Genomic DNA, 69474 nt, shown 5'->3' with positions numbered 1-69474 from the left:
GCATTACATGCAGGATTTAGCCACAAGTGTTTGAAAGGATCAGCTAGTTTGCTGCAATTGTTTTCTCTAGCAGTACTATAAACAACCCGGGATTCAAAAACTACGATCCAAGCAAGAAACAAGATAACAGACCTATTGTGTGCAGATCTAAAACGTAAACACACATTCCTGATCTACCTGTTCATTCGGACCATATTTACTCCAAATGACTGCCTATTTTGCTTATAAATTTGAGCACTCATGACCCTTATCTGTCTATTCATTTTGTCTTGGTTGAAGTAAACCACCAAATCAAATTAATTAGGTGTGTATTCTCTAGCCTTTTTGTAAAGACATTACACTTATTGCAGCAACAAAAACAGGCCCCTCGTTTAATAATAATATTGCTCTGTACTAATATTCCAGATTAGCTGTATAGAGACAGGGAAGTCCACAGATATATGCATTCGAGAATTTGGTAACAACTTTAAGGGAATCTTGTGCATTTTTTTAGTTTTATAAGTAAGGCTGACTAAGCTAATTAAGCTGATATGTATTGCAAAAAAACTAAAGGGGAGAAAATGACACAAACAGCAGGCATAACTTGTGGAAATATTTCATTTATTATTTATACGTAAGTGAACAATCGGATGAATTCTTAAATAGCCCACCTGCATCTGATCGTGTAATCCCACGTACAATAAAGTGTAGTATATAGTAGTAGTAGATGATGCAGGTCCACCGCCTATTAAAACCTAGTTATATGTAAATATATATATATTCATTGACCCAAAATAATAAAAAAAATTAGAAAAGTGGGGACTTTTTCTTGATGATCTGTAAAAGGAAGCTGATCCTAAAACATGAGCTTTTATTATTAAGAAGAAAACAAGCATTCATCCACCGCGGTGGCCGCAGCTACTAATTAAAGGAGAAATTAGGATAATTTATATGCATGGGGTTGCTATCGTTTCATCGATCATCATGTGGCACATGATCAAAAAGTAAAAAATTGTTCCAATTTAAGTTGCTACTGATGGGGATTCGAATAAGTGGCCTTTACAATGCTAAATTATCAATATATATATATATATATATATATATATATATATATATATATTGGCATGGCTAGGAAGATCATTAACATCTCGATCGAAAGCACTTTAAAACTCCATTATTAATATAACACGTTGGGACACATGAGCTTCCGGCATACTATTAAGAACTTAAACAAAATAAACTTATATATATTTAATTAGGTCAGTTCCAACGAAATATATAAAAAATATTATATATATATATAAATAAATTGTTGCTTGAATCCAAATTACTTTCTCATAGGAACATGATGCATGTACTTGGAAGCCAATTGGCTACTTATCATGATGCAACCAATTAATTAAACAAGCACTATTGTATTAAAGTACTGATGATGATCTTATTAGCTAGTGGAAATATTGACATGCATGCCTACATTTCTCGCATTAAATCAGGTTCTTAATTAATTAATTAATTAGCCTTCAGCTTGCATCTGATGTGTAATCCCACATACAAAAAAGTGAATTCGATCATGCACTTCCACGGTACGTACGTACCAATATATTAAAACCTCTACATGAATGAATGTATTTATCGACCCAAAACTAGCAAAGGTACAGTGGAAAGTACTATTTATTTGATGATCTTTTATTATTAACAAAAAAAAAAAAAAAAAAAGGCATGGATTGATCCACCACGGTACGTAGCTGCAAGATGAAGAAAGGATATACATGGGGTTGCTTTCGTTTGTAGCACAAAGAGTACTTTATATAAAATTGTTCCAAGTTTCTGCGGATAGGATTTGAATGATCCGATCGAGTGACAATTATTACAATGGTAAATTAACAATTATTTTTCTCTTGGGAGGATTAACATGATGCAGATCATATACCAAGTCTTTCAATGAGATCATCATGAATAACATAATCATGAGATAAAGCGCAATCCAAAAACTTAAAACAAATTAATTAAAGAATCAATGGGTTTCAATCCTTCTAATTTTATGATCATGAATATCTCTTAATATTAAATAATTTAAAATAATTTATTATTTTTCAATTATTATCAATTATGTAATTTAATGTCAAAGAATAATAATTAAAAAGACGATAAATAATATTTTCGAACGACTAATTATATATATATAGTACTCGATGGGCAGCCAATTGGGTAATCGATCATGCAGCCAAACAAGCCCTAGCTAGTAGCTAGCTAGCTAGCTATATTGCGAGGATGCTTGCGTACTTTCTTTGTACTACGTAGTATTGCGAGAAGCCGTCTAATATATTAAACTATAATTAAGACCTCGATCGGCCGGGAGTTGATCATGTGCATTATATGAATATATATTTCCAATGGTTTGGTGGCTACAATAAAGTTGACCTCGGGGTTTTTTTTTTTTTTGGCCTAAACAATTATTTCATATTAATTATTTGGGTAAAAAAAAAATAGTAAATAAAAGATCAATGACAGAAAGTACTTAGGGTGGCTAGCTGCTAACTTCTTTAAATTAAGGGAAATGTTTTGGGAGTGTGTCCCGAATGTTTTTTTTTTTTTTTTTTACTGAATGATTAAAAAAATATTTTTTAATGATGTTGTAATTTTTTTATTTTTTTTTTAAATATTTATGATGATTAAAAAAATACATAAAAAAATAAAAATCCTATTCAAAATACAAAATGAGTCTCGAATTCGGTACTCATAGCAATGACCATTAAATTAATGAATCTGGCGGTGCTTCACTCATTGGATTAATTACAAGTTGGTACGTACGTACGTCCCAAAATCCGTACATATTAATTTAACTAAATAGAAGGGGAGAAAAAGGCCGAATCGTGATCAGTCCTCTCGATACACAAGATTTGGCGGGGAGACGAGGTGGCTCCTCTCTTTTTAGCCTAGCTAGCTTTTGTCGGGCTTGAACTACTCTATTTATTATGTCTATAGACAATATAATTCCCCGACAGATTATTTAGTGCGCATGGGAGTTGAGGGATGTAGAATTGCACATTGAATAAATACAATGATATTCCACAGATTTTAAAAAAGTTTGATTAAAATGTAGTTGGGTTAGTTTGGTTTTCACTTGCAATTGTTGATTTTATTTTATTGATAATGTCTTTGGAATTATAATTTTCTTCTGCCATAACTAAGACCTTCAATAAACGCAATAGATTCCGTCCTCCGATCCTTCCAAATAAAGAAAAAAAACATATATAGAAGAGGCCGCGAGATCAAAGAATATTTGATGTTATTCCTTCACAAAATATTGGTGTTAGTTCAGATTGATGATGTTATATATGCATGATATATGTATTTATATGTAGGTGATCTAAGCTCATGTTTGGTGTGGTTTTAATCTATGTAGGAGTAGGTTAATTGGTAGCGCTTCAATATTTAAATTAGTGTTAAGTTGAAGTAGGTGAATTTGGTTTTTGAGCTGATCCTTCTCATAATTACACTAATTAATCATGTAAAATTTAACAAATAAAATTCATACAAAGTAATCTAATTAATACAGTGGCACAAGGCTATTAAAAATTGTTACCAAGTACTGATCATCATTAAGGCTGAGCTAATTTGGCGTTGAGTCTCATGTTAACATATTTAACATTATTCAGAAGCTTATAAGGAATCTAGAGTTTGTTGAGTACTGTCTTTGAACAAATGCATAATCAAATATCCAACAATAATTAGATCGATGCATATTAATGAATTCATCAATCTAGATATGAATAATTCAGCAAAACTAATACGAGGAGTGATCGATATAGCTGCAAAAAGATTTTATAAAAATAAAATTCATAAATTGATATAATTTCATATATGTGATATTTAATTTAGATCTAATTTATAATAAAAATAATTTTATAATCGGACGTATCTCATCAAGTTATGTCAGTTTATGAATTTACTCTTTGGATAGCTAACGTATTAAATAATATTAGGGACTAAAAAAGAAACATAATTAAGTAACCATGCATCACGACACAAGAGTAGATCATAACATTAAGCAACCACCGTACTAGAAGCTTACTCATCATGTTTGATGTGTTTAATTAGAATTTTCCTTTCCTGCCAAAAAACAAACAATAGGAAGAAGAAGAAGAAAACATAACATGATAAAGAATAAATACGAGAATTTATTCTTGCATGATCATGTGCTGTTATATATTGTTACACACGTACGTGTATACACACACACATATATATATATAAAAACTATATTTATATAGGAGGCTGGTATAAATAATAGCTGTAATTGACATAATAATACATCTACGATTCTCTTCATGATCAGACTGACCTTTTCAATATCATTAGAGCATTAGCATTGATCTATGTATATGCAAAATCACCTCTTTTGCATGTCTTATATTTTGCCATTCATGAAGCAAAACTTTCACATTGGCTTATGTATATTTGAGACAAAATAATAATAAAATATTTTATTATTATTATTAATTTTTTTCTAAAATCAATGTTTTATATATATATTTTGTAATTAGCATCCACTACATACATTCGACATTAATAATACAAATGTAATAATAAAATATATATATTTTTATATATTATATTACAAATATAATAAAATGAAAAAAAATAATATATTATAATAATAAAATGAATGTGCAGATGAATGTTTATTGTGTTGTTGAATGAGAGAGAAGAGGAAATCATGATTGTGAGAGAGAGTGGGAGGAGAGATAAATAATGATTAAAATATATTTTGTAGAGTGAATAATAGCTCTTCAAATTTAGATAAGTATCGTTCATAGTTAACTAAATATATGATATGCATAAGCCAAATGGATGCTTAGCTCGAGATTTTGGCATCAAGGCTGATCTAGACTAGTAGTAGTAGGAGTATGGATCAGTACGTGATCTTGTAACCCTGCTTTTGTGGTGATCTAGTTCTAATTATTAGTGCTTTTGCTAGTGGTTGGGATTACTTATCTAGTCATTGTTCATCTCAAAGATAATTTTTTTTTTTTTTTATTACCTATGAAGCCTCTTTATTAAAAAAAAAACCTTCACTTTTGATGAAAGAATACCATTACAGACCATTGGCCAAGCCAAAACATGCCTAAAACCAACGAATAAGAACCCAGCCTATAACAAGACAACTTAAAAATCTAAGAAAAGGCAAACCCAACTTGTCCATCCTCAACAAACATCTCGATCACCTCCCTTGGCACCTCCCTTATGCAATCCCACGAACATGTGTTCCCATCTACGCCCAATCGTGCTAAGTGGTCCGCCAGACTATTCCCTTGACGTACAATAAATATGAAGCACACAAAAAACCATCTGAGAAAGAATCGCCATGATTTCATCCCAATAGTTCTCCAAGTACCAAAGATTGCAACGAGTTTCTCTAATCCAATTGACCACAATCATCGAATCCAATTCCAGCACTATCCGATTAAAACCCAACCTTTGTGCCTATCTAAGACCATACAAAAGACCTAGCACCTCAGCAAAATTATTAGTATCATGCCCCAGCAAAGCAGCATAGGCATTAAGCAACCTGCCCTCATGATTTCTTAGAACTCCACCTGCACCAGCGTCACCCGGATTACCACGACTACAACCATCCGCATTGAGTTTGATCCATCTTGAATCCGGCCTCTTCCAAAATACTAATTTAAACACTTTTCTTTTAGTCGGTTTGATAGGCACTTGCAGCTCCAATAAAATAGCTTTATCTCTTGAAGAAAGTCCCTTTCCTGCACTAACTTTCTCCCCAATCCGTGAAACCCAATAAAGAATATGTCTCCATACCGTAACAACAGGCTCGGTTTGTATATACAAAACATCTCATCACATTTCATCCCATCATTATAATTTTTTTAAACTCACACACAAAATATAATAAACAATTCAACTTTTTCAAATCTCAAAATAAAAATTATATTAAAAAATTATATTCTAACAATATTTTATTCAACTTTCAACAAAACATCTCATTTCATCTCATTTAAACTACGTAACCAAACGAGGCCTGCTAACCACCATATGAGCTCTACATCTCCGAAACCAAAGAAACCAAGTAATAATTCCCTGCAATAAACCAAAAACCTGACCTGATTGTGAAGACTGAGAAGCTCTGGAAAACCACAACTCAACTAGATCAGACCAACTTCTTCCATCCACAAACAGCAGCCCCACAATTCTAAAACACCTTCTCCAGATTTCTTTAATTAGCAACCTCTCATTTAGCAAATACATGATCCAGCGATTCTATAGCTCCCAATAAACAACAATCACATTTAGAAGTTAGAGGAATGGCAACTAATTTAATTTTCTCATCCACACTAAGACCATTAAGCATTGCTTTCCACCAAGTCACCGACATATTCTTAGGCAAACAGGAGTGTCATACCCAAACCGACCATCTATGTGGCAATGCAATACACAGATACAATCCCAAGCACTCTTCGATGAAAATTTTCCATCCCTCGTGTCCATGATCTAGATCAAACTGTCCACCCTATTTTGACACTTGCTCAGAATCCTCCATTACCTCATCTATTCTATCCACTCCAACTATACGTTGAAGAGACTCTACATCCCAACCAGATTCCACCTTGCAATCTTTTATTAACAGATTCAGTCTCTCACTTATTGGTAGTAACTGCATCAATGGCCCTTCATCAAGCCATCTATCACGCCAAAAGGATAATTTTCTGTTGACGTCGTGTTTCGTGGGCCTAGGCAACCTCACGCCCCTGGTGCAGCGATGAGAATTATTTGAAACCCTCGGCAGTGTTTCGGTGCGGCTGTACGGTGGCGGCTCGTGCATCCATGGAGGTGAATAGAAAATAAGTGTTATGAAAATAAAAAGAAAAGACACATGATTTACGTGGTTCGGCAATATACCTACGTTCACAGGGTTTGTTGGGAGAAGTCTCCAATATAATATGTATCTGTTTACAATCACTCATGGATCCTCATGCTTCACTGTGTAGAGAAGTTGGAGCTCTTCCTCTCTCTATATTTCCATCCATTCATTCGTCCAGATGGTCTCTTTTTCATCAGTTCAGAAGAAGTCTTTTTTAAGGCTGTCCGGGCATCCCCTTTTATAGGCTTGTTTGACCCCCTACTATACATGTCAGTCGGCCTTTGGTAAATCTCATTTGCGTGATCCCTTTGCCTTCTCTTCTGACCCTCTGTCACTTTACGACCCTAATATATCTCTTGTACCCCCATCCCTCCTGACATGTGCAGCCCTCACGTCTTACTCATGTCCCTTCTATCCTCTCTGACATGTGCAGCCCTCTTTTTATCTTGTCTCATCTTTTATCCCTAGTGATATCTTGATGGGCTGGGCCCAATTTATGAGCCAATGTATTTTCCCCCCAACATTTTCCTTCCTTAACAAGCCATTTTGACAAGCAAAACACCTCCAGCATGCAATGAATAACCGATCTCCAAAACCTAGATCACTTATTATAATCAATCAAAGAAACATGATTATTACGAATATATTTTGCAGAAAAAAATTAGACCACAAAGAATTATCCACTAGTAATTTCCAAGCAATTTCATATGCAAGGACTTTTGAATATCCTGAAGTTGCAGTAAACCCACTCCTCCTTCCCCAACCGGTTGACACACAGCCAGCCATGCCAACCAATGCTTCTTCGGTTTACCATCAATCATCCCCCAAAAGAAATTACTGAAATAACGGTTTAGAACCCGCCCAACTAAAAGAGGCACCTGAATAACGGACATGAGATGGATTGGCAAACTCATAAGCACATGTTTCAGTAACATTAGTCTAGCCCCATTAGATAGAAATCTATTTTGACATCCTTCCAATCTCTTTTAAAATTTTCCGACTAAATCATCCAAATGATTTTTTTTTTCTATTCCAAAGGAATTATACATCAAACTTCTTGTGTTGAGACTCCTCAATAAAATTTTATTGTTGAAAGGAAACATCAACACCCCCTTAATGTAGCAAGAGCCTTAAGATTTCAATTCAATGTTCCACTTATTTTCTGGGGTAAATGTATTCTTACTGTCACACATATCATAAATTGTATTTCTTCTCACATTCTAAATGAAAAATCATAATATCAGATTCTCTATGGTGATCTTCCTTCCTATTGTCATTCAAGAGTCTTTGGATGCCCTATGCTATGCTTCTACTCTTAGTCACAATAGATCAAAATTCTCAACTCATGCAAGGAAGTGTGTTTTTCTTGGATCGATATCCATTTGAGATAAAGGGATATAAACTCTTTGATCTTGATTCACAAATCTTCTTTATATCTCGAGATGTCAACACTATTTTTTTATCTGTATTCATTGAGCTCGATCCTTCTCAGGTACGAGGGCTGCCAACACTTTTTTTTATCAGTCCAGATCCAAATAAAGATGCAATCCAGACTGAAGGGCTTATTCCAATACAGATGATGCAGGATATAATAGATAATGAGATGTGAAGGATCGAGCAAAACATGATTATTATGCCGCTAGACAGATTTCGAGAGCCCCGGCTTTTAGGGGTACTGGAAATGGTATATAATCCTTTACTTGCCTAGATTCGAGTTTTGTAATTTATGTGCACTGAGATGCTGCTGCCTTTGATAGATGCAGGAATTTGTGTGCATTCTACTCAATAATATGTGTTTAAAAGTCAATACGTGGACGGTGGTAATTTTGTTGGTGAGGAAATATTTTTATCTGGTTTTTGGGTAATGCATGTATATATGTTCCCAATACATATTCAGCAGATACGTTTTTTTTTTTCTTGGCTGATACGTTTGATCAGAACATCATCCCATCTGCTATATTAATATTCGAGGCTAATTAATTAATTAATTAAATACTCTAATAAATCGATTTACTATGATTTGGGTATTCATCTGATGCAGATCAACTCACCAAAGTATTCAAGGGTTAGCCTAAAAAAAAAAACATTATTCAAAGGGTTTTTACTGTATATTTTCCATGGTTTATAATCTTGTTCCGTTTTTAGCAGATATTGTACATTTATACCATACGTTTTATGATATTCAGCATATATTATACGTATTTTCTTTACTGTACGAAAGTTTTTTTATTGTGTTGTATGTCTTTTTACTGTGCATTTTTAGTAGTGCATTTTTTTTAGTAATGTAACTTACAGTTATAGATTATACAAATGCTTCATTTTTTTTTTTGAAAAAAAATGGGATTAATCATAAAAAATTAATTTTCTTTATCTAAATTTTATATTTACTAAAAAATTTTTAAAAAAATGTGCGACACTTACAATATAATTTTTTTTATTTTTCGTTTGGTGATATTTTGGCTGTGCGGCTTGCTGTAATTTTTTTTTTTTTTTGAGAAATTATATTTACAGTCCCCACTTGGAGACTGTATGTGCAAGTTTTTTATTAAATGAAAAAAAATATTATTTTAGAAGGGATAGTTTTATAATTTTAAAAAATTAATTTTAAAAATAAAATTATCTAGACTTATATTACAGTCTTTAAATAAAGACTATACCTAATATTGTTTTTTTTTTTTTTTTTTAGACCGTGCTCTATAGCCACCGAGTATGACAATACACATGGTGTTAAATTATTTTTGATTTATTTTTTAAAGATTTTTTGTGTATTTTTATAGTTATACATGATAACTACAGTTGGTCGGTATAAGCGATAGTTACAGCTAGAAAATTTCCTTTTTCTTTCTTGCTGTGCAGTTTTTTCTGTACGTTTTTTTGCTATGCGTTTTTTTTTTTCTGTGCGTTTTTATTGCTACTTTTGCTTTGCATTTTTTTATTATGTATTTGTTTTAGGTAGTGAGATAAGATGAGATAATTTTTAATAAAAATTAAATAAAATATTATTAAAATATTTTTTTATTTTTGTATTATTTTAATATTTTAAAAAATTAAATTATTTATTATATTTTATATAAAATTTAAGATTATTTTATTATCCAAACTCAGGCTTACTGTACCTTCTTTTTGGGTGCCTTTTTTTACTGTAGGTTGTTTCGCTGTCGTTTTTTTTGCGTTTTTCCAGGCAATTTTTTTACTGTGCGTTTTTTGTTTGTTTTTTCTGTACGTTTGTTGTGCGTTTTTTTGCGGTGCCTTTTTTATTGTACATTTTTATTTGAGTTTTTTTACTGCGTTTGTTTTTGCATTTTTTATGTACGGTTTTTTTATGACGTTTTTGTTTTGCATTTTTTTGCTGTGCGTTTTTATTGCGTTTTTTACTATGCGTTTTTCTTTGCTTTTTTACTGTAGGTTTTTTTTTCCTGCATTTTTCTAGTCCTTTTTTTACTGTACGTTTTTTGCTGTGAGTTTTTTCTATAAGATTTTTACAGTACATTTTTCTGTGTATTTTTTTTGGCATTTTTTTTGAAAAAATGCTACTCGCAACCGCCTTAGAGAACCCCTGTGACGCATCGTGTCCGATGTGGCATATGTGCAACATCGTCGTTAGCATTTCCTTGGAAGACAGAAGGGGTTGGTTGGCCTCCTTTCCCATTTTTCTCATCCCCACAAAAACTGTTCTTTTCACTCTTAACTTCATTTCTTTCTCTTCTACATCCACGAAACCCCATCGTCCTCCACAAAGTTGTCGCTCCACAAAGCCGAAGCCCGCCTCAGCATAGTCTTCATCTTCTCCACAGTGAGTCTTCGTGGTCTCCACGAACCTTCCTACCCACGAACCCACGGTTCTGTGAAGTCACTATCTTCATCTTCTCTTCATCTTCTCCACAAAACCACAGGATCACGGTTTTTCGAAGTCATGGTTTTACGATTCCCCCCATTTCTTCCAATCATTTCAGAGTTCTTTCGTTCTTCAAAACCCACAAAGTGGACAAAAATTCATACCCAAAAATTAGAAAAGAAATTAGCAAATGGAAGAAAAAAAAGAGGAATATAAATCTAGAACAATTCATGGTGTTTTCAGCATCAAGTGGGTCCCTCGTCAAAGCACAAGTGGTTGAGGTATGACTTTTCCCCCCATTTCCTGTCACTTATGAGGCCACGGTTGATTTCTAGATGCCAACATTTAAAGGAACTTTCAGATATAGCAACAAATAATGGTCAAAATTCAACGCCTTATTCTCTGTAATTAACTAGTATATATCAGATGAAAACCCAAACCAACTTGGGAGTGATAGGGTCAGAGAACGAGATCGAGCAGAAAGACAAAGAAAGCCCACGTTGTCATACTAGTAAGAGTTGGCAAAAAGAATTCAGGAAATGGTGAAAGGGAGAGAAAAAGAAATGACTTTTCAAAAGACGCCATTGTTGGCCAGTTACAGGCAAAATGATGATGTGTGGCCAATGAAATATATGAAGTAAAACAATTGGAACAGGGCTGCAAACAATCAGCTCGAGATACTCACCGTGAGGGAAGGGAATGCGATAGAGCTGGGTTACTGAGGGGTGGCTGTACCGATGGCAGGCTGAGCACTACGTAGAGAGAGAAAGAGTAAAGAGTGATGAGTGAACGAGAGAGGCAACGTGATGAGAGATTATGGGAGGAAACCGAGAGTAACATAGAGGGAGATGAGGTAGGGTGCGACGACAGCAGCTAAGCTGAAGGAGTGGGTGCGATAGCCGGCATTTTCTGGGCAGGTAACAACGATGTGGAGAAAGAGAGCTGGTGCCGTGGCTGGCTGGCTAGCTGTGGCTCACAAAAATCTTATGTTTTTCAGGGGCTGAAACAAGGGCTCACCATGATGAGTTTGCGAAGAGGGTGGCGAATGGTGGTGGCATTGGTGGTGGCTTCTGCCGTGTGAGGGAAGTTTTGTCTCGTTGCTTGGCTGTTGTGCTATGAGGTGGAGGCCGTATGTGTGTGTTGATGGTGCAAGAGTGATGGCGTGGAGGTGCTTGGTTCACGGTTTGCTAGGTTCACGTGCATCGGTGAGGACGCGGCCTGTAGGTGGGATTGGTTGAGCTATTGTGCATGGGGTTCCATGGGCTACGGCTTGAAGCTTGCCGATGGTGACGACGTGGAGGTGCAACATGCATGCCCCAGACGTGAGCCTATGGTTTGCGTGTTTTACATGAGGCTTGGCTTCGGTAAGGTGGTGCAGGTTGTACGTGTGGAGGATGTGCATCGTGGAATTGTTGTGGTGCATGCATGGTTGTTTACATGGTCTGATGCAAGGTGTTGCATGAGCTGGATAGTGGCGAGACTGTTGGTCTACGAAGGAGTGGTGTTCCTACGTTGAAACCTGCTTTCGTTGGACTTACGGGATACACGGGAAAGATTTGAAGACAGAGTGAAAAGAGTAGTTTTCGTGAGGATGGGCAAAATGGGAAAGGAGGCCAATCAAACCCTTCTATCTTCGAGGGAAATGCAAAGAACGACGTTACACATATACCACATTGGACACGATGTCGCGGAAGTTCCCTAGGGCGGTTGTACGAAGAATGACTGTTTTTCTTGTGCGCTATTACTGTACATTTTACTGTGCTTTTTTTTGCATTTTTTTTTGGCATTTTAGCTGTGCGCTTTTATTGCTGTACGTTTTTTCGGTGCATTTTTTTTTTTACTTTGCGTTTTTTGTGCATGTTTTTGCTCCACCTTTTTACTCTTACGTTTTTTTCTCTTTTTCTTATTGTGATATTCAGCAAATAGTTTTTGTTTTAATTATACGGTACTTTTTTAAAAAAAGTTAATAAATATGAGATTAATATAAGAAAATTAATTTTTTAATATTAGACTATTTTTCTTGGGATACCCTTTATTTGAGACTGGACTTTATATCCAGCCTTTTGATATGCAGCTTACTATGGCTACTCAATTTGCCCAAGGAAAATAAAGATCGTCTGCAGAGCCCCCAAAGACGGCTAGCACAAGTTTGCTTAAAGACAATGTAATATCGCATACCAAGTGAGACAGGACCAAAGAGTTCGATTTGTACAACATAAATAACTAATATATATATATATATATATATATATATATATATATATATATATATATATATATATATATATATATACCTCAAAAGCCTGTCGACTGCAAACTCATCAATGAATTAATACAAATGGCCTACTGCAGTACCGTTTCTCTTTGGTTGCCTCTGGATCACCTTTGTATACCCTGTGATTAACAGAAAAACAACCCACCCTCTAATTTCCTGTCTGGTCATCCCTTATGTTCTTCTGTTTATTAGCAATATGTAAATACCGTTGTTACTCCAAGCTATGAGTTCAAAGTAGGTCCAAGCTATGTTACGTGGTAATGGCTTCCACTTCTCTAAATGACCTGAGGCCAATAATCCAAAAGGGGTGATGAGTCGCGGTAAAAAGAGATTTCTTTTCGCCACATAAACTCTCGTCACAATAGCCGTTTAATTTATATATATGACGTTGTACGTAGTCGTATTAACTGGTCAGGTTCTCTGGAGGATTGAAGCTCAAGATTTTTCTACAAATATTACCGTACGTTAGTCTCTCTATGAGTATATATAATCTACTATAGAATTAAAGACTATATATAACGTTAATATTTGTAGAGTACCACTTTTGGTGGAGAAGTACTGTCGGGAAATGATCTGGAACAATGCATTAATTAAGCTATCTTCCAAAGCTTTTATATATAAGTGGATTTAACACATGAATATTCAATTAATTAATATGAAATTAGCACCGCTCGGATAATAAAAATATTTCATCTGATCATATATATCATCATTATAATTTTTTTTAAAAATTTTCACATAAAATATAATAAACAATTCAATTTTTTTTCAAATTCTAAAACAATAATAATATTAAAAAATAATAATTTATTCAATTTTTAACTTTTATCTCAACTCATTATCTAACCGGCACTTAAGTGAAATACATGCCAAGTGCAAGTTTGCACTTTTCTTTTTTTTGCTTTTTATTTCAAATATTTTTTAAACATTTTTAAAAAATAAAAAAAATACCAATTCACTAATAGCACCACTTCCTTAACTACTAAGAAAAAAATAAATAAATAAATATATGAACGGTTAAAATGAGAGGGCAAAATGAGGAGGCATATTCATATACATATATGTAGTCTCTCTCTCTCTCTATAAATATGTGTGTGTGGGTACCAAATTAATTAAGGAAAATGTGAACGCAAAATACTGAAGCCTTGTAGGTTTTTTTTTTTTTTTTTTTTAAAAAGCCGAAGGTCACATGTCCAATAGTGACCCCGTCCCAATTTTATTAATACCCTCACTTATGGCAGAGGAATATCCTCACTTGTAGTTAATAATTAGGAGCTTTTATATTGCACGAGTCTAAACTAAATCTCTGGCCGAAATGCAAAGAATTATATAGGTATATATATATAGTTTCTAGCCTTCTCTTCTATATTAGTCAAACATCACATTAATTAATTAGTCACAAAATTCTATTGTAGTGCATGTCTGATCATTATATATCAGAAAATTAAGAGGAAAATGATTGCCAATTAAGTCAAGAGGTATATATATATATATATATAAGCTGCCCTAGCGGGCGGCCTGCTAATTAATTAATCATGAAGACGTACAGCCTTAATTTGCATTTCTGTCAAGATCAAGATTGTTAATTTACAGTCTACCTCTAATTAATCCATACACTATCACAAGAGCTAGGATAAGGGAATGATCAATATAAGGCACCACCTCCAAAGTCAATACATCATCTCCCAGCACCACTCCCGAACCTGAATGCTTTGGCTTTGCCTGCATGCATGCCCGAAACCAGATCAATAGATCAGAACCCAATAATTAAGTGCATGTTAGACTTACGTACTTAATACTTAATTAATACGTATACGTATGCACCCTGATGAGATCATATAAAATTGCACTTCATGTTAGCTAATATATAAGCTAAAAACTCACCTCAGCAACAACGCCCCCATCCACGTCTACTATCCTAAATGCTGCTTTGCCTGCACCCAATATTCTAACAATCCAATACTTATCATATTTATCATACCCCACAGTAATTCGACAAGCTACATCTCCCATGAGCATTCTGCAATACCTTTTAACTTTAAACCACGGCTTTTCCAGCTTGTTTATTATCGTAGAACCGCTACATCTATAACCATCCCAACATGATCCAAAAGCATGGAACTTCTGCGCAAGCACTCAGAATTATAAAGCAGATAGAAAAACCAATTAATTAGGCCTTGGTTTACCCAATATAAACCAAGTAATTCAATTAATTATGCATGCTACCAATTGATCTGGCTAATATATAGACCCAGAATATTCCTCGATGTTTACTTGGAAAGAAGAGATCGAGAAAGATAAAAGGTGCTAGCTAGCTGTAATTGAAAATGGTGGTAATCATTTATAGTAAAGATCTCGAGTGTTACCTTCCGACGTCGTATAGTAAAGAGAGTGTTTCCTCGCAGATCCATGAGATGAACTTCATGGCTACACTTCTTGTTGTAGTTATCAACCCGATACACGATCTCGCCCTTGGAGTTAAAGACGGTGCAACCATATGTATGGTATAGAAGCGACTCCATCCATACAGTGAATGTTTCTCCTTCTGAAGTCGTAAAGTTAATGGGAGAAACAGTCGATATGTGATCATCAGGATGGATCTTATCCAGACAGTGAAGGTTTTTGGAGATCATAATCTGGAGGTTTAAGTTCCGGCTGGCCTGCAGATCCAGATATTTTGTGGGCGACTTCAACGTATAAAATAATGTATTGTGACAGTTATGAGGGGGCCGGGGGATATATATTTTGCTTTCTTTCTTTAATCTTATTCGTTCATTTGAAGTACCTTGGCTGAGTGGAGGAGCACTCCTCCGTTGAATTCAAAGAATTCAAATAAAATTAGTACTGCTCGGTGATGGAACGCCGAACGAAGTTTTTGGTAATTGGCTTATAATGGACAAAAGTGGGTCAACCGGACACGAGTTTCTCATCAGCTGCACCTGGAAGCTGTCCTTGGGCCTGTCTTTTTGGACATATGTAGGGGATACTTTTTCTTCAAATCGCAGCCCCTAATTACTTTCTTTTTCTTATTAAGTGGCTTTGAATTTTCCCTTATAAACTGTATTCTTTGAGCACATAGAAAATAATTATATAAACATGCATATATATATATATATATATATATATATAATATGTGTGTATGCGTGTTTGATCAACCATAATTCAGTCTCATAATCCAAAGGATGATCCGATTCTCCGATCAGAAAAATCACCATTAAGAAAAATTAGCATCAAATTTCTTAAAACTTACTTTTTAACTTTTTTAAAATAAAAAAATATTTTATATGTAACAGCTAAACAATTTAATTTTATCAATAAAGAGCTTTTTAAACTGTTTAAGCACTTTTACAATCGTTAATGCAATTTCAAATAGTCTTATAATTTTAAAGCGTGTAAATTTTTCGAATTAAATAGATTATAGCCTACCATAAAAAAATTTTTATGCGCGTTCATCTGAAATATGCTCCACTTTTTTTCAACTGCGCGAGATGCGCAAATATTAAAACCGTACAAACATCTTTTTCCGAGATTTTAAAACAAGAGTAGCATTCTTATTAATTCTAAATCGTAAAAATATATAATTTCCACGTGGATCATACGTAGATCTCGTGTGATCAGAGTTCCATGCGTGTATTAATCGTGTCAATCTGTGCAATCATCAGCAATGATTCCAATCACACGTACGTGAACGTATTTTGTCAAAAAGTAGCATTGAAAACTTATGATCAACAAAGTAAGTCAAATTCATACAACAAAATAATCATGTAACGTAACATCAACACGACGGCTTACTTCCGAGATCTTGAAAATGAAAACTCTACTGATTATATATACATGCATGCATGCATGCATGCAGAGAGCAAAGTTTAAGAAAACATGAGGTATTAATAGACGGTAAAGATCATTTAGGAAAACTTCTTATCAAAAAGAAAAAAAAAATCATTTAGGAAAACTAATAGAAATTTTTAAATGTAGAATACTTTAGACTCTTATTTTTTTAGAAAATTAACTTCATGTTATTAAAATTATTTATGTAAAAATTTATTTATAATAATATATATGATAGACTACTGTGATAAGATGCGAGTATTATCGTAGGTCATGTATTCCTAATAATTACCTTCATTAGTTTTGTTTATCTATAAGAGGACGGTTAGATGATCTATCTATTGCTCTCCTCAACGTACCATTAATGCGTATATAAGTCCCATGTCATGTCACCATGGATCGACAAAGTATATAGGGAAATGCTATATCTCCCGCTGGGAGCTCCCGCTGGAGATTAGTGTATTTTTTATGTGTTTTTTTTTTAAATTGTTTTTTATATAGATTTTTTTAATATTTTTAAATATTTTTAAAAAATAAAAAAATTCAAAATATTATTAAAAAATACTTTCTTAATCACGAAGTAAAATAAAAAATCATAAACAAATATTTTTTTATTTTACTTCGTGATTAAGAAAGTATATTTTAATGAATTTTATTTTACTTTCTAATTAAGGAAGTATTTTTAATGATGTTCTAAATTTATTTTATTTTTTAAAAAATATTTTTTATAATTTTTTATTTTACTTCATGATTAAGAAAGTATTTTTTAATATATATTTTTTTACTTTCTGATTAAGAAAATATTTTCTGAATGATGTTTTAAATTTATTTTATTTTTTTAAAACATTTTAAAATAATAAAAGATCTATATAAAAAATTACTTAAACAAAACACATGTAAAATAACACTACACCCCCAGCGGGGGCTGTAGCATCACCCAAGTATATATTATGGCTGTACAGAAATTGACGGGATAGACTGTTGCCGATGCGGTTGGAGTCCATTAATGCGTATATAAGTCACATGTCATGTCAATAACTGATGGAAAACCAGTCAATCGGCGGTATAAAATTAAGAAAACCACGAACTATCCGATTATATATATATATATATTATATTATATGTATATAAAACGGGGTTGTTTTATTTAAATTGCTTTAGTTATGATTTTTATAAAGAAAAAATTAGATGAAATGACGTCGTTTTGATTTAGGATTAATAAACTCCCCATTTTTCTTCTTCCCCCGCCTTTTTCTTCCCTTTGCTTCTTCCCACCAATGGCACAGCCTGTCGTTCATAGAAACACTGAAGGTAGACCAATGAACTGCACTGACTCACACTAACATCGAGGCTCATCAGTGCGACGTCGGTTTTGTATCAAAACCGGTACAAAACCGCATTGACTATGTCGGTTTTCAGTCATAGTCTATGTGTGTGTGTGTGAAAGTGATGTGATGCTATATAGAATCGTGTGTTGTGTAAGCGATATGCACTCATTTCGAAAAAGAGTAAGATCCATTATTAAAAAATTAGTTTTTTCATGTGGATTTCATATTTATTTATTTTTTTTAAAAAAGAGTGTACATCGCTTCTGTACTCTATGACTGCAAATATCATTTATATATATATATATATGTATAATGCAGATCTTCTTCATGACCTTATTGCTTTTTTTTCCCTTTCAATCAACTGATCAAATTAATTAGATTAGGTGCACATTTATTTAATTGTGAATGGATCATTGAGATGTTGAAATTAACAGTGATGGATGCAAGACAAGTCATTGAGCTTGAGCCATCTAATCAGTTGGAATATCATTTTGGTTATCATTGATCATATTTAGTTTTTGGACGTGTAAATGTAAAAGTGGTTGGCTAGGATTAAATGACTAGGACGATAGAGATTTGTTTAAGTTGTTACATTGTTGAGTTAGATGAATGTAAATATTTTTTTTTATCTCTATCTATGAACATTTAATTTGAATTAAGTGATTATTAGATAATGAGTCGATAAGTTAAAAGGGTGTAATCTGATGTTCAAAAAGTTAGGAGTTATCCAGTAACGGAACAGTTATCTACTGAGAAGACATAGCGCCAGGTATCAACAGAGGCGTTAGCAGACTCATTCCCAGCAGATTCCTATTGTGCCTCAAATTCCTAACAAACTCAATTCATCTGCAGAGTCCTACTACAGATCAAATATTGAGCAAAATATTTAAATGAGGATTTCGGCTGAGGGAAATTATCTTTTGATCATTATTTTTCAGAACATGGAAATATTAGAGAGTGATCCAAGTGCATGAGTGTGAGAAAACACTTTTGAAGAATTTTCTAGAATTTTTCAATTCTCTCTTTGAGTTTGTGCTTAGTTCGTGTTAGAGTTGAAGTGATCGAGTTCAACCACTGGAGTTCCAGAAAGAAAGTCAATAGCTTGAAAATCGCCAAAAATTCTAGTTGCTACTGCAGTAGAAGACAAACAGATCGTTTGTCTGGGCAAGTAATAGAGTTTAGTTACAAACGTTTTGTAATTGAGAAATTACTTGTAATTGATTTTCACCTAATAAAGTTGATTTTCCTGGATTTGGCTGTCCCGTAGAGTTTTACTTTTGAGGAGTTGTTCAAAGGGTTTCCTTTCATAACCAAAATTAGTATTACGCACTTTATTTATTCTATGTTATTACTTAATTATTAAAATTAATTGTACGTTTGACAACTAACTAATTTGTTGAGTGAATTGGTAGAGCATGATAATAAAATACAGGGGTATTTAGACAATTTCAATTGGCATCAGAGTGTGGTTCACTCATTTGAGTGTGGTCCTTACCCCTGTAGATTATGTTTTCGTCGTTATATATCTCGCCACACTTTGATGGGAAAAACTATGCATATTGGAAAGTTTGTATGAGGGCTTTCCTCAAGTCGTTGGATGAACGTGTGTGGTATGTAGTTCAGCGAGGATATACTAATCCTGAGACAACTATTGATGCTTGGACAAAAGATGAGATCACCGATTACAATTGAAATAGCAAAGGATTTAACACTATTTTCATGGTTGTATCTCCTGATGATTTTAAAAGAATCTCAACATGTGAGATTGCTAAAAAAACATAAGATATCTTGGAGGTTAAACATGAAGGGATAAGGATTGTAAAAAATTCAAACTTACAGTTGCTAACCTCAAAACTTGAAAAGATTAAGATGCTAGAAGATGAAAGTTTTAATGATTTCTATGCTAAACTTAAAGATGTTGTGAATTCCAACTGGAGATGCAAGAAGGTGGAGGATTTAAGGGTCGTGAGAAAGATTTTAAGGTTACAGCCATTGAAAAAAGCAAGAATTTGGATGCTATTAAGGTTGAAAAACTAGTCGGCTCCTTACAAACATATAAGTCATCCCTTCCTCAAACAAGAAAATATAAGTCTATTACTTTAAAAACTGAGGAAGAAGATCGAGATGATTTTTCTGATGAAGAAAATCTAAACGATGAGAATATCGATCTCATTGCAAGGAAAATCAAAAAAAATTTGTTTAACAACAAGTGAACAAATGGAAAGGAAAGAGAGGTAAGGAATTTCCTGTTAAAAAGAGTAATTCCGAAAAATGGAATAAAGATAAATCTGAGTAAGAAGATAAAGTTAAGTGACATGAATGCTCAGGTTATGGTCATATAAAAATTGAGTATCCAAACTTTAAAAGAACTAAAGGAAAAGCTATTAATGTTACACTTAAGCCTCGTTTATTTTCACAACTCCTCTCCTCTCAACTCATCTCATTACATCTCATCTAATCATTACAACTTTCACAAATTTTCACACAAAATAAAATAAACAATTTAACTTTTTTCAAATCTCAAAACAAAAATAATTTAAAAAAATATATTCTAATAATATTTTATTCAATTTTTAACTATATCTCAACTCATCTCATCTCATCTGTAAAAACAAACGAGACCTAGTGACTGTTTTGTTTCTGAAAGTTTCAGTTCATCATTTGAGGATGAAACTTCATTTATAGCCTTTTTTACTGTTGTTAGTGAATTTTCTGATGTTAATCTAACCAAATATGCAAGTGATGATGGTGATAGTGTTTTAGAGGTTGCTCTAGTTGTGGCTGATCATGAGCTAAGTTTACAAGAAGTCTACAATGATCTATGTGTGAAAGTAGTCAAATTGAAGAAATTAAATAAGAAGCTGTATAGAAAAGCTCATAGTTGTGAAAAATGAGAAGAGTAACCTGTTCAAGGTACTAAAGATATTTGAAATTGAAGTATCAAAATTATATGCTCAAGGAGGAGTACTTGAGAAGAAGTTGAAAAAGATTCAAGAATGCAAAGAAAAAAAAATGCAACTCAGAAACTTGACGAGATGTTGAGTTTTCAAAAATCTAGTTATGATCACACGGGTTTGGGGTACATGACTTCCCAAGGTATGGAACTTAAAGCCTCATCATTCATTGTCATTTCATCAAAATGTATCATTTTTTTTAAATGAAGTCAAGATGAATAAACTCCAAAGAAGGTCGTATCTAAAACTCACATTCCGAAAGCCTCTAATGAAAGATCAACGTCAAGGGAGAATAATCGAGGTAAGTTCAAAAGTAAGTTTATTCCTATTTATCATCATTGTGGTATTCTTGACCATATCAGGTCACATTGCTTTAATTTGAGTAAAGTTCAAAAAAATAGAGATGAAAGAAAATCAAAGAAAAAGGTAAAGACACTTGAAAATCAAGTTCAAAAGTTACGCCAACAAATAAACACCATAAATGTCAAGATATGTGAGTCGTCTGAATTTTGTCTTGGCAACAAGGTTAAGACAACAAAAAGTTGTGATCATGTAGAGCTTGCCTTAAAATTTAAAGTAAAGTGGGTGGTTAGAGAAAATGTTGTGTAACATTAATTGATAGGACCACTTGCATATTCTTGCATTCATTGCATATAATTAGTTTAGGACATGCATTTCACATTATTTTATTTGTTTGCAGCTCATTTTATTTGGTTTAGTTTATTTGTCTTCTATTTTAGTTTGGTTTGGTTGTCTTCTATTTTTCTGGTTTGTATCTCAGTTTGATTTTTGTTCAGTTGAGCAAAATTCATGCTTGTGCCAAGTCTTGAGTTCTCGGGTCCTCACAATTTCATTCCTTGAGCTGAAGCATCTCTCTATTTTGTGCATTTAACTTTGTGTATGTTAATTATATTATGGTTCATCTTGACAAAGTCAAATTATAATGCACTGTGAAGAACTTACTTTCACATTATTTATTATCATATTCGATAATTATTTAAGAAGTGCTCATCAAATGGGGAGTCTATGTCTTAAATTGACTAATAGTAGTTTAACCTAGTACTAAAGCAAGAGATCTCCCATTGCCGGACATAAATGTTTGATCCATATAGAAAAAAGTCAGTGTTTATGCATTGTGGAAAAAGACAAACACTCTACATGGATCTGTCCCTTAAGTTCTTATAGGAAAAATCTTGTTGCTCTAATTATTGCGGGGAAAAAAAAAATAAAAAAAGAGAGAAATAAAAATGAACATATCAAGGGTTGTGCAAACTTATGTTCGGAGGAGATACTCTTTCAAGTATCTAGACCCTAACATAAAATTTAACTTTTAAGGTAAGAGACAATCTTTTGGGAGTATCTATGGAAAGAAATAAAAAAATATATATAATAATAATAAAAAGGATGAAAAATACATATATATGATTCATTGAAGTAAGTATTCTCACTTACACACTCATATGAACTTTGATATTGATGAACTTATGAAATGTGAACAACCATTGTGATTGTTGCAAATAAGAGAATGTATCTTATTTTTGGTTATATGAGTGACATGATGATTGGACTTGTGACGCACTTAGACATGCACATTGACTCAATTTTTTATTTATTTTTTTTAAAGGAAAAATATTTTTCTAAAATATTTTTTTAGGGTCAATTAGTTTTAATTTTTCAGAGCCGCTTTAGGACAGCCCAATTGTTTTTGGGCGAAAAACAGCCCTCCAACCAAGTGGGTCCATGTAAGAAAAAGGAGAGTAGCACAACACACTGGTCTGCAGGTGATTAAATCCTTCAATAGCTAAACAACACCCATTTGGCCTTCTCCTTCGAAACCCACCTTCTTCTCCACAGAAACTCTTCATCACCCTTCTCACTGCACAGACAGCTCCACGACGGTTCACTATCGAAATCGGTCGTCTCCGCCACCATGATTAGAAATATTTAGCAGCATAAGTACATGGGATTTGAAAACATCTGCACATACGAAGCAACTTGAAAGTTCTTGCTCAACTTCCTCAATCTCAAATTTTTAGATGATATTTAATTCTCCTTGACCTTTAAAATTATTCCCATGCTCAAGAATCAATTGGACCTTGATGCTGAACATTTTCATATTTTTCAACTCCATTCTTTTCTGCTCTGTATTTTACAAATTTTCAGGATTGTTGGGAAGATGGTGCTCACTTTTCTACACCTGCTGATCTGGTTCTGAAAATTGTCCAACTGTAGAAACATAAACAGTTGCGAAGTGTTAACACCCTTGCACCTGGGTCTGGGCTCGAAGCATCCATTCTTTAAGAACTTGTATTTTGAAAGTCGAACCAACCATATTTTCGCAGGGTTTTGAAATCTTAATTCCATTGATTAGATAGGCAAATTATCAAGGCCAACCATAAGTTCTTGACTCTAGCAAGTTTTTGTAATTTTCATGAGCGTTGAAGATTAGCCTCTGGATGCAAGTCATGTCAAAGGAGAAATACAGAGGAATTTGTTTCATTTTAGTCGTGTTTTATGCTGTCGAGCGTGAGCTCCTTCGAGAGGTAGTTGTCGTGTTCTCTACCGTCAGAGATGAGTGGGGTGCCATAGAGTTTGGGTTGAGATGGAGTGGGGTGAGGATGGGTTTGGGTTTGAATAGAAAGAAAGCGAGATGTGGGTTGTTGTTCGGGTGCAGGCAAATGCATGGTAATAGTGATAAAAATGCTTACATGGCAGGCTTCTATTGGAGGGCTGGTTTTCTCCTGACAACAGATGGGTTGGTCTCCAGGTTTTCTCTTAATTTTTTTATGTTAATTTTACGTTTGTTTGTTGATGGTTTACTTGGCATATTGTTTTTGGGATAAGTCTGGAAGGAGTGGTCTACTTTATTTTGGGGTAAGTTATGCCTTAATTATATAAGTCCCAGTGGGACTTTGCGATTTAGACCCGAGCGTGGCATGGATGGGCAACAAGTGACTTAAGTCACTCAGATAGACCTATAGGCTCGCACATGGCTTAGACCCCCTAACCCCACCCCCCAATATTTTCTTTTACCCACTCACTCACGACACTCTCCTTTCTCGAGCCCTAGCCACACCTCACTTCACATGTTATCATATTCGATTTCTCGTGATTAAGAACTAGTCCAGACCATCTTGATCTATGATTCTCTATCACGGTAACTACTTTCTTTTATTCATCTTAATCTATTTTTCAGTTCTAGGGTTCGGAGCACATGAAAAGTGGAGATTGGGATTTTGGTTTTTTATTTGTGCTGTTAGGGTTTCGGATTGGATTTTGTTTATAGTTGGGTTTTCTATATTTGCTCTCATAGTGGGTATATCTTGATTTTCATGTATTGAGGATAGTTTTTGTGTGGGTTACGATATTGTTCATCTTGGTTTTCAAGTAACGTCCACCAAGTGTTTGGTTTTTTGTCTCAACCAAGTTGTCTTAATCAATTGCTCATTGTTTGACATGCATTCATACTCATACATTAGGTTTATCAAAATGCATAGTTAGGTTAAGATCAGAGGAAAATTTTGCAGTGTCAAATCAAGATCTTTCTTAGTGTCCTCATCTCGGCACACATAGGCTTGGTATTTATTCTTCTGATTCTGTTGAGGAGGGGCTTTAAGCCTTGATAGATTTGTGACAAAATGGAAGAGATAGTGTGTTACTGAGGGGGAGTTAAATGAATTTTTGGAGTAGATATTAGAGGAGCAAATTAATTGATTTTTTTAGTATTGTGAAATTTATGGGGATTTAAGTGTACTGCTGAGGGAGAGTTGAATGTTTCATGTGAAGAGATTGAGGGAGAGTAGCAGTAGTGTAGCAGCTTATGTTTTTTTTTTTTTTTGCTAATGATTAATTGATCTTATTTTGTTTAATCTGGTCTAATTTAGAGAAAAGTCTAATTTCTCTGTTTTGATTATATTTGGTTTAACTTATAACTAAACAATGTAAGGTCTCACATTAATGTTTTGAGAACAAAATTTTATTATTAGTTAATGATCCTTCATGAGATCTTGGTCTGCTGGTTGTTTTTGTTTCAGGTATACACTACATTCATCAACTGAGTATTTTGTCACCAATCCACCAAAGAGGGAGATTATAGGTATAAAAGTGGTTAGCTAGGATTAGATGACTTGGACGATAGAGATTTGTTTAAGTTGTTACATTGTTGAGTTGGATGAATGTAAATATTATTTATCTTTATCTATGAACATTTAATTTGAATTAAGTGGTTATTAGATAATGAGTCGATAAGTCAAGAGGGTGTGATCTAATATTCGAAAAGTTAGAAGTTATTGAGTAACGGAACAGTTATCTGTTGAGAAGACTTAGCGCCAGCTGTCAATAGACGCATCGGTAGACTCGTTCTCAGCAGAGTCCTCTGGTTAGCAGATTCCTACTGTGCCTCAAATTCCTAACAGACTCAATCTGTCAGTAGAGTCCTACTACAGATCAAATGCTGGGTATATTATTTAAATGAGGATTTCAGTTGAGGGAAATTATCTTTTGATCATTATTTTTTAGAACTTGAAAATATTAGAGAGTGATCCAAGTGCATGAGTGTAAGATCACAAGAATTTTCTAATGTTTTTCAATTCTCTATTTGAGTGCGTGCTTATTCTGTGTCAGAGTTGAAGTGATTGAGTTCAGCTACTGGAGTTCCATAAGGAAAGTCAATAGTTTGAAAATTACTAAAAATTCTGGCTGCTATTGTGGTAGAAGACAAACAGATCGTTTGTCTGGACAAATAAAATAGACTAGTTACAAAGGTTTTGTAATTAAAAAATTATTTATAATTGATTTTCAACTAATAAAATTGATTTTTCTATATTTAGCTGCCCCGTAGAGTTTTACCTTGAAGGAATTCTTCAAAAGGTTTCTTTTCGTAACTAAAATTAGTGTTACGCATTTTATTTATTCTATGTTATTGCTTAATCATTAAAATTAATTATATACTTGACGACTAATCAATTTATTAAATGAATTGATAGAACGTGATAGTACAATACATGAATACTTAATAATTTCAGAACGAAGATACAAAAAACGATACAATTCATAATATTATATGCACGGTTAGGATCATTGCTTAATTAATGGGCTTTGGCTAACAAAACAGCGACGACTCCATTGCATGCAAGTACGGCTAGGATGATTGGGCTTTGAATACACAAGACATGATGTGATGCTGCATGTAGGTCTTTAATTAATGAATAATGCTAGAGCCACAGCTGGCTCGCTGGGCTCTAGCACGTAATTTTTTTAGTCGTTTTTTTATATGATTTTTTTAATAATTTTAAATATTTTAAAAAATATTTACAATATTATTAAAAAATATTTTTTTAATTATAAAATAAAATAAAAAATTAGAAAAAAAAATTATTTTATTTTATGATTAAGGAAGTCTTTTTTTAATATTTTTTTTTTTACTTTCTGATTACGAAAGTGTTTTTTAATGATGTTTTAAATTTATTTTATTTTTTTAAAATATTTAAAAGTGTTAAAAGAATTTATATAAAAAATAACTTAAAAAAATACACATAAAAAAATACATGTTAGAGCCAATGGGAGCTCCCAACAGGAACCCCAAGCGGTGGTTCTAGTATTATCCTTAATTAATTGTCTTGTTTTCTAGGAAAATATCATTATTATCTATCGTGATTTTTATTTGAGTAAGTTAATTGACCTATAAAATTATGTAAACTTAGTCAAATTAGTCCGATTTAACTAATTAATAGGATAAAATCATGAAAGAAAAATAGCTAGCATTAGAACTACTAGTCAATAAATAATTCTAGCTATTGGACCGTGCAAATCTTGGTATATAGTATTGGTAAATTCTGACCGCGTGAGTATTGCTGAAATTATTGTTGAATTGATAAAATAAATATAAAAAAAAATCATACTATATATATTTATATGATTAAAATTATTGTTAAGATCCAGCTAGCTTATAATAGTACAATTTCATGAATAAGAAATCCAAAAGATCAAGATTCTGATTCGATAATCTTTATTTACGTTAGTGCAAACCGTAATGTTAATATTGATATATGATTCCTATTAGTTCCACTTTGTTTTTTTCACTTAGTACGTGTAGGATAGGACCACATGATAAACTAGCAGCTAGCAAGGCAGTTAGTTGATCATCAACTGGATCGACCTTATTTTGGAAGTATTTTGTACCAACCAACTATATATTAGGCCTGCAACCCGGTGAGAACCAACCGATTATAGACCTAGTTCGACTCGATCCGATCCCATTTTATTCGGGTTGGATTTTTTAAAAAAAAAAAAAGATATATATATATATTTATATATATATATGTCTGCCTGCTACATGTCACAATGGGGGAGATAATTACTATTGGTCTTCTTTTTAACATAATACAGGTTAAATCTATAGAAAAACTAATTAAAAAAATTGAACAAAAAGCCATCTATTACAAAAACTATCTAAATTACAAAATATGAACATCAACTGATAGAGGACTAGGGAGCATCCAACGATCAAATTATAGCAGCTTCCCATCTCTTATTTCATATCTGCCATTATGAAAAAGTCAACACCAAATCAATAATAACACATCAAATAATTCAAGTTAACACCAAAGTGGTTTAGTTTCTTTAACAAATGAGTGAAAATGAAAAGCATTCCATCATACAAACCATAAATCTTGAGTTACTCCTTATCAACATAAGTAAAGCTTGATTTTGGATCCAACTCTAAAAAAACACATGATGATTATTAAATAATATAAAAATAAATATTATGAAAAAGTTTAATAAATATATAAATAAGAAATAAGTTCATTACCTAATTCTATCTCAAAGTTTTTAATATTATCCAATGAGGCACGAAGATCAATGGGTATTGGATCCTTCAACCAATTTTGTGTACAAACGAGTACTTCGATTGTTCTTAGAGATAGTGAACTACAAAATGGGTCAAGCACACTACCCCCTGCACTGAAGGTTGACTCAGAAGAAACAGTAGAAACGAGAATGACCATCACATCCCGTGCAACTATTGCCAAAATATGATACTTTACTTCATTGACCTTCCACCAATCTAAAATATCAAAATTTGGAGCTCGTGCCTCACAACCATGTTTCAAGTACTGATCAATCTTCGATTTGTTCATCCAATTAGATTCAATAACTTACTCATACTCAACCCAAAAGCTCTGTTGAGAATCAAAATTAATTATGCTGGGATCAACTGAGGAATGAGGCTCAGAAGAGGAAACTCCACTTAAAGTCTCATACACAACACTATACTCTCTGTGAATGTCAATCATCAATTATTTCACTTTTGTAATCATTTTTCCGACTAAATTACCATCATATATTTTTTTAAAATAAAAAATGCAAAAGACTAAATTTGTATATTGGATCAAGAATAACAATAAATATCATCAAGTTAGGCTTTTTGATTGATCCTCAATATTTGTCATATTAAATCTTCATATTCGCCGCCATACATTTCAACACTACATCATTATTTTGATTCATTTTTGATAAATGTGATTAGATATCACAAAACTCATAGAAATATGCATTAGATGTGACATACAAAGAGCCAGAAAATCTCATAGTAACATCATAAAAAATATTCAAAAACTTTACCAATATTGTAACTCTCTCCCAATCACTAAAGTTTGGGAGGCTTAAGTTCACATTACGACACTAACGAAAAAAAAAATCATCATCCTTCTCCAATCACAAAAATAGTTTTTTAAATGTTTCTGCAACTTCTACCATTGGATAAGTCGAAATTCATCTTGTGGAAACATCAAAGGTATACCAATTTTATACAATCAATTCTCTCATTCTCTATATACTTTTTGAATTTAATACATTATTGCAGGAAATGATCTAACATACCTAACCGTATTGTGCACCATTGTGATTGAATTATTACAATCTTTTAGCCCATCATTCACAATGAGGTTCATAATATGAACACAACACCTGATGTGAATATACTTCCCATCTAACAAATGACCTCCTACGAACTTCCAATAATAATTGATGGCAACATCATCTGAGAAAGCATTGTCAACTGTAGCAATAAAGATCTTGTTAATACATCAATCTTGTAGACATGAATCAACACACTTTTCAATAGTTTATCCTTTGTGATTAGGGGTCATACAAAAGTTTATAATTCTTTTGTGTAGTTTCCATTCACAGTCAATAAAGTGTGCAGTAAGACACATATAATTTAAGTTTTGAATCGACGTCCGTGTGTCAGTAGTTAAACTAACCCACCCAACCGTCTTAAATATTTTCCTTAACTTCTCATTCTCCATTTTAAATAGTTTAATACAGTCGCTCGCTACAGTGGTTCGAGATGGCATTTGGAACCTTGGTTCAAGTAATCTACATATCTTCCTAAATCCTCATGCTTCTAGTATCCTAAATGGAAGCCCATCACAAATTATCATTTCAGCAATTGTCATTTGTACAAATTTAGAATCAAACTTATGTGCATTTGTCGAGTTATTGACATCACTATCTTTAATTCCCTCAAGAGCCCATTCATGACTCATAGTCTGTTGATCCATAAGTCTGATTCTATGAGGATGTTGCTTACAAGTACCAAGATGCTACAACATACTTGATGTACCATGTCTTTTGGGATGACAAGAGTAAATCTTATGACAATAATTACACTTCGCTTTTGGGTTATTTAAAGGGCATCCATCTATTTTAGTGAAATGATCTCACACTGTTGAGGGATCCTTATTTGCCCTCCTTTTATGAGGAGGAAGACTTGTGATACTAGACAAGTTAACATTTGAAGCCATTTGTGATCTATTTTTCAAAGGAGTAGCAGTCTCATTATTACTAACATATAATATAACATACAAAAATCAAGATATTAGTGATGCTAAAAGAATTTTTTTAATTAAGATATTACCATTAGGGCCCAACAACGCAAATTCTTCTCAAAGCTACTCGTGTTTCTTCTCATGAGTCCATCAAACACTAGACCCAATAGCAATTTTAATGGCTAGCTACAGCTTTCCTAACAAGTGATACGTTTAAGTACCAAACAAAGCAGATATCAAATGTCAGGCAGAATGATCACATATAGGAATAGAACATAAGTTTGGACACATTAAAGGTAACTAATAACTTCCGATCTGGCAAAAAAAAAAAAAAAAAAAAAGATAAAAAGAAGAAGATAAAAAACCATAACTTAAGTGATATATGGCAGACACTAACCAATTTATTGAGAATTTAAGAAAAACGTTATCAACTCTATAACTAACTTTAGAATCAACAAAATACAGGGAGAGACCGACAGATTCCTTTCTTCCACATATGCCAGGCAATACTTTGGACATCGAAATTCTACAAAGGCCAATCATTCCCTTATGCAGAGACTGAAGACAGAAGGCACCTTCCCAGGCACAAGAATGCCAAGGACCATGTCAAATGGTTGTCAGACCTCAACAAGAAATTTTACATTAAAAAAAAAAAAAAGGCAAAGAACCAGACCAAAAATAACACTGTCAAAAACCATCTCCCTATGTAAAAGCCTAAAAACTCCTAGAGAAATATCCTTATGGACATCAGGGCCCAGAACCCTGGATCTGACAGCAAATTGAAAACTCCTAGAGCAATCCAACAATTTGTATCTCTAAGTAATTGGTCTAAAGGCCAACAAAGAGTACAACAATGCAGAGATGTCCAACAACAATGATTACAATAACTTGCACTACAACTCAAAACTGAGAGAAAAAAAATATATATATATTTATATATATTAGAACCATGGAACAGTTTGTCGATATATTTTGGTGCTTCCAAGCTACTGAAATCTGAAGTTCATATCCATAAAGTCCTATGAGCCAAATGTGGAATTTTATTTCTCATGTAATTGAAGAATTCAAAATTGTCGATTTCTTTCCTTTCCCTATACTATCTAAGCAACCAATTGGAGCAAAAGCAAATTGCAAGGAATGTGATACGTGTATTTATAATCTTTGTTTGGGATTCCAAACCGAATAGAGTCCAAATGATATTGGGATTGGTTGGTTCCAGAACTGGCGCCTTAGGGATTACCAAAGATTTCTTAATAAATGGAAAGGACTCATGAATACTGATCATCTTAGTCTCAGTTTGGATCATAAAAGATTTCTTAATTCCAACCCCAATACCCAGAAACCATGCAAAAAATAAAACAAAATTAAAAAGAACTTGAAGACCGTAAATCCCGAGAAAAGTCGATCTTAAAAAAAATACCCAAAGGATCGATCTATTTTTTTCCTCTTTAAACCCAAGCATAAGAGAACAGTTGAGACTCAAATCAGGCAAGAAAAGTCTTAGACACAAAAAAAGAAAGTCATGGACACAATTAATGTTGAAGAGAGGAACCACCAAGATCAACTTAGCAATGACTCTCCAAAGATCAAGAGTTAAGCAAAAGAGAGAGATAGTAAGAGAGAGTAACATGTGATGGATCGGAGCAGGAGAGAGTGGGGCAGACGGAGAAGTACCGTCGAGTGAGAGTGTGCAGATATGGACACAAGGTAGAGAAACAATAGAGGGGAGCAACAACTAAAGGTTGACGGAGAACAGCGACAACAAACGAAGAACGGAGATGGTGGCTAGGGTTTGAGGAGAAGAAATGAGTTTTCGGTCATCGGTTTCAAGTCTTTCGACCGATAATGGGATGTTTAAACCCGTATTAGAGTTAAGACCCGATGAAACTGACTTTATTCGGGTGGGCCAGGTCGAATATGACGGACGAATCGGGTCTAGGGTCTTTTATGCACAGGCCTACTATATATAATATGTCCACCGTATTGGCCTGACCGATTGGAGTTACCTCTGAGAATATGATGCTAATGCATTATATGTGTTTCAAACTATTCTATATTCTAAAAGACTAACCAGTGTTATAATTTAAGTCTATTGAAATCATTTATAAAGAATAAGAATTTCTTATTTATTATCTTAAGTAACGTGACCAAATTTTCTACCATTACTTTTATATTCATTCAAAATATTATAAATTAAGCAATGGTTAAGGCTGATCATATAGTTTTCCAAGGTTTTCTCTCTACATATATATATATATATATATATATATATAAATATATATATATGTATGACCATGCATAACACTGATGAGGACACGATGAATTTTTATATTCGTCATCTAAAAGCAAGAGACAAGATTCACCAGCTTGTCTTTCCCATGCGTGAAACTTTCTTAATTAATTAAATAATCTTCTTTTGTAGGAATCAAAATCACGAGACTAGCTAGCTAGGACTCCTAGCTAGCAACTTTAATCCGGAAAGCAGGATACGACGGCAAATAGTTCATTTGACAAGAGAATAAAGCAATTTACACCGCCTTAGCTATCAAATTAATTATATATATATTTATTATTTATAGTTCAAAAGGGTTTCAATTACCTGAAGATCGAATCTCTTTATTAGTGCATGACAAATGGTTTCTAAGTTTGTCATCACCATCTACATCTTTTACAGTTGGCCCTCACGAAAATTGATCAATATATATAAATATATATATATATATATATATTAATTTCAAAGTGCAAAACATACGTTATTATATATAATTAATTGATGTATATAGAAACTAGCTTGATGTCACCAATTAGTATTCATGACATCATTAAACTAGCTAGTTTCTATATAGAATGATCAGCTTCCTCGCCACGTGTAAAAAATAGTACGAATATTATAATTAAAAGCTCATTAATTAATGTGGATCATTGTTCGCATAATCGTCTCCAAATTCTTTTGTAATGATAGTAGGTGAAAAAAAAACAATCACTTGCATAAATGATGCGGATCAGATAATAAATAATTGCTAGTACTAGAAAATACACTGCAATATTATATATAACTATATATTAATTGCCCAAGAAGTTAACTAGTACGTACTCTAATAATATTTAATAATTATTTATTTATTTGCATCTTTCTTTTCTTCTTTCTTCTGATCCGCAGCTAATTTCTTCTCTTCTTTGGCAGGTACAACCGATACAATGTCTATTTTTCCTATCTTCTTGATCAGCTTTTTCGCCATCGCAATTGTGTCCATTTCTCCTATGACGGTCAGCTTCTGCTCCTTTAGATCAACTGCAATTGAATCAACTCCTGCATGCAGAACATGAACATGCAGATCACAGCCAGTTGCACAAAATTAATTATATAAGCATGCAAGTCAAAATGTATACACTCATTAGACTTTCATCACTAATATTAGAGATTTGTACGTATCAATAATATTATATTGATCATGTGGTTAGTTGGAAAATTCAATGATGCTGATCACTTATATAATTAAATATTTCTTTAATTTGAACGTGATGGATCGAGAATTTTGACGTTTATTTACGAACTGATCAATGATCATGATCAGTGATCAAATAATTAAGTTTTATGGGAATTAAATAGGAGACAACAATTAATATCATATAGAAATTAGCATTAATATTTATGATCTGAAACTTTCGATCGCCCGAAGCAAATTAAAAAACTAAATGTTGCACATATATATATACATATATATATATATATATATATATTTACTTTGACTAGCAAGCCAGGCTAGCTAGCTACCGTAAACATCGGCTACAGCCTCTATAGCTTTCTGTTTTGTCTTCTCATCATCCATAGTCATGATTTTCAAAACCACCTTCTGCAAAATCTTTCACATGATGAACTTTATAAGAAAGGCGTTCGAAGACATTCAAACGTTACAGTAAAAGATGATCATAAATTAAAGAGATTATATATTATGTTCGTAAGGAGATCGATCAAAAGCTAGCTAGCTGTTTAAGACAATACACACACACACATACCTGAGCCATTAGAGATCGAATCTGTGATATTTAAGAGATGTAAATGGAAAACCAGAAGACCGATCAAGTTGCAAAGCTCTGTGACAGTCGACAGTAGTAGTAACGGTACATGTACACGCGCGCGCATATTTATATATAGCATGCAGTCCCGGCCCAGTAGTACTGGCTTATCATGCAGTCAACTTTGTAGTCTGTAGGCCACTAATTCAAAATGGTGGCATTCTTCTTGCTTCCTTTTAGATTTTGTCCTCCACATGATGATTAAGGAAAATTAAATCCCACTTTCTGTTGCCTCTTCCTTTATTCATTGTATTAAAAAAACGTTTAGGTATGAGAAAAGAAAAAAGATCCAACTTTCTCTATCCTCTTCTTCCATTGTATTAAAAAAAATGTGTAGGAGTGAGAAGCACCCTTCATTTGGAACTTTTGCATGCATCATTTCCAACTAATTGATTCTTGGGTCCAAAATATATGCTTGCAATCTTAATTTTTGTCGTTTCACTCTAATAGGATTGTTTCTTGATCTGTGCGTTACTCTTAAGCTGTGTCCGGTAGGTGAGATTATTTTACTATTATTTATTATTTTTTTACTACTATTTACAGATCATCTGAAATTATCTGAACATCTAAATGTAGGTTTAGTTACCACCAATTGCAAGCTGATTTCACACACACGTGTATATATATATATAAATACTCTGGAGAAAGTGTTTTCATTAACCAAGGAAATAGATGAAATGGAACAATATTAATAAAAGAGTAATTCTACATACAATCGTGAAGTGCGTAACCGCCGCGTAATCGCTTTGAAAAAGAGTGGAGTCCACTATTAAAAAATTAATTTCTTTCATGTAGGTCCCATGTTTTATTTATTTTTTTCAAAGCGATTACACGGCGGTTACGCAATTCACGGTTGTAAGTATATTTTCTCTTAATAAAATTATTTTGTCCTAAACCAGCTAGATTGTCATGTGAATGACATAATCTTTAAAATTCCAAATATATAGGATTAAAGAGTCCATAAAATGATTGCATGTTGGTAGCAAACTTTGAGAAGGGCCAGGAAATCTAGGAGACGAGCCGCGGCCTATGCTTTAGGCCTTTTTGCATTTACAATTCGAGTTTTTGTTGGGTGTAGAGTCTGATTTGTTGTTATGGCGGTCTAATTTGATAATTCGACCTGCTAAGATTTCGTCATAGTTCTAATTTGTTTTTCTGTAAAATTTTAATGAGATTTGGATCATAGATTGCAGGCTGCCTCTGGAAAATATTTTTGACCCTATTTATGACTCAAGAATCGCCTGATAGAGATCCTGAAAATTGTGAGCAAATCAGATTTTTAAGAAGAATGATCTTGTCACGATTTTTTTTTTTTTTTTTTTTAAACGTGAAGAGTTGGACTACTCTATCATCCAGAATATTTAATTTGAATTGATCCTAATTAACTTTTTGTGTTTTTATTTTTTTATATTTTTAAAAAATTAAAAATATATATCAACATATTTAAAATCACTTCTATCATCATTAAATTAAAAAAAAAAAATCATGGAACGGTACCCGCGTTGAGACGGCAGAGTAGTGTTTTTCAAACGTGAAATTGCAGGATTAGTTTTTGAATGAGTTGTTGCTTCCTTAGTCATGTCACCTGGCCTACTCAATTATATAATTAGACTTCAACGTGATCAAGACATTTGGCACTCATCAAATTCCATAACCGACACTAAGGTTTTGTGGATCACAAAGAAATCAGGTTGGAAGCTGTATAATTTGACTTTTCTTCTAATTGATCATAAGATTTTTAGAAATGAATGAGAGATTTCTAAAAAATATAAGAAAAATTTATTTATCATTTTTTTTATGATCATCCTTTTAACATTTTTTTTTATGTTATTAAATGATAAGCTGACAAATGAATATAATAAATAATTTTTAATTATTTAATATTACATCCGAGATGATAATAATAATATAAAGGGATATTGAAGAGTAGCATTATTCAAATAATAGTTTTTCCGAATGATACTTGATCATCTGTCATTCTCTCTGCAATACAACATAGAAAGAAAGAAAGTATAGGAAGAAATTGAGGCAGGCGCCCTGATCATGTTGCGCAGATCTGGATTTGCTGGAATTTTCTCAGGGACAACCACATGGAAGCCCCGGTTGAAGAAGGGACCCGGAGCAGCCTCCACCACCATCCTCTTTTTTCTCATTTTTATCACCCTAACCTTTATGTCTTCTGTTCGGATTAACACTGTAAGTACTCTCTTAGCTCATAATTAATAGTAGCAGTTTATATATATATATATATATAGATCATATTGTTCTTCGCTTTGTCATTTTTTTTTCTGTCTCTCTCTTTCTTGCAGTCTATATTCTCCGCTTACAATTCTAGGAACTTGACTAAAAGAATCTCTGAAAAACATAAAAAACCCACCAAGAAACTTGAAATCCCACTAAACTGTTCCACAAGAAACCAAACACAAAGCTGTCCAACAAATTACCCTACAAGCTTCAGCCCCAATGATCTCGACCCAGCATCAAGACCCGTATGCCCGGACTATTTCCGGTGGATCCACGAGGATTTACGTCCATGGAAGGCCAATGGAATAACAAGAGACATGGTGGAGAAAGCCAACACGACTGCACATTTCCGGCTAGTGATAGTCAAAGGCAAGGCGTATATTGAGAAGCACAAGAAATCTATACAAACAAGAGACGTTTTTACTATATGGGGGATTCTCCAGCTCCTCAGAAGGTACCCTGGGCAGGTTCCGGACTTGGAGCTGATGTTTGACTGCGACGACCGGCCGGTCATCCGATCAAAGAATTACCGCCGGGAAAACACGACGGGCCCGCCGCCCTTGTTTCGATACTGTGGTGACAGGTGGACTATGGACATTGTTTTCCCTGACTGGTCCTTCTGGGGTTGGTAAGTACTGGCCGTGACGGCTTCTCTTTAATTAATTTATCTTATTTTATAATTAAAATTTTTTACTTATATAAATATATATTTAAATAAAAAAATAAATTATATATTAATATATAGTATAAAAATAATAAGTAGCATTTCTCGTTATATATAATTACATCGTTAGTGAGTTACATGCATGCTATATTAATACTGGATCTACTCTGTATTTGAATCTAGTCCAATATTGCACGCCTGGGTCCTACTCGATCGAGAAGTCGAGCTTGAAGTGGTCGCTAGGTTTTAACGTGGTGGGGTCCCTCATACCTCATCAGCGGGCTTAAAATTAATTGATTGATGAGTTGGACAAAGTACTTGTCACTGATAAGGAGACGTGGCCTACACTTTCAATGCATTTGATTAGGAGATTAGTTATATGTGGATACAAAATTACAACGTATAAATCTTTTTTTAGGTTGCTTTTGGTTTCCGAACTCAGCTGTAAGTTGAGTTCGGTCTAATTTTAAGTTAAATATAATATATTAATACCTAACTCTCAAATTATTAAACTCATATCAACTCAAAATCTTCTTATATATAAGATCCACAACATTTTTTAATTTAAAATATTTTTATATGTGAGATCTATAATTTTTTTCAATTTCTCATAAAAAGTATTAAACTCATTTTAACATCTAAATACACTTTAAACTCAGTTTAGATAGGCCTCACATAACTCCATCTACTACTCAACTCACTACTATTTATAAGAATTCAACTAAACTGAACTAAGTTCAACATGCAAACGTAGCCTAAGTACACCATGTTTGTATGTTGAATAGAGGATCACTAGGGTAGTAAACTCAAATCGAAAAACCGGAAAACCGGTCCGGACCGAACCGGACTGGTTTTTAAAATGTAAAAACCAGCCAGTTTTGGTCCGGTTCCGATTTTAGGATTTTTTGGACCGGACCGGATCGGTTGATTGAAAAAAATAAAAAATAATATTTTTATATATAAGTTTTATACAAAATATTTTAAATATATATTAAATATTAATATAAATAAGTTTTATATATAATGTATAATTATAAATTTATACATTAAATGTTAATTTATAATTTCATATATATATACACATATATATATGAAATAATTTCATAATATAATTTATAAATTATTACATTAAATGTTAATATTAATATATAAGTTTATAAATAATACTAATAGTCTAATATAGACTATAGATTATAGTTATACTTATAATTAATACTAAAAGTTTTTTTTTTTTTTATAAACAAATTTTTAATGACAAATTGTGAAATTTACATTTTAAAAAAACTAGAAAACCGGACCGGACCGGAAATCGATAAAACCGAAAGTACCGGTTTAAAAGGGTAACTAGTACGTAATCGGTTTTGGAAAATACAAAACCGGTACATACCGGTCAGTCTTAGATTTTGTCCAAAATCGGACCGGACCGGACAGGTTACACCCCTAAGAATCACAATCTAGACGCTAGGTTACGTCTGGTTACGTAGTTAAGATGAGATGATATATTTTGTTGAAAATTTAATAAAATATTGTTAGAATATAATTTTTTAATAATATTTTTTGTTTGAAATTTGAAAAAGTTAAATTGTTTATTATAATTTGTGTGGGAGTTTTGGAAAAGTTGTAATGATGAGATGAGATAAGAGGTTTTGTGTATCCAAACCGAGCAAATTTTTAGGATGATATTTGCAGTCTTAGGGTGTACTGTAAAAAATGACATTTTGATAAAGAGAAATGATCTTTAAAAAAAATAAATAAATTTAAGACTCACGTGAAAAAATTATTTTTTTAATAGTGAACTTCACATTTTTTAAAGGGAGTATGCGAGACTTGTACATGTACTCTAAAGCTGTATATAACATTACTTTTTATTATAGATTTTATCATCATTAGCATAATGACAATAAAAAATTTTCCTAAGGCCTAGGTCTCGTTTGGATAGTGAGATAATTAAGATGAGACGATTTGTGAATAGTAGTGAAATCGTTTGTGAATCGTAATGAAATGGTTTGAGTTAATATGTTTTATGAAAATTTAGAAAATAAGAGGAAAAATTGAATAAAAATATTATAAAGTTAAAATATTATTTTTGTTTTGAAATTTAAAAAAATTGAATTGTTTTTTGTATTTTGTTTGGAAGTCTGTGAAAATTATAATAATTAGGTAATAAATAGATGAAAAAACTGTTAAAATTTTGAAATTGAAAAGAATTTGTATACTTTCGTAATGTTTGGATATTGAGATGAAATGAGATGATCGTACTAAAAGAGAAACGAGTATTTATGACGGATTATTTGTGACCAAAATGATTATTTTCGACAAAAATAAACTCATTTTAATAAAAAATAATAATAATCATTTTTTACAAGAAATAATTGGCCTATTGAGTTAGAAAGACTTTACTATCCAAACCAGGCCTTTTTTTCAAAACTAGATAGATCACACGTTATATTAATCCTCGTTGAATTTCCTCTACATGCATGACTTTCAGGATTGGGTTACCATTCTCCTTTTCGCGGTGATATAGCTCTTTGCTGAATCGATCCAAGCAAGGGGATGTATTTTTTATTCACACACAAAATCTGCGTACTTTATATATTATGTAGGGCTGAGATAAATATAAAGCCATGGGAAAGTTTGCTGAAAGACCTAAAAGAAGGCAACAATAGAAGCAAATGGATGGACAGGGAACCATATGCCTATTGGAAAGGAAACCCTTTTGTATCTGAAACCAGGAGAGACCTTCTCAAATGCAATCTTTCTGACACACTGGACTGGAATGCTCGCTTATATATCCAAGTAATTAGAATTAATACTTTGATCTCCTACACTTTCCCAAGAAAATTACTTATTTCCACTGCTAGAAATCATCACATCTCTTTGGCTAATCATGCAGGACTGGATCCTTGAATCTCAGCAAGGATATAAGCAATCGGACTTAGCAAGCCAATGCACCCACAGGTGTATATATATAAATATACACATACGTGATGCTCTTGTTTATTGCATGTAATCTAATCTTAGACTATTATACATTTCCATTTAATTTTCACAGATACAAGATCTATATCGAAGGATGGGCATGGTCTGTGAGTGAAAAATACATTCTAGCCTGTGATTCTACCACGCTGCTTGTAAAACCACGCTACTACGATTTCTTCACAAGAAGTCTGCAACCTTTTCATCACTACTGGCCTATAAGGGACGACGACAAGTGCAGATCCATTAAATTTGCTGTAGATTGGGGAAACAAGCACAAGAAAAAAGTGAGACTTTCTAGACTTCATTTCTTCTGATCGATCGGTCTCTTAATAATTCCCAAAATACTTACGTAAAAACCTTCATGCATGCACGTACGATCGCGATGCGTTTATAGGCACAAGCTATAGGAAAAGCAGCGAGTGGCTTCATTCAAGAAGAGCTGAAGATGGAGAATGTATATGATTATATGTTCCACATGCTGAATGAATATGCTGGGCTCTTGAAATTTGAGCCTCGAATTCCAGAGGGAGCTGTGGAGCTGTGCTCAGAGATTATGGCCTGCAGCTCTTCAAATGGGTTGGAGAAGAAGTTCATGTTGGAGTCCTTGGTGAAGGGGCCCTCTGTGACGAGCCCATGCACCATGCCGCCTCCTAAAATATTATGAACCCCGGGTTCCTGGAAATTTTTATAGGAACAACATCAATATAATAAGGCGAGTGGAGAAGTACTACTGGGGAAATATATATATATATATATATAGAAATAATATTTATAGTTGTGAGTGTGCAAGCGACGTATAGTCATTTTAAAAAAAGTAAATAAATATAGAACCCACATGAAAAGAAATTATTTTTTTATAAGTAGACTCCACTCTTTTTCAAAACGACTGCATGACATTTGCGCATTTTACGACTATATGTAACATTACTCATATATATATATATATATATATATAGCTGAGGAATTTGATATATATATATATATATGTGCGCGCGCGCAGCAAGCAGAGGATTTTTCTTTTTCTTTCACTGGGAGTTGGCGACAAAAATTAAAATCTTGACTGTTCAAAATAGGATGCAAATTAAATTAGGAACGAAGAATTTTTTAATTACACGAAGAATTTGAATTTTCTTGTAATTATATTTATAAAGCCCAATTTTATCTATTAATTAATGAATCAATATTATAGGATTTTACATGACTTGATCCACATTTATTCTAGTCATGCATTCTGATCATCTACCATGCATATTTCTTCCATGCACCTAATTAATCTATCATTTAATACATCGATCGGTTATTTACTAAATGATACTAAATTTTATAATTTTCGAAACTAAAACTGTAATATTATTAACTAATTATTTTTTAAGATTTATATTAACTAATTATTTTACAATATAAACTAAGATTTTCTCGAATTAATATCGGAACTAATAAATTGCGACAAGAACACAGTTAAAAAGTCTGAGAGGTTGTCAACGATCATTTGGTATTAATATAAAAGATTCTGTTATGCAGCAAGATGAAACTGCAGAGTCTCGTTCCTCACCATGGTCTAGTCCTAGTATATTCTAGAATGAAATTCTGTTATTTCTTTTATTCCTTTTCCAACATCTAATTGTAACAGAATAGATACCTTTTTTATTCTCTTTGTAAAATGTATAAAAGCACACTTCCTCGAGCAATGAAATATAAGTTGAATATTGTAAAATTATAGTGTTTTGACATGGTATCAGAATTGCTCGACTAGTAGTCTCTCTCATCCATGGCTACGCTTGCATCATCCTCTTCCTTTTCTCCAAATTCCTTCATTATTTATTCCTTCTCTCATATTGTCACTATCAAATTAACAACAAAAAACTATCTTTTATGAAAAGTGCAAATTACAGCTTACCTTAGAGGAAAAGATCCCCTTATGTTTATTCATTCGAATAACCTCGATCTTTTGCTTCGAACTGCTCTGGAGGGCTTTGAATTCGACCAAACAGCTCTTTCTGAGATTTTGTGTCAAGACCGACACAAATCGCCTTTCTATTCTGAAGTTTTAGAAGAAAAAACGGATCTTCTAAACCAGTTATGGCAGTAGCAACACAACAACGAAATCGAAATGAATCAGCGTAACCAATACTATATGGAAGGACTGCGATTACAAGATTGGATTCGCGAACTTCAGCAAGAACTCGATTCTCTTTTGAGACAGATAGAGCAGTTCCCGCTAAGGGGTGGAACCGCGCAGGATAGATAGACATGCCCCTCTGAATTTCTACCTACCATCTCTGATCGTGCACCCAAAACAAATCCAGATTTTCTCTCTTGGAGACGTACAGATCAGCTAGTCCTAAGTGTTCTTTTTTCTTCACTTTTTGAATCAGTTATTGGACATGTACTCTCTACAAACACTGCTCAGAAGCTATGGCTTTCCCTTGCTTCTATGTTCGCCTCTCACTCTCAAGCAAAAGAGTTTCAGGTACATTTTCAGCATACCAATCTCTCACAAGGTGACCAGTCTATTTCTGAATATTTTGGGAAGGTTTGATCACTTGCTGATGTTTTAGCTGCCACTGGTAATCCTTTTCTCGATAAAGAATTTGTCACTTATTTGCTTACTAGTTTAGGATCTGCTTATGAATCCTTTATCACCTCTGTAACTACAAGAGTTGAAGCCCTCTCTTCTCATGAATTGTATCAATTACTACTTATTTATGAAAGTTGTATCTCTCACACTGCAAAGAGCATTTTTGAACCTTCAGCAAATTTCAGTGCTGCAGAGACCAACATGGATGTGGATTTACTCGTGGTGGTCATGAAGGTCAAAGTAGAGGTCGTTTCAGCTACAATGATCATGGTGGACGAGATCCTTCCCCATTCTCAAGCAACAATCAACAAACATATGCTGCCCATCGTCCTACATGCCAGGTCTGCAACAAATCATGACATGTTGCTCTTCAATGTTGCCATCGCTTTGATCATTCCTACTAGTTTGAGGCTCTACGATCATTCTCTACAAATTACACTGCTCGCAGCTCCATCACAGACGCCACTTGGTATCCTAACTCAGTTGCCACTCATCACATTACAAATGACTTGAGTAACTTGAATCTGTCTATCGAACAATACACTGGTGGTGAAAATATCCGAGTTAGAGATGGTTCGTGTCTCCCCATTCAACATCTTGGTGACTTTTCTCTTTCTTCAAACTCTTCCTCATTTCTTTTACATAATCTACTCCATGTGCCATTTATTACCAAAAACCTTGTTTCGGTGCTTCAGTTTTGTACAAATAATTCTTGTTTCTTTGAATTTCACTCCTCCCACTTTTCTATGAAAGATAAACAGACAGGGAAGCTCCTCCTCACCTGACCCAAGCGTAATGGACTTTATATCTTTCCTCTTGCACTGAACTGCTCTTCTCCGTCTGTTCATCTTGGCAAGTGTACTTCCCTTGCTTAGTGGCACCTACGACTAGGTCATCCCTCGCTTGATCTTGTATCTCGAGTTTTGCACGCCAACTGCTTACCAATTTCTCCAACTCAGTCCCACTTCCAATGCCCAGAATGTCCCTTAGCAAAGAATCATTAGCTTCCTTTTTCCTCTAGTCAGGCCTTTTATTCTAGGCCCTTAGAAATTGTTAGTGCAGACCTTTAGGGCCCATCCCCTATTGTTTTCCAAAATGGCTTCAAATATTAAATTTTCTTTATTGATCACTTTACTCGATTTACTTGGCTTTTTCTTCTTAAACTTAAATTTGACGTACTGTCAGTTGTGTTTTCAAATTTCTTGCCATTTCTTGAACGATTATTCAATACAAAATTAAATACACTTCAAACAAATGGTGGTGGTGAGTTTAAACCTCTCACTCCACTCTGTCAAAAACTTAGCATCACTCATAGATTCTCATGTCCTCATATACACCAACAAAATGAATTGGTAGAACAGAAACATCGACACATTGTTAAAAACGGGCTTGCTCTCTTAGCCCATGCTTCACTTCCTACCAAATATTGGACCAAGGCTTTTGAAATTGCTGTCTACTTAATCAATCTTCTTCTCTCTTAAGTCCTCAAAAATAAATCACTTTATTTCCTTGTCCACAATCGTGTTCTTGATTATAAATTTTAAAAAGTCTTTAGATGTGAATGTTGGCCTAATTTAAGACATTATAATTCACACAAATTAAATTTTCGTTTTGTCCCATGTTTATTTATTGGCTACAGTACAACTCACAAATGATACAAAAGCTTAGATCTCAAAACCAATAGACTTTACATTTCACGAAATGTATTGTTCAATGAGGTCTCATTTCCTCTTTCAAAATCAAAGCGCAACCTGCAAGGACCTTCCTCTCCACCAGACACGGCCCAACTTCCCTTATTTTCCTCTTCCATACTTGGCCCAGGCCTAAGCCCATTGTCTAATACACCAGTCTCTAGCCCACAACCATCGTCTTCTACCTCTCGTTTCCCTATAATCTCTTCCCCTCCCGTGCATAATTCTTCACCTCTCTCTATTCCCAACAACTCTCCACCTATACTTCTCCCACCACGATCTCGAATTATAATTAGGAGCTGTAAGAACTCCTTTTGTCCCCGTGTTTCCACCGACGGCACCATCCCATATCCACATCGGCAATCTCATCACCACAGCTACTGTTCCAGAAGAACCATCAAGTTACTCTGTTGCCTCAAAATTCTCTGAGTGGCACAATGTAATGACTCAGTAGTAAAATGCTCTCATTCAAAATCAAATGTGGAGTTTGGTACCCCATGTTCCATCCTCTAATATTCTTGGTTGCTGATGGATCTATCGCACCAAAGTAAATTATGATGGCTTCTCTGAGCGTAGGAAAGCACATCTGGTAGCTAAAGGCTACCATCAACAACCTGATATGTTTCAGTCTCGTAGTCAAGCCATCCACTATCTGTTTGATAATTTCATTTGTTGTTACTCATGGATGGCTCCTGCACCAATTAGATATTCAAAATACTTTTTTACATGGATCACTCATTAAAACTGTCTAATGTAGCAGCCTCAAGCAATGTTTTGAATACCGTACGTGAAGCCGTACCGGTCAAGGCACTAGAATGAAATATTTCGATACCGGTACCGTTTAGTGTACCGTTTAGGATTAGTCAATATATGAATAAATTATATATAAATACACATATATATATAAATTATAAATAATCTAGTCTGAATTAAGAGTCAAACAATAAGCTTTTGTTTGAAAAAAAAAAAACTGAAAGCTGAAATATTGGCCGATATGGGGCGAAATATAGGCCGGTACAGACCGAAATTGAAGCCGGTACAGGCCGGTACGGCTGGTATTTGGATCGGTACAAAACATATATGGTACCTGTACCGACCCAGCGGCCGGTACGAAAAATTTCGGTTGTATCAGTCGGTACGGTACGAAATTGAAAATAGTGGCCTCAAGGCTTCATTGTCTTGGATCACCCCACCTATTTATGCAAACTTCACAAGGAAATTTATGGTCTTAAGCAGGCGCCAAGGGCCTGGTTTGCTCAACTCAGTTCTTGGTTACTTGGGCATGGCTTCACTACTTCTCATGCAGGTCATTCTCTTTCTATTTTGAATCATGGTTATCTTGATATTTATGTTTTAGTGTATGTTGATGATATGGTCATCACTTCATCAAAATCGAATGCTATTGATTCACTTATTCATGCTTTGGGGACTGCTTTTCCTATTAAATATCTTGGTTGTCTGTCATATTTTCTTGGTCTAGAGATTGACTACTTAGAATGTGGGTTATTTCTCTCGCAATGAAAATACATCAAAGATCTATGTACCAGGAGTAACATGCTTCATGCCAAACCAATGGCTTCTCTAATGGCATCCTCACTTAAACTGTCATAGCTTGATTCCCCTACTTTCTAAGATAGTACATTGTTTAGGAGCATTGTAGGTGGTCTACAATAATTGTCCTTAACCAGACCTAACATATCCTTTGCAGTCAACAAGGTTTGTCAGTTTATGCATTCCCCCAAGCTTCCTCACTAGTCTGCTGTTAAAAGAATCCTACGATATCTTAAAGTCACTATCAACTATGGTTTGACTTTCAAATCTGCATCAAGTTTCACTTTTCAAGCCTACTCAGATGCCGACTGGGCTGGATGTCCAGATGATCTGATGGGAACCAAGATGGGTTTAGTCTTAAAGATCATTTGCAACTTCCAGATGGGCCAAGAAGATCAATGAGAAAATGCAAGGATTGATGTAATCCATTTGGGACAAATTTAGCAAGAGCCAGTCTTGTCGTTGCCCTCTTCCGTAGCTGATCAAATGAATTAAAATTGGATCTTCATCCTTCAAGCCCCATCTTGAATGTTGGGCTCTTGCTAAATTTGTTCCAAATGGATTACATCAATCCTTGCATTTTCTCATTGATCTTCTTGGCCCATCTAGAAGTTGCAAATGATCTTTAAGACTAGACCCATCTTGGTTCCCATCATTCCCCCTCTCCTCAAAATGATTTAGGTTCTTGAAACGAGTTCTCATCGGGTCTGGGTTCTCCATCCTTGACTTGATTTTGGCTTTCTTTGGGAGTTTTCAAATTGACTGTTGGTTCAAGGGATTTCATTCCCGTGGGTTCATATCATGATCGAAGATCCACAAGTGGCTTCTGTATATTTTTGGAATGCCATCTCATATCATGGAGTTCCAAGAAACAAATAATTGTGGCTCGATCCAGTACAAATGCAAAATACAAGACTCTTGCCTCCACAGTTGCTGAATTTATCTGGTTACAAACACTGATTCATGAGTTAGGTCTTTCTCTATATCAGCCTCCCATGCACACTGTGGTTCAACAATATTGGGGCCACTTATCTTTCAACTAATACAGTTTACCACTCAAAAACAAAGAATATGGATATTGATTATCATTTTATTAGAGACTTATAGCAGCAAAAACGCTGTTGGTATTATTTTACAGCTCCAAAGATCAAATTGTAGATGTCTTTACAAAGTCTCTGGTTTCTGATAAGTTCATCTCCTTTCGTACGAGTCTCACTGTTGTTGATACCCCATTGGACTCGAGGGGGCATATTAACATAAAAGATTCTGTTATGCAGCAAGATGAAAATGTAGAGTCTCGTTCCTCACCACAGTCTAGTCCTAGTACATTCTAGAATGAAATTCTATTATTTCTTTTATTCCTTTTTCAACATCTTGTAACAGAATAGATTCTTTTTTTTATTCCCTTCATAAAGTGTATAAAAGCACACTTCCTCAAGCAATGAAATATAAGTTGAATACTATAAAATTATAGTCTCTTAACATTGCAACTGCTAGCATAATCTTGGATGGTAGGCATGCGCCAAATGGGCCAACCTTTATAGCATTGGAACCCTAATGATCATGTGGATGGCTCGCCATATATGAGTATTGTTGGGAATAGACCGGTTATCGAAAGCTAAGTTGAAGCAAATAATAGCGGAAGCAAAATAAAATAAAGGAACTAAGAACAAGCACACAAAAAACACCAAGATTTAAGTGGTTTAGTTCAATATGAGCCTACGTCCACTGGCAAGGTCAGTCTCAATGAATTCACTATCAACAAATATGGAGTACAAATGATTGGTTACAAAATCCTCTTTCCAAAGTGTCAAAACACTCTTGAAAATATCACAAAGAGGACCTCCATTTTCAACTACAAAAGTCGCAGCCTTAAATCGTTCAAAAGTATGAAATGAATGATGAAACATTCGTATTTATACTGTAGCGGCACAGATTCTAAAATAGGAACATTCGCTCGAGCAAATTGTCGAGCGAATCTTGAGCGAACATTAGGGTTGCAATCCCGCTCGAGCTAAGTGTCAAATAGGTGTCGAGCAAACTCTCTAGAAGTGTCTAGCTCAAGCTCACTGTCAAGCAATAGATGAGTGAACTCACTGGGTGTAAGTCTTCGCTCGAGCGACAGAGATACTGCTCAAGTAACCAATCCTTAGATGTACTTTTTTAACAAGATTCAAGTCACCTCAAAACACTTCATGAATGGTCTCGACCAAGCTGGAGTAATGAGATTTCTTGAATTTTTACTGTACGGACGTATTGATCATGTGGGAGGCTCACAATGTCGTGAATAGTATGCTAATATCAGTAAAATTATGAATAAAGACGTACCTACTGTCAGAAAAGAAATAAATAAATTATAAGAGCTGATGCTTCAGTGCATGGTTCGGGCCGGCATGCATTTAAGTGGTTCTGGTTCTTAGATCAGGATATTTATAATTTGTACGTTATATATGATTTTAGAATGCTTTTAGATTCTGTCAAAAAAAAATTTTAAAAAAAAAAAGAGAGAAAAAAAAGAAGAAATTAGAACGTCGTACTTGTCTTTGTTCTCTCACGCGCGTAATGATCATGTTCTAACTACAAAATGGGTCATTTGTTCATACAATAATATATGTTATTTATGTTCCAAATGCCACAAAAGATATAAAAAAAAAAAATCATCATCATGATCAAGTCTTACACAAAAGACTCGTTACCATAATTCTAACATTAATGATGAAGAACTCATGCTCACAGGCGTGATTACACCCCATGCACGAGCGATAATGTCGAAACGCCTGCATGGCGGATGGGAGTGGACAATTAAAAATCTCAGGACAATTTGTCGTTTACAATTTGCTTAACCCATAGGTCGGTTTTCAGAATACAAAGGATGTCTGTCTTAAGTTAGGAACCTATTTAAACCTAGGTTTTTTTTTTATATAGAATTAAGTAATCTAATTAATGCAAATTGGGTTCAATGAAATTGCAGTAATTAAATTATGGCATGATCACAGTTTTCTTCAGTACTGCTCGTTTAGGATCACCCTAAGCAATATTACAAGTACCAGCTGGTACGTACGTACTGGGTGTGTGCACATAGGAGATACTGCAAGGAGTAATGTAGTGGCTGCAGGTAAGGTTATTCCTTTGTTGACACTCAAAGTTGGTTGAAAAATTGCCATTTGTCGATAGTAGTCAGCATCAACAACAGATGCTGATCATATGTGTATTTTCTTCTGGTCTGTGAGTAGATAATTAATTGATGAGTTTAGCCACTCCAGTAAGCTAAGGTTTGCCTCTTCTTTAAGACTTCCAACAGTAGAAATTCTACCCATCAACCTTTTTTTGGGCCATGAACAGTGAGATCACTTTGGATGCTACATGATATGGATAGGATATATACATGCATGATATATATATATACACTTTTATACTGTTTAACCAAAAATTGAAAACATAGAGCTGGTTTCGTTTGGAGCTCTTTGATGCAGTTGATGGTGAAGGGGACAGATTATCTAACCTTCCCGTATTAAGACAGGCACGACATCATAGATAATCAGAAGCAATCAGCTTAATGTCTCCCCAACAATTTCTTGTCGACGTACGTTTGGCACACCTTCCATATGGCCATGGCATCATATGACACAGGGCGAAAAGTCTGTCTGATCATGACATTGGTCTGATCTTTTGTTATGTTGATCTGCACAAAGGGGTTATAGTTTCAACTTTAAATTATTTATAATTAGGTAGATTTTTTTTATCCTATTGTTAGTTAGGTCATTGCTTGAGTTCTCTACCGGCTCCTTGGTGCAATGATGGTTCATTCAATATTAATATGAAATAATGCACAATTTTAGTAGTGAACTACTTTTGTACAGGATTTCTTTATTTTTAGGTCACTCGAGAAGATTAATAAAATAACTTACTTATTTCAGAGAATAAAAATGTTTTTAATTCAAGACCCTTTTCGAGTAAAAAGCATCATTTTCCATACCTAAAGTACATGAGTCAGTTTATTGGAACGAAAATAGAAGAAAAATGAAAGAAAGTGAGATAAGAGGGAGGCTATATATGTGGATAAACCCAATTTAATGCAGAAAAAACCAGCAAAACGTTGCACAAATTAAGGAGGAAGGCATCTCTGATATATATTAATTAGCACTGAGCAGCAAAAACAATGCAGCATTAATTACCAGAAAGAACAGGCCGAGTGGTCCTTGTAAACAACAAAAGCATACATGTGATGTGGAGCGTGTCGATGAATGAGGACCCCAGCTAATTAATTGATCATAGAAAAGCAACAGCAAAAAAAGAGCATGTCTTCCCTGATGATCAAGAATCCTGGCCACAGAAGGACCCCAGCTAATTATTTTTGTCTTTGTGCTGTGCGCAATTTGGCCGATCGGATAGATATATAGATAGATAGCTCCAGCCATGTAAATCCAAGGGACTGTCAAAATCATTTATATTATATATTAATTAGCTAAGCACTTCATCATCCACTCTTTACATATGTCCTCAATTCAAATGGGTTGAGCCTATCTCATGATCGTCTTTTCTTTATTGAAAATCATGAGGCTCCGGCCTCTTCCTTTAGATATAATATTCCTCTTGCTTGGAAGCACTGTCAGTGAGGACCCCCCTTCATGCTTAAACAATCTCCATCTATATATATATTTCTTTCTTTTTTTCTGTCAACCCAAAATTAACCAACAGGGATTCACTCACACATATATGCCAAAACAGAAAAAGGTAAACCCAGAAAAATATCAAACGATTACTTATTTGATATATTTTTAAGAACTTTTTTGTCCAAATATTTAATTGCTGGCATCTTCCATATCTACCTAATCCATAAGATCCAGTGCTAAATTATATTCATTATGGTAATATATACAAAGATCCTTGCCATCTTTTTAGGTACGAGTCTTTTTTTTTTTAATACCAAAACCACACACACTAGCTAGAAAAGCAAGACAACTGTAAAATATGAAGGAACTTGAGAAGGAAGGAAGGAAGTCTAGTACCTGATCTGTAGCCAATTTTTTCAAAGAGAGGTTTTGCTCGAGTATTGATCAAAAGGGATGGTCTTTGTTTAATGATATCTCCTGCTGTCTTGTTTTTCCCCGTCTGTCTGTCGAGTATTCAAAGGATTGGATTTTTAACGTGAGAGGAGAAAGCACAACACGAGTACTAGCAGCCTTGATTTCGTAACGAGAAGTATTTTACTCAGATTTCATCAAAATATATTTACAAATTTACGTTATTTAATATTACGTTAAATTATAAAATTATTTTTATTATAAAATAGAATTAATATATTATATAAAATGATATCAATTTACGTATTTATTTTTATAGAATCTTTTTGTGATGGTATCACTTCTCTTCTGTGATAGATTATTTGTAACGATAATGACAATTTACAATAAAAAAATATTCATTTTAACAAGAAATAATCATTTTCATTAAAAATAACTGGTCACAAATAAATAATTTTCTTATAATGACGTACATAATTCAAACTAAAACAACGACTTTCAGATATTGCAAACTACAAAGAAAATAATTAAATGCATGCCGTAGAAAACTTAGGCCTATTAGAAAATATTTTATAATAATTCGAAGCAACTTGAATTGAAAATGCATGCACTTGATAAAGTTGCTGCATTAGGTTAATTAATCAAACATTAAAACATATAAAGATCAATATGAAGAGATCATGCATGCATGGAGTTGTCAAAAGTATTTCCTAATTTGTTTAGAAGAAAAGAAAATAATAGAAAGGAGTAGCATGTTTAGATATTTAAAGAAGAAAACGATTAATTTTTGGGAATTACTTATTATTTCCCGAATCATAAAATTAAATAAAGCATAGACATGAGATTTGAAAATGCACTGCCGGCGTGCATAGAGAGTGTCAGGTATTTTGGAGCGTTGCTCCACAGCATTATCCATTTGGAATATTAAGGTAGCAAATATATACTTAGCTCTTTTCTATGGGATGAGTGGTATTTGCCAATTGGTCATACATCAATTTGCATCATCTCTCTCTCTCTCTCTCAGATGGGCTTTTTATATGGGTTTTTTCAGTTTAAAAATTAGATAACTTGATGAAAGTTTTCATAGATTGTAAATGGAGGATTGAAAATGATAGAATTTGGGTTTATTATGGTGACTTTCAACCAAACTACCATGCTTAGAAAAACTCACCGGATGGAGCACTTAAATCAAACTGAATAAAAGAACTAAAGAAGTACCAAATCTTTTTTGGGTAAGTCTTAATTATATATGATGAAAATGGTAAATTATTGTAGGAATGATCGTATTCGAAATCTAAATTGATTATTAAGCAGTTTTAATTATGTTTTATTGATTTTAAAGCTTCACTGAATTATATTAAGTGTGTGTTTAGATGTTGAAGTAAGTTGAGTTGAATTGAGTTAAGATGATAAAATATTGTTAAAATATTATTTTTTAATATTATTATTATTTTAAAATTTAAAAAAGTTAAATTATTTATTATATTTTATATTGTAATTTAAAAAAATTATAATAATAAATTGATATGAGTTTGACAACCAAACTCACCCTTAAATCAATCTTAAAGACCCTTTTTTTAAAGCTTCATTGAATTATGTTATGTTGAATTATATTACACAGCTTACTTGATTAGAGAGCAGCCGAGAAGTAAGTTTCTCATCTCACGAGTCACGATTTAATGGCTTTCAAAAACGAAGGTCCAAAAACTGTGACCCCTCTCTATCTCTTATGCAATTTCTTTTACTTTACATGATCTGCCTCCTTTCTTGTTAAGCTATTTTACGTGTGGTAAACCTCTCTTTGAATCCAAGTTTCATCCTCATTTTTCTTCGGGTTCTTTCATTTTTCCATTTTCGTACATTTCTTTCTCACTCGTACACTAATTTGCTTTCACTGGTAGTTGTCAAATCTTTGAGTTCCTTTTTGTTTTCTGCTGTCTACCTAAACCTACATATTCCATTAGTAAATTACAGTATTAAAGTCTTGAACTTTCGGGTAGTTTCTTTCATAAAACCCCCCACATCTCTATGGCTTCTTTTCCCTTCTAGTTTCTTGTTTTGGTGTCCGGTTAATGAGTTCTTCTGGGCTCTTGTTTCTCGAAGATACTAGAAAGAAATGTCATCGTATACTTCACTTCTGGTTCTGTGCCTGATATCTGGAATTCTTTTTGCGGAATGTGATTCCTCTGCATCATATGAAGGTATGTACTCTCAGATCTTGATTATTTTGTTAAGATCTGTTTGGTTGCTGAGAAGATGTGGAAAATGAGAGACTGAGAGTTGTAAATATCTGTTCTGAACTTAAATTTCGTCAAGAACTGAGCCTGATGGACATGTGACTCTTGGGCAAGTTTTTAGTTTCGGAGTTGTTTTTTTTCCTTTTCTTCTTTGCTTAGCAAAAGAAATTTTTAGTATTCTTGAAGTAGTGTGATCTTAATTGTGGAATTTAATGTTTTGGAGAACAAACGTGCTGCATTGACATTTATAGTTTCTACTTCAAATAAAGTCTCTTACTTGATACTCTGGATTTTGCACAGTTGCGGTCCTTACAACCTTTAAGGAAGCTATATTTGAAGACCCACTTCTGGTTTTGTCCAACTGGAATGCCCTCGATCCAGATCCTTGTGACTGGTATGGCATTTCGTGTACCAAGGCCCGAGACCACGTTATAGAGCTGTAAGACTTCATCTGCCTATCTTGGTGCGCAATCGCATATTATTCTTCTCACAGTTAGATCCCATCCGATGGTAGCTATGAACTATGCATCTTTATGCTAATTACTTCTATTTATTTCGTGATGGAAATTTCTGGTATGCAGAAACATTTCTGGGTCATCCTTGAGGGGATTTCTTGCACCCGAATTGGGGCAACTCAACTTCTTGCGAGATTTGTATGCTTTCGCTTTTACTCCCCCCCTCCGGCAGGGAACTGAAATTCCTCTTTTTTTTTTTTTTTTTTTTTTGGGAGAACGTATGGCTGAAGCTGAGTATCATAAATTGATGTTTTGTAGGATACTGCATGGGAACAATCTGATTGGCATAATACCAAAAGAACTTGGCATGTTGAAATTTCTCCAGGTTTTGGATTTGGGGATGAATCAATTGTCGGGTCATATTCCTCCAGAGATTGGAAGTTCGACTAGTCTTGTGAAAATGTAAAAGGAATTCAATATTTACTTTTTTTTTTTTTTTTGTGGGGGGGGTGACCGGCTTTAAATATAGGCTCTATTTGACTTTTTTCCTTCATTAACGGTTTTTTTTTTTTTATTGTTGCAGAAACCTTCAGTCGAATGAGTTGACTGGTGGCATACCTCCTGAGCTTGGAACTTTGAGATATCTCCAGGAGCTTTGGCTGGATAGGAATAAGCTTCAAGGAACTATTCCTGCCGCTGGTAGTCCAGATTTTTCATCTGAAGCATACAGAAAGTAAGTAAAAGAGTCGTACTGTTAAAATATTGATTTAAGTTCTCAAGATGGTACTCCTTTTAATATGCAGTTTTGGATGCGGATGTGTGGATTTGTGCATACTTTTGAAAGGTGTGTTAAGATGGCTACGTACAATCTTAATATCCTAGTGAGACGAATTGATAAATTGATCCTACAAAGTATGCATTGCATAACCTGCATTAACTTGAAAAATGATTACAAATGTAATGTAGATATAGCTCATAGTTAGGGAAGAAAGTGCCATTCAATGCCTATGCAATCTTTTCAGTGTGTGACAAATTTAACCTGTTTGACGTGATTAAGGTTAAAACGGGTAACACAATGATGGAAGAAGTACTTGATGCATAGTCACCAGTAGCATAGAAATGGTTTTGCCATTCAAAAAGGTTCTCTTATCGTTTTTATAAATGGTGATCAAACCTTCACATTGGATGAAGAGCTAAAAATAATGTCAAGGATGTGGAAAAAGTGTTACAAAGTATATAAGTTTGTTCCCATTATCAACACACAGATGATTAAGCCATTCAAAAAGGATTGTACCTTCTTATCATTTGTATGTGCACTTCATTTTTTTCCCTTCTCGTCTTTGGCATTGGATATTGCAAAATCTTATTGTGGTGTATCACTGTGAATTTGGAAATATATGTACTATTATTGTGGTCTAATACGGAGGCAAGTCAATTGGGCCTTGGGGTAAATGGTCAGAGGCTTCATTTAAATTTGGTATTTGATTATCTGATTTGAATATCTTGAGTAGCTCACTAGGATACTAGATGTCATGTTTAACATGTTGAAGGTTTTGGCTTTATTCAGCATATCTCTTGTACTTGATTTCTGCTCAGGTATGGCACAATTACAAACTTCACCAGCTTCTGCCACTTAAAAGTTGCAAATTTCTCACACAACCTCTTTGTTGGGAGCATACCTAAGTGCTTGGAGTACCTTCCAAGGTTTCTTTCATAGGGCCTGTCTCATGCTTCTTTTTTCTTGGTAAATCTTCTCTTAATCGATATCTTTCATGCAGCACAAGCTTTCAAGGGAACTGTCTCCAAAATAAAGATTCCAAGCAGCGTCCAGCCACACAGTGCAGTATGTATATATGACAAGATTTCCTTTATGGTGTAGTGGTACAAGTTTGCATGCATGCACAAAATTTTCAATTGCCAGTAAATGCAAACTGAAGAAAAGCCATTGGAAGTTTGGAATTGTTGACTGGTATATGGCCAGTTCTAATTTCTGGACTTCCAGAACATAGTAGCAGGCACTAGAGTTCAAAGCAGGGATGCAAACGGGCTTATTTACCAAACTTACAGTTTACATATGAGATTTGACTGCATATAGCCCATTTGATCATTCTAATACTAGGTGTATCTCGTGGCCTTCTAAAAATTCATTTCTAACTACTGTAGTTGATAGTGACAGTAATTCTTTTGTAGGTGGTGCTCCACCTGCCAAAAGCCATAATAGAGCCAATACAACACGCCTACCGGCGGGAGATGTATCTAAGCATCAGGGGCCATCAAAACCTGCCTGGCTTTTAGCTCTTGAAATTGCAACAGCAACCATGGTGGGTTTTATCTTACTGGTTGCGATTCTTACTGCACTTCAGAAGTGCAATAGCAAATCTTCTATTATAATCCCCTGGAGGAAATCAGCAAGTGGAAAGGACCATATGACTGTATGCATAGGTTGGGTTTGCTATCTTATACTACCTCTGCCCAATGCCTTTGAAGTTTGAAAGTAATAAATTGGTTAATTTGGTGGATTTTCTTACAGAATCGGAATTGTTGAAAGATGTAGTACAATACAGCAGACAGGACCTTGAAATAGCCTGTGAAGACTTTAGCAACATTATTGGCTCCTCTCCAGACAGTGTTGTCTACAAAGGTACGATGAAAGGTGGACCTGAGATTGCAGTGATATCCCTCTGCATCAAAGAAGAGCATTGGACAGGCTATCTTGAGCTCTACTTCCAGAGAGAGGTACTATTTGTTGCCGCAAAAAACTGTAGCCTAAAGCATTTAGAACATACTAATTACAGCATGTAAGGTTTGGCAAATTGAAAGCAACCAAGTTCAAGAATCTTTTTTCTTGTAATCCTATTCAGGTGGCCGATTTGGCAAGATTAAACCACGGGAACACAGGAAAACTCCTTGGTTATTGTAGAGAGAGCACTCCATTTACAAGGATGCTAGTTTTCGAGTATGCATCAAATGGAACACTGTATGAACACCTGCATCGTAAGTCAAGTTTCTTTGTTATGATATTTGTCCACTTTAACCTACTTCGCTGGAAAATTAATATAATGTATACTTCACCGGATCAAATCTGACCATTTTTCTTTTATTGCAGACGGAGAAGGATGCCAATTTTCTTGGAGTAGGCGTATGAAAATTGCTATTGGCATTGCACGCGGACTTGAGTATCTTCATACAGCACTCGAGCCACCATTTACCATATCAGAGTTGAATTCTAGTGCCGTATATCTTACAGAAGATTTTTCCCCCAAGGTTAGTCTAAAACCCCTCCCCACTCTCTTCTAGTCCAAAGACCACATCAATGACCTATCCTTATCATCTGAATACTAATACTCTAATGGCTGTTTCCCTTATTTCTATGGTCATTGAAAATTCTAACATTTTTCTTCTACTGCAGCTGGTTGATTTTGAATGTTGGAAAACAATTCTTTCAAGGTCAGAAAGGAACTCGGGTGCTATTGGAAGCCAAGGCGCTATCTGTATCCTTCCAAATTCTCTAGAGTCACGGCATCTCGACATCCAAGGCAATGTGTATGCTTTTGGTGTACTTCTGCTGGAAATCATAAGTGGGAGACCTCCGTATTGCAAGGAGAAAGGGTGCTTAGTAGAATGGGTAAGAAATTTTCTGAAATATGAATATTAAAATGTCATCTTTAGGTAGTTAATGCACCAAAACTTAAAAGCCTCTCTCTGCTACAGGCTAAGGACTATCTAGAACTACCAGAAGTTATGTCTTATGTGGTGGATCCAGAGTTGAAACATTTCAGATATGAGGATCTCAAAGTTATTTGTGAGGTAGTAAATCTCTGCATCCATCCAGACTCCAGTAAGCGGCTGTCCATGAAGGAAGTGTGTAACATGTTAGAGAGCAAAATTGACTTATCAATTTCCGTTGATTTTAAGACGTCTTCTCTGGCCTGGGCCGAGCTTGCACTTTCATCGTGAACGAGTGGAAGCAAACACACTGTAAAGTGTAAATCAGTAGAATACAATTGTAATACGCTCTTTCTTCCTTTTTACCCACCTTTGGTTCCATGTAAATGCTTGCATGCATGCAAGAGGAAAAGTAAAGCTTCATAACTGACGAAGTCTTATTGTATACAATTGGATGACTGGTAATGTCCTGTGATCAACTGAATATCAATGTCCTGTGATCAACTGAATATCAATCTTATTAACCCCTGTTCCCTGCTTTGTTTTACCCTTAATGTTCGTACGTACATAGGAGCTATTTAGATAGTGAGATGAGATGAGATTAGATTATTAGGATATTATTTTTTAATATTATTATTATTTTGAGATTTTAAAAAATTAAATTATTTATTATATTTTGTGTGAAAATTTGATAAAGTTGTATTGATGAGATGAGTTGAGAGTATTTTTCAATCTAAACGACTTCATAGTCAATGCGGTCCAAGGCATTGGCGGATAATTGAAGCATATAAAATCGTGAAGTATGTAAACGTCATGCAATCATTTTGAAAAAGAATAAAGTCTACTATTAAAAAAATTGATTTTTTTCATGTGAATTCCTATTAACTCAATTTTTTTAAAAAAATTACACGACACTTACACACTCCACGACTGCAAATATCATTTCTTAAACCAAAAACAGTAGGACCTTTCAAGATAATATTTTGCCACGATCTAAGAGAGTGGCTGCTGTATATGCTTACTTGGAACCTAAAATCATTTCAATTCATCATTACAACTTTTTCAAATCTCAACACAAAATATAATAAACAATTCAATTTTTTTAAATCCTAAAATAATAATAATAATAATAAACAATAATATTCTAATAATATTTTATCATCTCAACTCAATTCAACTCAACTCAGTTCAACATCCAAACGCAACTAATGAATTGAACTCACTTCTAAAATTTGACAACAATTTATTTGGCTGGAATTCAATTAGGACCCGCCCACAACTTCTGCTGCCTTTCGGGGCTTGTTAAGGAATTGGGACAATACTCCCCAGGAAACTCAATTAATTTTCGGCAAAAGGTACCCCAAGGGTCAGCATATAACATTCCAGCCAATTAAGAAACTATCCAATCCCAGCACCGAGTTCAACATCACCAGTATTTTCAACAGCGTACCTGTACTTCTAACCAAAGCCTCTGAGAACAATACTGCAATCGGCGTGCAAATCATTTCTGTATAGAATGTTGGAAGAAAAATGGTAGAATGGGAGATGGAGGGTGAAGAAAACAAGAATGAATAAATGAAGGAAAAAACCCGACCAAAATTTTGATCGCATTCAAGTAAAATATTAACAGAAGAGTTGGTCAAGGGTGACGGATCATTAGGAATCACTCCAGTCAAAAAAGGCCTTCACCACTTGTTGGCAACAAGACTCTAAAATACCAAAACCAGTTCCAACACAATTTCCAAAACGGCATAAATAACAAACTTTCAGCTAACTCTCTACTTGTGCCTAGAACGAGAATAGTGGTTATCATTGGGATTCCTCTTTCCACTGAAAACTGCTAATGCCTTCCTTACAGGAGGCTGCAGTTGGGCTCTTTTATCAGAATGGTCGCCAAAGTCATCCATGGTGAAGAAGTCATCTCCCTGAAAATCAAATATAAAGTAGCTTTAGTAAGGCTTTAAATGGTGCCCAAAAGAATTTTGAAAACGATGGGTGGTATGGAACAGAAACAATGACCATAAAGTGGGAAAATAACCTGCTTATTTATTTTCTTCTTTGTCTTAGGATAAAGAAGCTTTTGTGGGAGTTGATCTTCACGTAACACGAGGTTTTTGGCAATGGCATCCCTTCCACCTTGGGGTAAAGGCAGTGAAAACTGCACAAGAAAAAATGTCAAGAAAAATATCCATGCAAGCATATGCTTAGCCTCACCTCCTATTTAAAGTCAAACATATGTTAAAAAAGTACCAATCTAGATTTCTAAAAGGTATTGAGAAAAGGATGCCTACAACTTTTACTACTATTTTACAACTCATTTGCAATCAACAATGCAATCGTGCCACTTCATTAAAATAAATTTTAATTTTACAAAACTACCTTCCAATTCATATTGAGTTGTAAAAAGTTGTTAGATTATCATTTTCCAAGAGAACAAAACATATCGACTGCATATAGACCTGTAAGATACTTATGCTCAATAATATGGTATTTCCAACCCAGTAGACATAAACAATATGGCAAAGTACACTGTAACCAAATGGTAGGAAGAGACTACCAAAAAAAGGGCAGAGTATGATAACCATAACAAGAGCCAAGTACACAAAAGCATTTAAGACAAGTTTCATTGAAAAGCAACAAATTCAGCTACAACTAAAAACACAATAATTCACACACACATAGATATATACTTACTTTTGTGCCCCGCAATGTAATCCGTGGCCGACGAGCTGCCAAAACAACTCCATTCTCACCAACTGTAACAGCTACCTTTCGTAAAGTTCCACCATTTCCACATTTTGGGCAGAAAATCCTCCCTACCTCAGTAGTCACGGTATAACAGGCATGGCATTTCAGAACCCACCTGAAGTACATACATCTCAAAGATAAGCAATATATTACATATATGTAATTGTTTCTTTGTGAAAAGAACTGATTCCCTAGTCAAGAAGAAAAATACCACTCAGAACAATCCAGTCAAAGCATATAAAACATTTTCCATCACTTCATATGAAGCATTGTCCAGGCATTTATGATTTCCATATTTTCTATAGCAAATAAAAAAAGAATTTAACATGAAAAAGACAACTGAAATCAGTATTAAAACCATTGCGTAGAGATCAAAATACCTGTGCAGCTGGTGTATCTGCATTCCACCAGGTGCCAGCAAGCGTAGACCCATCTGCAGAAGAACATTTTGCATTGCAAAGTCGCTAGTTACACAGGCCACACTTGACTCGGATAAAGATCTCAGCATCCAGCTCTGCTCACTATCATCATCAATATTCGATGCATCAACACTTTCATTATCCTGGCTTGACATCTCCTCAGGACCCAATCCTTCATCACCCATGTCAATCTCATCTCCATCAACTACAAGAGCTACATTGCTCACAGCCAATTCAGGATCATTAGACCAAAGCCCCTTGGATTCAGAATGTTCAAGCTCCTTTCCTTCTTGAAGACCTTTCATAGAATCTTCTTCCAACCTCATTCGCTCTAAAACCATCGAAAGATTTTCATCACCAACGTTTTCCCCCTCCTTTATCTCACTCCCTTCTGAAACCCCATTTTCTAATCCTCTGGTGTCCTCAACAACAACATTTTCGACCTCATCCTTCTCAGCATCCTTTTCAGCTAATGAGGAATAATATTCAAGCCTAGATTTCCTTCTAAGATACCTTCTACGAGTACTCCGACTAACAGCCGGCCTCCAATCATCAGCATTATCATCAAACTCTCCTTGAGACGCATCAATTCCATCTGCCACCATCTTCTTCCCTTCAATGTTTACCTCCTTTTTTTTTGGCAAATATCTCCTCCTCCCACCTTCTACAACTCCCTCTTGATTCAAGGAACTAGATTTCGAACCATCCTCAGACTTGTGATCATCATCATCAACTGCATCCACGATGTTTAGATTCAAGTCCTGCAAAGGTAGGATTCTGGAATTGGAAGGATTTGATCCATCTCCAACTTCGTGTTCCAACGCTTCCCACTCTTCCAAATTGGGGACATTGGAGCCCCAACCCGGCATGTCTTTCTCGTTTAAGGTTTTCACATTGACCAGATGAATAGGGGGAGGACAATCCCTGATATTTTTGTTTCCATGAATCTGAGCCTCCAATGTATATGTCAATGCAATCAGTTTTAGATCAACATCTGATAGTGTCTGTAAATCCCCCGTCGCCTTCGCAAACTTTATCACTGTCCAATTATCAAAAACAGAAACCAAAACAATATACTAGGGGACTTGTTTGTTAATAGAAAATAATTTCTGGGAAAATTAATTTAAAGAACAAACTACCTTTGTTGAGGGAGTCGGGAGTGGGATCCATGGAGTGGAGAGAGAAGGGGAGGAAGGATAATCGGTGGCGGGAGGAGGGGTCGCGGACCTCGGCCATGACCTCGGGTACAGTGATGAACTTGTCAGCGCAATGGGTGAGCTTATCGCCACCGCTGATCATGGCGTTGGCGTCGACCACGGCCACAGCTATGCCTCTTGCTGACTTGCAGCTTTCCACGAAAACTCCATTAGCTGGGATTGGATCTTGGTTGATGGGCTTTGGGGGCGGTGGTCTCTTTAGTATGTTGCTCCAGCATGGAGCTGGAGCTGCGTCCTCCATAGTTCTGAGGCAGGGGCAGAGGATGAGAATAGCGTGCGAAAGAGAAGGCAGAGGGTTTTCGGCCTTCAAGACTGGCAGCGGCGGATGATAAGCAGAGGCGCAGCAGGGTTTAGGGATTTAGGGGATTGCGTTGCGAAAAGAGCCGTGAAGCACACTGAAGGCTTTAGGCCTTTTGACTTGAACTGTTTACCCTTTCGAGAACGGCACCGTTTAAAACCCGTGTTGGGACAACGGCACCGTTTAGTCTAAGCTTTCTTTTTCCTTTGTTTTTTGGACAACAATGTTTACCTGTAGAACACTATAGACCAATATTTTGAATACCGTATTCGTGACCATTTCGGTCAAGGCATTAAAACGAGATATTTTGGTATCGATACCGTTTTGAATACCATTTCGAAATAGTTTATATATGAATAAATTATATATAAATTATAAATAGTCTGGTCTGCATTGGGAGGTAAAAAAAAATGAGCTTACAGTTTGAAAAAAAAAAAAAGTAAAAGCCTAAATATAGGCCGAATCGACCGAAATTCTAACCGGTATGAAACTATACCCTTCTCTATACCTGTTACACCACAGAAACGGTATATTTCGATTATACCAGCCAGTACGGTACGAAATTCAAAACTTTGCTATAGACACAAAGGGATTCCACAAAGGAATCCCACACATTGATGTGACACATTACTAGTGTGACATGTCTCCCCCTATTTTTTTTTCTTTTCCTTTCTCCCCCTCCCCCCAGTTCTCGCCCCTGCCTTCTCCCCTTGCCCGCTCCCCACGCCGACCATGGTGGTCGGGGACCACCTCATGGTGGACAGAAGATGCCGACCACCAGGGTGGAGCGGCACCATCGGCTAGGGAGCGCTGATAAGGAGGTTATCGAGAGAGGGAGGCACTACTCGGGGAGAAGGGAGAGAGAGAAAGGCTCCGATGGCTAGAGGAGAAGCTTACATCGACGAGGGGCTGGGTGCGGTGGACTAGGTAGGCTGTGACACGCCGATGGCGACGCTGGCAGCGGCAAAAGTGAACATATACCAATTGACAAGACATAGCATGCATGCACATATACCAATTGTATTGTATAAGTGTAGAATCTTCTCCTCATCCCTGCAAACTGCACGTGGAAGTTTGGTCTCGATGCGACATCAAAGTGAACTTTGATCTATCTCCCTAAAAAGCGCACATTAAAACATGACTTTTTTTTTTGCAAATATATTTTTCTAACGTTTATATTATTTCAACCAAAATAATATTCTAATGGTCTTATTCTTCTAACGACTATATTTATCTAACGGTTATATTATTTCATTACAAAATACGAAAATATTCTCAGCAATTTTATTCATTTCTATACAAGTTTCTTTGTAGAATATATTTTTTTTTTAATCCCAATGGATCGTTCTCTTTTTCAGAAAATGATACTTTTCGATTCAGATTCTGACAAAATATTTTAAATAGCAAGACAACTTTTTATGGAATAAGAATAATCAAGCTCATGTGGTCGTTCTAAAAAAATCATGCAGATACATAGGCGCGATCGATTGCAATACCACTAAAATTTTTTTCACAACTATTTTGTTAATCCACCAATCTATCATTACAAATAATTTCAAAGAAGGTTTCGAATGAGTTAGTCTCTTTTTCTTCGTATCCAATCTACGGTAGAATTTCATTAATCTTATTCTATCCAAAGAAGAGATGGTTCAGGATTACTTGATTTTTTTCCCTTCATAAGATTACAACTGCTCTTAGGATGCTTGCATATGTTATCACAGCTAATTTTATTGATGAATACTTGAAGATTGGGAAGACTATCACACTAAAAAAGTCTAAAATTATTTGTTAAAGCAATAATTTCATTTTTTTCTAAAGATAACTTAAGAAAACCTAATAATGACAACATTGCTAAACTGTTTGCAATTGGTGAGAAATACAGATTTTCAGGTATGTTAGAGAGCATCAATTATGTACATTGAGAGTGAAAAAATTGCTCAACTTCTTGGAATGATATGTATTTTAGTCATATCTACAAACCAACAATTGTTTTAGAAGTAACGGCTCCTTACAATCTACGGATTTGACCTTATTTTTAATACCTAGGTCGCATAATAATATAAATGTGCTTGATAGATCATTTATATTTTATGGTCTTGCTCAAGGACGTACTCCGACTGTTAATTGCATAATTAATGGTCATAACTATGGAATGGGGGTACTACCTCGTTGATGGCATAGATACGTAATGAGAAACATTTATTAAAATCATACTGGCTCATCAATGAAACAAGAAAAAACACTTTGCTACCGCCCAAGAGTCTGCGAGGAAGGATGTGAAGTGTGCTTTTGGTGTGCTTCAAGCATGATTTGCTATAGTTGGTGGACCTATGCGATTTTTTCACATTGAAACGATCAACGATATTATAATGGCATGCATAATTTTACATAATATGATCGTTGAAGATGGACATGTTGATAATTGATCTGAAGACTTCTAATATGAACAGTTCAATGAAAGCCCACATGAGCAATTGTCACCTGGCCCTACAATTAAATTTAGTGAGTTTGTTCAATATCATTATGATATTAAAAATGAGAAAGCGCATTGTCAACTCCAAGCAGACCTTATAAACCATTTATGGCAATTATATAGCAAAATAGAGGATTTTGTCATATATGATTGTATTAATGTTTCATTTTTTTTGTACTATAATTTCCTTTTGTCTTATATATATACATATATATATATATAAAATAATGTGTAACTATAAAGAATGTAGTATGGTTTTTTTTATTACTTAAATTGTGTAGTTACCTTTTTAATAAACATTCAAACAGGTCATAATTCTTGTTTGTATTTTTCTTTGTCTATCATATAGACCATTCATATGTCCAAGATAAATGGATTCCAAAACAACAAATAAAATGTTCTTACTTAGAATCGTCAAACCTTCAAAGAAAAGTTTAAATTACTTAACTAGAAAAACAAGTCATACAAACAATATATTTAGTTCAAATATATCATAAAAACTAATCTAAAATACATTTCAGAATATGTTAGTTTTTTTTTTTTTTTGAGTAAACAGGTATCAACCTGCATTAAGAGAGGACTTACAAAGTTGATTTGAAAAACAAATCAATTACAATCGTTAATAATTCTCTAGTACACTTTCGTGACTGATATGGTCTAGTCCAGACAGTAAATCTCTAAAGACCTAAATCTTCAGAGAAAATACCCTCTCTGTCCACGACAGAGATTACAAAGCCCCATAACCTGACTAAGCAGGGTAGGGTATCCCAAACCCCAACAACTCCGTCAACGCGGAAGGGGGACTAATACTCCATTCGGACCAAAGTCCGAAGGTACTAATTTTTTTGGATTTTTATTTAACCTAGAGACTACATTACACAAAGAAAACTACAAAGAAAAAAACACTGCAACAAAACAGAACACAGGGGCTGCTGTGGCGCGTGCAGTCTCTAGGGAGGGAACCGCCAGTCGACCTTGGAGATCCCGGACTCACAGACTCCAGAAACGCCGCACGTGGTGTTGGCAGAGGGCTCCCGGGTGGTGCGTGGAGGCCACGCGCCGAACGACGCCGAAACTTCGAGCCGCGCGTGCGGGCTACTCGCCGCTCCGTTCGGTGCCGTATTCGGTGGTCTTTAAGATTGGCGGCAGGGCATCACCATGGCGGGGCGCGTGCTGGCTTGTGGCGGCGAGAAGACCCAGATCGGCGATTCACACTTATTTCTCCTGAAAAAACATAAAAACACAAAACAAAAACTACATAGAAGAGAAGGGAAGGAGGAGGAGGAGGAGGAAGGGAGGGGAAGGGAGCCGAAGCTCCCACCCCTCAAGCCGGATCTATGAACGAGTTCTTGATTTCGGCAAAACGAGAGAGCGCAGAGGATAATAGTAGAATATGTTAGTTTCTCCTACTACGACTTTCAAGGATTTTCATTTGTTGTTGATGATGATATTCTTGTAGAATTAGAGACATGACGCTTGTATTAATCGCCGTAATTCTTTCTTCTTCTTTATTTTCTTCATTTTGTACTTTTTTTTGCTCAACAAGCACGTTTAAGACATCATTCCTCTTGCCTAAGATAAAATACCTTATTGTCATGATCACATGCTTATTCAAAAAGTTTTATTTTATTATTTTCTATCTTCCTTCATTTTATTTAGTACCATGAGTGAATCTAAGTCCGTTCTTTGTTTTTACTTCTTAGCTTTACGTCGATTGGTTGATCCAAGTTTGTAGATATTGCATGCAAATCCTCATCTTCTTCTAAATTTACTGAATCTGGAGTTGAAATAATTGAACTTAACTGTAATTCTTTCTTTGACTTTACTATTTCTATATGTTCAACCCACTTTAGATGAAATCAATAGCCTTCCCATGCCAATCTTAAAAGCTCCAAATCCCAAACATAATTAAAACCTTATTTAGCATTGGAGAAAATTGTGCAAAAAATTAATGAAAATATATGAGGAGAACATACCTTATCTTGCTCATTAAAACCACTTTCATGCATTCCTTCGACTTGTGTCAAGTGATTACAAAGTATTTATGAATCATATTTCTTGTTTTCTTCAAAGGATTTATGAATAATTTTTCATAACATCATGTGCTTTTGATCTTTTCCTTGCGCTGCATAAAAGGAAACTTCAAGCCATCTCTTCATAAGCATCAAATCTCGTTGTGATTTTTGTTGACTAGGTTCAACCGCAATAACCTCAACTTGGGATTATCAATAAAATTGAGATTCTGTCTTCTTTAAAAAAAAAAAAAAAGAGTGGATATACTGGGTGTTCATTTATCTCATTTGTAGATTCTATGAAAAACTCATTGTCATTTAGAAGATTTGTGAAGTAGGCATCTTGGTGAGTTATTGAATCCATTCCTATTTAGAGATGAACAATTTAAAGCTAGCCACCTTTCATATGTTGCCAATTAAATCTAAAGAACTCATATTTTGCTGTCCAAATAGATAATTTGCTGTCTAACTGAGTGTAATTGGTAACTAAATATCTAAGACTTGTTTGGCTAATATGCAGAAACAATGGGGAGGCAAATCTAAATCAAACAAGACCACCATAAAATACTTCATAGAATTTCTCATTCAACTCCTATATATGTACACAAGAATAAAACTAATGGAGAAAGATCCTTTTTATTTTGAGGATTTTCACTAAAAAAAATAATTGTAACCATCAGACAATATGAAAAAAGAAACAATTTTATTTTAAGAAAGCACATTCCTTGCGTCGCCTTTTGTGGGGAGAGGAAGGGTAAATGGAAGGTCACACAAAAGGAAAACTTCAGAACTAGTTTGCACATGTTTCATTCAAACTGAAAATTCTAGAGATTGCATTGAACAGAAACTCTACAAGTAGATAGAAAACAAAATAAATGACAATTACGAGAAAGGAAAACTGTGGAGATAAGATGAAGGAGACGTTTAGATTCGAAGATGACTTGAGATGAGTTGAGATATATTGTGAATATTAGTGAGATGAGTTGTGAATAGAAGTGAGATTTGTGAGTTAAAATTACTGAATAGTAATAAATAATAGTGAGATGAGTTGATATGAGCTGAAATAAGTTTCGAATCCAAACGTCTCCTAAGGTTGCATTTGGATAGTGAGGTATTCTTAAATTTTTCGCGAATAATAGTAAAAAAGTAATGATGGAATATTGAATAGTAGTTAATAATAGTAAAAAATATGTAAAAAATAATAATAAAATAATAAATAATAATAAGAATATTTTCAATACCCAAATTAGACCTAAGAAATGGTGATTACGTGAAGAGTGAGAGAGAGAGAACAGACCCAGCTATTTAAAGCTTCCAGTATTTTTTTGTTTATCCTTTCATGCACCCATCAGCTCTTTTCTAGTGGTTTTTTGCTATTTGAGAATAGTTCAGAAATGGTCAAGCCTAATCTTGTAGAATGAAGAGAGGCAGAGAATGAAAATGCACTCTAAATATCTATAGCCCAACTTGTCATTTCCTACTTTTTCCACTGAAAGGCCACAATTTGGCCAAGAAATAGATAAGCTCAGCTCGATACTGTTCTTGGTAGACTTTGAGTGCTTAGTCTCGCCATGTTCTTTGTATACTTTTTGAACCTTTTGAGTTCACTCCATTGTGTCTATGATTTGATTTTCACGGCTCATCTTATTCCTTAGAAGCCAAATCATATCAACAACCTTATAACATACATGACCTGACACACGAGCCAATAGCCCCTTTATTTTGGAGTTAAAAAGTGTCAAAGTCTGTCAAAACCTTCAAAGGATAAAGCCACATCCCTCCCTCAACCATGCCGAGGATGATGCGTACTTCGCTTTGCTTTGCTTTGCTTTGCTTAGCACACAAGGTCGAATAACCTTTTTCTATCATGATGATCACTCACAACCACGCAAGCAGGCCAAGGGCCACATGCAGGCAAAGACAGACTATCGCTTAATTTGTCTGGAAACTTGCACAGAAGTTGTGCATACAAAACAAACAAGAAAATAGCCTTAACAGGGATGGGTGTGCTTTGTAAGCCCCATATTTTAGTCTATTTAAATATAATAAAAACGCTTTACTTTTTATTTTAGTCTATTTAAATATAATAAAAATGCTTTTCTTTTTATGAATAATATACGCAGTCATAGAATGTGTAAGCATCATTCACTTTAAAAAAAAAAAAAAGTAAATATGAAATCTATATCAAAAAAATTAATTTTTTACTATTGATTCCGCTATTTTTTAAAATGAGTACTTGATGTTTGTACGATTCATAATTGTACATAGCATTACTCTTTTTTCTTAAGAAAAAATTTGAGGGTCTTGAATATTTTAAAGATTTTACTTCAATTTCAATTCGACATCTATGAACACATTTATGGACTTAATGGAAATATCTGAACTAAACATGTTTAATCTTTAAAATAGGAAAATGATTAAATTATAATTCTCTTACGTCTTTTTTATAATTTTATATTAAGTGGATGGTAGTTTTGTAAAATTAAAATTCATTTCTAATAAAATGGCGTGCTTGATTGCACTTTTCTCAACTGCGGATAAGGATATTTGAGTAATGTTAGATACATTCATATATTAAATAAGTATTGTGTACTTATTTTTTTAAAAAATGAAATTTATTATTAAAAAATTAATTTTTTATATGAAATCTATATTTACTCACTTTTTTTAAAAATAGTGCATAATATTTTTGTACTTTATGATTGTAAATATCTTTTATCTTTTTAATATATTAAAAAAGTATATAAATACATCAGTGGCAACTTTTTTAAACATTAAAAAAAACCAAATTTACTAATAGTAACTTTAGGCTCCGTTTGAATTGTAAGAATATTTCAAATCATTTGTGATTACTGAATAATAGTAAAATAATTTATAAATAATGGTGAATAGTTTATGTATAAAGTGAATTGTTTGTAAATAGTAATAAACTAATCCGAAAATATCTGATAATAATTATATTTTCAAACAGACTTAAGGGTGGATTTGGATAGATAGTACATTTAAGATGAGATATTTTATTTTATTGAATAAAATATTGTTAGAATATAATTTTTTAGTATTATTTTTATTATAGAATTTAAAAAAATTGAATTGTTTATTATATTTTTATATGAAAATTTGAGAGCTGTGGAGGGATGCCACATCAGCATGAATAAAAAAAATAAAAAACTAAATAAAAGGAGGGAAAAAAGCATACGGAATAAAGAATAAAAAGAAAACACG

General features: G+C 34.3%; 5 protein-coding genes across 6 annotated transcripts; 2 read left to right on the top strand and 3 right to left on the bottom strand.

Moving 5' to 3' along the window:
* Positions 1-14549: 14549 nt before the first annotated feature.
* Positions 14550-15641, bottom strand: LOC109014523 (protein LURP-one-related 4-like). The gene is made up of 3 exons (XM_018997020.2): positions 15342-15641; positions 14860-15099; positions 14550-14697 (listed from the first exon to the last, which is right to left on the bottom strand). Exons 1-3 carry the CDS (start codon positions 15606-15608, stop codon positions 14563-14565), a joined length of 642 nt encoding a protein of 213 aa, XP_018852565.1. The 5' UTR covers positions 15609-15641; the 3' UTR covers positions 14550-14562.
* A 17406-nt stretch (positions 15642-33047) lies between these two features.
* On the bottom strand, positions 33048-34153 carry LOC109014525 (heavy metal-associated isoprenylated plant protein 39-like; the record flags this gene model as incomplete). The annotated part of the gene is made up of 3 exons (XM_018997024.1): positions 33934-34153; positions 33692-33779; positions 33048-33226 (listed from the first exon to the last, which is right to left on the bottom strand). Coding segments are annotated over exons 1-3 (276 nt in total), but the record flags the coding sequence as incomplete, so codon positions are not given.
* Positions 34154-35922: 1769 nt separating this feature from the next.
* Positions 35923-40612, top strand: LOC109014446 (O-glucosyltransferase rumi homolog). Its single transcript, XM_018996915.2, has 6 exons — positions 35923-36189; positions 36303-36865; positions 39505-39697; positions 39795-39859; positions 39954-40164; positions 40275-40612. The coding sequence occupies exons 1-6, from the start codon at positions 36037-36039 to the stop codon at positions 40542-40544; spliced, it is 1455 nt and encodes a 484-aa protein (XP_018852460.1). The 5' UTR covers positions 35923-36036; the 3' UTR covers positions 40545-40612.
* An 11751-nt stretch (positions 40613-52363) lies between these two features.
* LOC109014447 (probable LRR receptor-like serine/threonine-protein kinase At1g63430) lies at positions 52364-57629 on the top strand. 2 transcript variants are annotated; one of them, XM_035687856.1, is made up of 13 exons: positions 52364-52925; positions 53262-53400; positions 53543-53614; positions 53735-53878; positions 54000-54149; positions 55013-55120; positions 55195-55259; positions 55607-55858; positions 55947-56152; positions 56278-56410; positions 56523-56680; positions 56826-57041; positions 57128-57629. In XM_035687856.1, exons 1-13 carry the CDS (start codon positions 52841-52843, stop codon positions 57371-57373), a joined length of 1974 nt encoding a protein of 657 aa, XP_035543749.1. In that variant the 5' UTR covers positions 52364-52840; the 3' UTR covers positions 57374-57629. The 2 variants fall into 2 exon arrangements, with proteins under 2 accessions (XP_035543749.1, XP_035543750.1); XM_035687857.1 differs by lacking the exon at positions 52364-52925 and having other exon boundaries at positions 53400-53424.
* Positions 57630-58656: 1027 nt separating this feature from the next.
* Positions 58657-61862, bottom strand: LOC109014448. The gene is made up of 5 exons (XM_018996916.2): positions 61389-61862; positions 60211-61288; positions 59777-59945; positions 59121-59240; positions 58657-59007 (listed from the first exon to the last, which is right to left on the bottom strand). Exons 1-5 carry the CDS (start codon positions 61705-61707, stop codon positions 58861-58863), a joined length of 1833 nt encoding a protein of 610 aa, XP_018852461.1. The 5' UTR covers positions 61708-61862; the 3' UTR covers positions 58657-58860.
* Positions 61863-69474: the final 7612 nt, after the last annotated feature.

The sequence above is a fragment of the Juglans regia genome, chromosome 2 (genome assembly GCF_001411555.2).
Source record: "Juglans regia cultivar Chandler chromosome 2, Walnut 2.0, whole genome shotgun sequence".
Classification (NCBI taxonomy): Eukaryota; Viridiplantae; Streptophyta; class Magnoliopsida; order Fagales; family Juglandaceae; genus Juglans; species Juglans regia.
Note: the sequence above shows the minus strand (reverse complement) of the source record. Positions and strands in the feature narration are given on the sequence as shown.

Excerpts from the sequence above, each read along its gene's own strand:
- LOC109014523 (XM_018997020.2), bottom strand. The coding sequence starts at position 15,608 with ATGATCTCCAAAAACCTTCACTGTCTGGATAAGATCCATCCTGATGAT. Across the intron at positions 15,100-15,341 it reads TTACTATACGACGTCGGAAG|AAGTTCCATGCTTTTGGATC; the intron begins GTAACACTCGAG and ends GTGCTTGCGCAG. Across the intron at positions 14,698-14,859 it reads ATGGGGGCGTTGTTGCTGAG|GCAAAGCCAAAGCATTCAGG; the intron begins GTGAGTTTTTAG and ends GCATGCATGCAG.
- LOC109014447 (XM_035687856.1), top strand. The coding sequence starts at position 52,841 with ATGTCATCGTATACTTCACTTCTGGTTCTGTGCCTGATATCTGGAATT. Across the intron at positions 52,926-53,261 it reads TTCCTCTGCATCATATGAAG|TTGCGGTCCTTACAACCTTT; the intron begins GTATGTACTCTC and ends GATTTTGCACAG. Across the intron at positions 53,615-53,734 it reads CTCAACTTCTTGCGAGATTT|GATACTGCATGGGAACAATC; the intron begins GTATGCTTTCGC and ends GATGTTTTGTAG.
- LOC109014448 (XM_018996916.2), bottom strand. The coding sequence starts at position 61,707 with ATGGAGGACGCAGCTCCAGCTCCATGCTGGAGCAACATACTAAAGAGA. Across the intron at positions 61,289-61,388 it reads TCCCGACTCCCTCAACAAAG|TGATAAAGTTTGCGAAGGCG; the intron begins GTAGTTTGTTCT and ends ATAATTGGACAG. Across the intron at positions 59,241-59,776 it reads TTACATTGCGGGGCACAAAA|TTTTCACTGCCTTTACCCCA; the intron begins GTAAGTATATAT and ends TTTCTTGTGCAG.
- LOC109014446 (XM_018996915.2), top strand. The coding sequence starts at position 36,037 with ATGTTGCGCAGATCTGGATTTGCTGGAATTTTCTCAGGGACAACCACA. Across the intron at positions 36,190-36,302 it reads CTTCTGTTCGGATTAACACT|TCTATATTCTCCGCTTACAA; the intron begins GTAAGTACTCTC and ends TCTTTCTTGCAG. Across the intron at positions 39,860-39,953 it reads GCAAGCCAATGCACCCACAG|ATACAAGATCTATATCGAAG; the intron begins GTGTATATATAT and ends TAATTTTCACAG.